This window comes from Tachyglossus aculeatus, chromosome 5 (genome assembly GCF_015852505.1).
Source record: "Tachyglossus aculeatus isolate mTacAcu1 chromosome 5, mTacAcu1.pri, whole genome shotgun sequence".
NCBI lineage: Eukaryota > Metazoa > Chordata > Mammalia > Monotremata > Tachyglossidae > Tachyglossus > Tachyglossus aculeatus.
Genome location: NC_052070.1, coordinates 93,821,730 through 93,893,818, shown reverse-complemented (window position 1 = coordinate 93,893,818; position 72,089 = coordinate 93,821,730).

Sequence of the window (72,089 nt, the reverse complement as noted above, 5' to 3'; positions counted from 1 at the left end):
CTCCTGAGATGCCTCATACTTATGAAGACCATGAACCCTGTGTGAAAAAGGAACTGTGTCCAACCTGACTACCTTGTGACTCATCCCTGCTCCTAGCACAGTGCCTGGCACATAGTAAGCACTCAACAAATACCATACATTTCCTACTCCCCCTCACTTCCTGAGAAAGAGGGATGAACTGGCCTCCTCCTTGTCCCCAAATGCTGCTTTTTCACCATACCACCCCTCTGCCCTCATTTCCCCTTCTTTAAAAACCCATATCATCTGCCTTAACTACCCAATCAATTATTAGTCACTGTCATCTACTGTCTCACTGGACACACTTGCAATATTAGGGACATTTTTTATGCCTTTCTTATCTTCCTTTTCTCTTTCTCCCCACCCCCTGCATAGATACTCAGAGACTTCAATATCCATGTGGGTGTTCTTTATCATTTCCTATCTGCCCACTTCCTCTCACTCTTTCACTCCTCAGACCTCCTGCCCCTACCTTACCCACTCATCAACTGGCTCCATATTTTATCATCATCAGCAACCTGACCAAAATCTCCTAACATGACTTCTCTCCCCAAATACCCCTCTTGTAAAGATTTTCTTCTTTCCCTTCAGAGATCTCCAATCCCCAGATTCTCTCCACTCATGGCAGGCCATCAGGCCCCATTTGGACACCTTACCCAACCTTCCCTCTCAACACAAACGTCCATGCCCTCTCAACTCCTTTGTATCTCTCTCCCTCTACTTATCTAGAACGAACAGCCCCCAGTCCTGTATTTTTTTTGATGGTATTTGTTAAGCACTTACTATGTGCAAAGCACTGTTCTAAGCACTGGGGAGGTTACAAGGTGATCAGGTTGTCCCACGGGGGGCTCAAAGTTTTAATCCCCATTTTACAGATGAGGTAACTGAGGCATAGAGAAGTTAAGTGACTTGCCCAAAGTCACACAGCTGACAGTTGGTGGAGCCAGGATTTGAACCCATGACCTCTGACTCCAAAGCCCCTGCTCTTTCCACTGAGCCATGCTGCTTCTCCCTGTATTGCCTTCACAATATGCTCCTCTTATCCTGCTCTCCTGCTGTGGAATACCCATTAATGGAAATTCAAGCACCAGTCTAATTTGAGTCACTTCACTTTGTCCCTACCTGCCATAACTCCACCCTCTCTTCTGCTCAGCAACATTGTTCCTGTTCTCATATGGAGTCTCATCCCCAATGCTCCCACTTGCAATTTCAACCTTTAACTCACTCACCCCAGTGAACATCCCAACTTACTTTGTTGATAAAATTAAAATCATCTGGCATGAGTGGTCCCGAACCTTTCCCTCACCTACCCAGTTCCCTCTCACCCCCACAACTACTGTCCCATCCTTCTTCGCTACCTCTCAAAAAGAGATCTCCTGCCTGCTTTCAAAACTGTTTCCTCAACCTATGCCTCTGATGACATCACTTCACATCTTTAAAAAGCAGTCACATACTTTTTTTCTCACCTTTACTGCCTCTTCTTGTCTACTTTCAAATACAACCTTGTACCCCACACCCATGTACCCTTTATTCTAAAAATAACCACTGCACCAACCAGATAGCGATAGCCTTATCTCCCTCCTCTCATTTCTCTCCTCAGGTGAGCATGAAAAAGGATTTAGATTGCTTTGCTCCAAAAAGGGCAACTGACATTATATCTAGAATCTTGAATTTGGTTATTAGCTCTCAGGTATATGTTTTAATCATTGACATCAATGTCATATTTTGAGCGCTTATGGTGCGCTCAGCACTGTACTAAGCACTTGAAAGAGTACAATGCAATGGAGTTGTTAGACACATTCCCTGCCTTCAAAGAGCTTACAATCTAGATGGGGAGACAGACATTAATATAAATAAATAATTTATAATATATTATTTATAGTTATGTACATAAATGCTATGGCAATGAGGATTGGGTGAATAACAAATGCCCAAAGGTCACAGATCCAATTGCATAGATGAAGCAGAAAGGGCAGGGAGCCAGGGAAAAGAAGGCTTAGTTTGTGAAGGCCTTTTGAAGCTGCTGTGACCTTAACAATGCTTTGAAGATGGGTAGAGTGGTGGCCTAATGTATTTGGAGCAGGAGGGAGTTCCATGCCAGGGGGAGTATGTGAGAAAGCCATCACTGGTGATATAGTACCAAAGTGGTTCAAGCAATTCTTTGTCCTCCTTGGGTTCTGTAAAAGTAACATACAAAGACACAAGATTATCCCTGATCTTCACAGTGTCTTCACTATTTGCATAAATTAGTTGTTACTATGCCACAATTCTTCCTGGGCCCACCCTTTTATCAGGGTGAATTTGGTGTGGAAGAGGAGAAGCATACTCTCCTGGGTTTCAAGGTTACCATGACCACCTTGGTTAAAAGCTGGAAGCAAGGCTAGAGTTGTGACAGTCATCTAATCCTTATTTACTCCTCAGTGTTGCTCAGCAAATAATATAGTAAATGCCATTGATAACTGCTGGCTCTCAGTCATAGGACTCTAGTGATGGAGTCAACTGGAGCAGCACTTTTAGTGAGCAAGTCAAGTCAGAAAGAGATCTGGGAATGGTTCTACTAAGCAGAAACCATATAACATCTCCTAACATCTTTCCAACAAAATTCACACCCCTCAATTCAATGGAATTCTGCAATTTTAATCTGGTTTTATGTAACTCCTGGGTTACCTGACAATGGGGCAGGATGAAAATGGTAAAATGGGGACTAGAGGATATTATATAAAAATGTGGAAATTATAACAGATTTTTCATGTTAGGCATTAGCTGACTGTCTACATTACAAATTATCTAGGTGATTTAGACTCAAAAAATAAATAAAATTATCATTAATCATCCAGATGTTTTATAAAAATGAGGTCTTTGGAATTGAAATAACCTGAAAACTTAGGCCAAAAGAATTAGACCTCAATTATCCAGATTATTTATGTGTGTTGGGCAATGCTCTGCCCATGAAGTTCTTTAAATGAAAGAAAAGCAAGTTTTCAAGATGAAATGCAACTTATTTTATGAAGAAGTTTGCATTTGTATAGTGTTCAAAATGAGATTGGTCTATTTTCAAATTTAATAACAGAAAGTTATTTTCTCAATTGTCAGAGTCTACTACCACCATAGGTGCCCACTTGATGATGATCCTGAGTTCAAATTAAAAAGTTGCCCACCCTTATTTCTACATATTACTACTAGTACTACTGCTAGTATTACTACCACTATTACTACTACTCTACTGCTATTACAGTCGTCTTGTAACACCTATGTATAAGATGTGCATATAGCTTTAATTCTATTTGTTCTGGCGATTTTGACACCTGTCCACATGTTTTGTTTTGTTGTCGGTCTCCCCCTTCTAGACTGTGAGCCCGTTGTTGTGTAGGGACTGTCTCTATATGTTGCTGACTTGTACTTCCCAAGTGCATAGTACAGTGCTCTGCACACAGTAAACACTCAATAAATATGATTGAATGAATGAATATAAGGAACTCAAAAGTTGTCATATATAAAAATACAGATTCAAGGAATGTAAAAGTAACTTTCTCTGAGTGCCTAGGCACATTTATAACTGACATTTTATGGTTTCACATTTATATTTTGTAGGAAGGGCTATTTACAAGTATTGGACTTAGAAATAGATTATATTCATTCATTCCTTTAATAGCATTTCATTCATTCATTCAATCCTATTTATTGAGCGCTTACTGTGTGCAGAGCACTGTACTAAGCGCTTGGGAAGTACAAGTTGGCAACATATAGAGATGGTCCCTACCCAACAACGGGCTCCTACCCAACAACGGGCCTACCTCACCTCCCTTCTCTCCTTCTACAGCCCAGCCCGCACCCTCCGCTCCTCTGCCGCTAATCTCCTCACCGTGCCTCATTCTCACCTGTCCCGCGGTCGACCCCCCCCCTGGCCTGGAATGCGCTCCCTCCGCATATCTGCCAAGCTAGCTCTCTTCCTCCCTTCAAGGCCCTACTGAGAGCTCACCTCCTCCAGGAGGCCTTCCCAGACTGAGCCGCCTCCTTCCTCTCCCCGCCTGCCTTACCTCCTTCCCCTCCCCACAGCACCTGTATATATGTATATATGTTTGTATGCATTTATTACTCTATTTATTTATTTATTTATTTTGTACATATTTATTCTATTTATTTTATTTTGTTAATATGTTTTGTTTTGTTCTCTGTCTCCCCCTTCTAGACTGTGAGCCCACTGTTCGGTAGGGACCATCTCTATATGTTGCCAACTTGTACTTCCCAAGCACTTAGTACAGTGCTCTGCATACAGTAAGCACTCAATAAATACAATTGAATGAATGAATGAATGAATGAAAGGGGGGGACAGGCAACAAAACAAAACATGTAGACAGGTGTCAAGTTGTCAGAACAAATAGAATTAAAGCTAAATGCACATCATTAACAAAATAAATAGAATAATAAATATGTACAAGTAAAATAGAGTGATAAATCTGTACAAACAGGTGCTGTGGGGAGGGGAAGGAGGTAGGGCAGGAGGGATGGGGAGGAGGAGAGGAAAAAGGGGACTCAGTCTGGGAAGGCCTCTTGGAGGAGGTGAGCTCCCAGTAGGGCTTTGAAGGGAGGAAGAGAGCTAACTTGGTGGATGTGTGGAGGGAGGGCATTCCAGGCCAGGGGGAGGACGTGGGCCGGGGCTCGACGGTGGGACAGGCGAGAATGAGGTACAGTCAGGAGGTTAGTGGCAGAGGAGCAGAGGGTGCGGGCTGGGCTGTAGAAGGAGAGAATGGAGGTGAGGTAGGAGGGGGAGAGGTGATGGAGAGCCTTGAAGCCGAGAGTGAGGAGTTTTTGCTTGATGCATAGGTTGACAGGCAGCCACTGGAGATTTTTGAGGAGGGGAGTATTTGAAATGCAAAAGGAGAAACTTGCTTCTTGCAGAAATTATCCCATTAATTTGTCCACCACAGGTCTTCAAGACGTGAAGACAAAATATAGGAGCTGGAAAGGGAGAAATTGTCTTGATGCAAAAAAAATCTCCGGCTTGTATTTCTCTACCTAAGATCATCCAGGCCTCCAAAGAGAATATTTGAGATGAAAAAGGAGAAATTTGCCTCATGCAAAATAATCTCCAGACTTTAAGTACTCTTACCTAAACTTTCCAAGACCTGCAGAGTCAGTGTACTCAGTGTATGAGAGGGACAAGGAGGAAAATGGTCCACGCAAAAAAAAAAAAAAAAACCCAAAAAAACCCCTCTCATTTGTTTCGCTATCTATGGCCTATAAGACCGGCAAAGAGAACATCTGAGGAGTTAAAGGAAATATGACCCACATGCAGATTTCCCTTTTTTTTTTTAACCACCTCAGCCTTACCATCCTTATGTTTTATTCTAAGATTGTGAGCCCCTGGAGGGCCAGGGATCATGTCTAACTCTCACTTGTGTACAGTGTTTAGTACAGAGCTCTACACACAGTAGTTGTTAAATAAATACTATTGCTATTACTACTACTATTACTCCTCTACCTACTGTGTTGCCGACATGTACTTCCCAAGCGCTTAGTACAGTGTTCTGCATACAGTAAGCACTCAATAAATACGAATGAACGAATGAATGAAAACATGCCCTGCACATTTCTGCACAAAGATGATCCGGGCAGCAGAGTGAAGTATAGACTGAAGTGGGGAGAGACAGGAGGATGGGAGATCAGAGAGGAGGCTGATGCAGTATTTACTGTGCAATAATGAATTAAAGCTGATTAAATCATTGATCTATATTCAAGTATACAGGAATTATCATTGCCGGTCATGTTGGTAGATTATAGTGTAAACTGTAGGTGGAAGAGTAAACCAATTTGAAAAAAAAAACAGATCTCCATCATGAGACCTTCATTTGATTTCTAAGCAAGATTCTAATTGAATCTGTTAAAATCCAGGATTTTCAGAGTTCATATAGATGTGTGGTTACTTTTGATGATTTTTTTTTGGCTGTTGTTTTTTTGTCTGCATTTCCAGTTTGGCACTGGAAATGTTGATTTTTCTACCAGTAGTTGAAGATTAGAGCATTAGTGAAATTTTATAAACCTAATCTCTGTGGATTTGTATAGTAATCTTACTTATTGCATATTTCTGAGGAATTATTTGAAACCCAGTTTTGCAAACTGAAAATTGAAAGATTTAAAACATGGATCTCAGTTTGGAGTGAATCTCAAACTAAAATTTCAGTCTTTGGAAGTTTAAAGACAAACTGAACCATCACACTGTAACTCCCCTTGAGATGGTGATGATGTAATTCTGAAAAGCAAGCACTAAGCAGAGGCTGGGAATTCCTCTCTGACTGAAAATGAATGAATTAGCGGGAGTTTTGTCACTCTAGAACCAGACCTTAGTAATGGGGCTGGTTTCTTTGTGCTCTAATCTCTTTTCATTTTCTTTCTCCCTGCGTAACAGTTGCCTGTTAGTGGTTATGAAGAGCAATAGGCCTATATTTCAACCCTGGTGGGGAATCTCTCCTTTATTTCCAGAAGTGGGTTTTCTCAAGAGCAACATGTTAAAGTTATCAACAAGCCGAGGCTTTCTTGTGACTGTTTGTGTGTGTGCGAAACAAGCTCTCAACATGTTAGTAAGAAGCCTTTAGCCCTGATTACAGCACCTCTCTTTCTATAGTGCTCTTTTAGGGTAGGGTGTGAAAGGTCATCCTCTCAGACTGGATAGCTGTACTCTACCAATTACAAGATCCCAGTGTTTCAACAAAAGAGATCTTCACACCAACAACAAAAGATTTCGTGTTTCTGATTTTCAAAACCACGATTAAGTAAAAGGAGGCCTCATTTAGGACTACTGGGGGAAAGGACATACTTTTAAATTCTAGAATTTTTGCAAACAGCAAAAAGAAAAATCAGTGGTATACTATAGATCCAAAATAGTAGGTGATCTATAGACTGTACTCTTGAAATGGATTGTGCAATGACCTGAATTATACCAAAGAGTGTGAAAAAATGAAAAGATGCATATGGGCACTATTGGTGAACTATCAGACCCAACTTTAATATAGTCTAAATTCTACAAACTGCTTTGTGAACAACAGTTTATAATGAACAATAAACCTGTTCTAGGATCAGCAAACATATAAGGCATATAAATAATGATGCACATACATTGCACTACTTTTGCTATTTTATTATCAAAGTTATGGTTTCTTCGGCACAAAGGAGATTAGGCTTTCTTTTGTTTGAACCTTTTTTAAGATAAGGACATTGATTTGTTTAGAGCTATCAAGGGGGAGTCTAGAATACAATAAGGTATTTGAATTAGTGTGTTTCTTTGTCAAAGATTTTACTGCTAAATGCAATGGAATTAGAGGAGTACATTACCAACACCTGCAATCAGAGGGTATCTGGGTCAACATTTAAATGTCTATTTGTGTCACTTGGTTCACCTGAGTTGATTTTGCATAGTCCTGACAGACCTGTGCTACTTTTTATTCACAGAAAAACACTATTTTTTGCAAACTGAGGAACACAAATGAGTTCATTTTTATGAAAGAGCCCATTAAAATGGTTGCCTCTAAGATTATGTTTTCTAGACTTAAGCCTCTTGGGGAATAGAAAATAGAAAGTAAATGCATCACTTAGCTATTGAGAGTACTGGAACAGAGATTGATACTCCAAGGACCCAAAAAAATCACCACTAAAATTGTCATCAATCAATCAATCATATTTATTCAATACTTAGTGCAGAACACTGTACTAGACACTTGAGAGAGTACAACATAACAATATAACAAACAGATTCCCTCCCCAACGAGCTTACAGTCTAGAGGGGGAGACAGATACTAATATAAATAATAAATTACAAGTATGCACATAAGTGCTATGAGGCTGGGAGCCAGAGTGGTGAATAAAGGGAGCAAGTTAGGGTGATGTAGAAGGGAGTGGGAAAAGAGGAAATGAGGGCTTAGTTAGGGAAGGCCTCTTGGAGGAAGTGTGCCTTCAATAAGTCTTTGAAAGTGGGAAGGGTAATTGTCTATCAGATATGAAATTGCAGGGCGTTCCAGGCCAGAGGCATGATATGGGCAAGAGGCCATTGGTGAGGAAGATGAGATCGAGGTACAATGAGTAGATTGGCATTAGAGGAGCGAAGTGTGCAAGCTGGACTGTAATAGGAGAGTAGTGCAAATAGAAAGTGCTTAAATATCATAATAATGATCATTATTATTAACAGCAAGGAGGCTGATACAGTAATTAAGGTAGGATAGGATAAATGCTTAGACTTCCTTTGGTAGAAGTTTGGATGGAGAGGAAAGGTTGGATTTTAACAATGTTGTGAAGGTTGAACTGACAGGATTTAATGATAGATTGAATATGTGGGTTAAATGAGAGAGAGAAGTCAAGGATAACACCAAGGTTTTGGGTTTGTGAGACAAGAAGGATGGTGATGCTGTCTACAGTGATGGAAAATTCAGGGGGAGGACATGGTTTGGGTTGAGATGATATGGAATTCCATCTTGGACATGTTAAGTTTGAAGTGACTGCAGGATATCTGAATAGATATGTCTTGAAGGCAGGAGGTAATGTGAGAGTGCAGAGGAGAGGAGAGATAAGGGCTAGAGATGTAGATTTGGGAATCATCCTCATAGAGGTGGTAGTTGAAGCATGGAGTGGGTGTAGATGGAGAACAGAAGGGGATCCAGAAGTGAACCTTGTGGGAGACTGAAAATGACCGGTCAGAAAGATAGGAGGAGAACCAGGAAAGGACAATGTCACTGTAGCCAAGGTTGGATAATGTTTTCAGAAGGGAATGGTCAACAATGCTAAAGTCATTAATCAACTGATCAATCAATTGATCAATATTATTGAGCACTTATTCCTTGCATTGCACTGTACTAAAAGCTTGTGAGAGTACAATAGCATTAATGTACATGATCCCTGCCCTTAAAGAACTTACAATCTACCAAGGGGAGACAGACCCTAAAATAAAAGACACAAAGAGAGAAGCAACAGAGTTTAAAGATATATATATAAGTACTACTAGGGGGTGGGATGTAATGAGATGAGTGTTTGGTTAGGGTGGAAGTGCCAACTTGGCAGTAGTTGGAAAAGAGTAGGAAGACTGAGTCAGAAGGTCATCAGTTCTAATCCCAGCTCCACCACTTTTCTGCTGTGTGACCTTGGGCATGTCACTTAACTTCTCTGTGCCTCAGTTCCTTCATTTGTAAAATGGGAATTAAGACTGCAAGCCCAATATGGGACAGGGACTGTGTCGAACCTGATTATCTTGTATCTACCCCAGTGCTTAGAACAGTGTCTGGCACGTAGTAAGTACTTAAAAAATACCATAATTACTTGTTACTATTATTATTATTAATCAGGAAGGCCTCCAGGAGAAGATGTGATTCCTTTGGTAGACAATAAAGTAAGAAATTACAATGAGGGCTAGGATCTGTGTGTCTCCTCAAGGACATAGAGAGCAAAACAAAAGATGCAATTTTGCAATTTATGAAGTCTTTGTTTATCCACGCCTGGAAAGCTATGGACAAATTAGTCACCGTCACATTTTAGAAAGGATGTAATAGAGCTGGAGAAAGTACAGATGATTAAAGCTGTTGGACTTTACATAAGAACCCTTCCAGAAATATGTTCAACAGCCTAGAGTTTGTTAAAGCCATGAAAGGTGAAGGGTGAACCCCAAATTGTTATCCGTCAATGATATTTATCAATTTGTAGCATTTGCTGAGTGCTTACCCTTTGGACAATGGATCACTCATTGTAGTTTGAAGATGGTATGTTAAAAACAAGCCAAAGGAAGAATTTCTTCCCTCAGAGGGGTACAGCCAGATGGACTATGTTACCTCAGGAATTTGTGCGGGCCACAAATCCAGTGTGGGACTGTGGGTACAAGCCTCACTGTGCAATTATAAATCTGTCCCTTGTTCCTGTTTCCAGAACCTGATGCTAAATTGATTTTTTCTCCTTGTCTCTTAATCCCAATACATGTCCGCTGTGTGACCTTAGACAAGTCACTTAACTTCACTGTGCCTTAGTTTCCTCATTTAGACAATGGGCATTAAGACTGTGAGCCCCTAGTGAGATATGGACGGTGTACAACTTGAATGTCCTGTATCTACCCAGAGCTTAGTACAGTGACTGGCATGTAGTAAGTGCTAGCAAACACCACTTAAAAATACTTTTGAAGCTTATAAGCAGAAAAAGCAGCATGGTTCAGGAGAATGAACATGGGCCTTGGAGTCAGAGGTCATGGGTTCAAATCCAGGCTCTGCCAATTGTCAGCTGGGTGACTTTGGGCAAGTCACTTAACTTCTCTGTGCCTCAGTTACCTCATCTGTAAAATGGGGATTAAGACTGTGAGCACCACCCCCCCCCCCCCGGAACAAACTCATCACCTTGTAACTTCCCCAGCACTTAGAACAGTGCTTTGCACATAATAAGCACTTAATAAATTAATAAATAAATAAATATTTACTCATTTATAAACAAATACATTAACGACAACCTCATTCACACCTACTCAGCCTTCCTGTCCCACCATTGACCCCCGGCCCATGTCCTCCCCCGGGCCTGGAATGCCCTCCCTCTGCCCATCCGCCAAGCTAGCTCTCTTCCTCCCTTCAAGGCCCTACTGAGAGCTCATCTCCTCCAGGAGAACTTCCCAGACTGAGCCCCTTCCTTCCTCTCCCCCTCGTCCCCCTCTCCATCCCCCGCATCTTACCTCCTTCCCTTCCCCACAGCACCTGTATATATGTATATATGTTTGTACATATTTATTACTCTATTTATTTATTTATTTTACTTGTACCTATCTATTCTATTTATTTTATTTTGTTACTATGTTTGGTTTTGTTCTCTGTCTCCCCCTTCTAGACTGTGAGCCCACTGTTGGGTAGGGACTGTCTCTATATGTTGCCAGCTTGTACTTCCCAAGCGCTTAGTACAGTGCTCTGCACACACTAAGTGCTCAATAAATATGACTGATTGATTGATTGATTGATTGATTGATTAAATGCCATCATTATTAAAAAGACACTCCTTTATTGATTGCAGTTCACCATGGTTCAGCAATTGACTCCTGGTTCTCAACTGGGATTCAGCATTAGCTGAAGCTTTGTTTTATTGTGTCCTTAAGGTGTTTCCTCTGCTCTCATTATTTTCCATGTCCCAATTTCAGCTCACAATACTGGAGTTATGATATAATAATAACTGGTATCATTATTATTATTGGTAATAGTAGTAGTAGTAGTAGTAGTAGTAGTAGTAGTAGTAGTAGTAGTAGTAGTAGTAGTAGCATTTCTGTGGGTGGGGAACGTGACTACCAAAGTAGTAGTATTGTACTGTCCCAAGTGGAGAATAGAGTCCCTACTACAGAATAAGCTCACTGTGGGCAGAGAATGTGCCTGTTATATTGTACTCTCCCAAGCACTCAGCACAGTGCTCTGCACACAGTAAGTGCTCAATAATTACCACTGATTGTTTACTATTAATTAATAATACATATTAATAATGATATTTAAGTGATTACTCTTTCTATATCTGTACACACATGTATGTATTTAGTTAGCTATAGCTGGATAAATGTACCAATAGATACATGTACAGATACCTCTATATAGATATAGTCAAATATATATATATGCACATATGTATATGATTATGGTATTTTTAAGTGCTTACTATGTACCAAACACTGTTCTAAGTGCAGGGGTAGATTGAAGTAGATCAGGTTGGATATAATCCATGTCCCACATAGGGCTCAGAGTTTTAAGTAGGTGGGAGTAGGATTTAACACCCATTTTACAGGTAGGGAAAGTTACTTAACTTCTCTGTGCCTTAGTTACCTTAAGTCAAACATGGGAAAATAGCAGAGTCAGGATTAAAACCCAGGTCCTCTGACTCTAAGGTTTGTGCTCTTTCCATTAGGCTACACTGGTTTTCTACTATGCCACACTACTTTTATATGTGTGTGTGTGTGTGTGTGTACCATTTCATATTATATATATATATATATGTATATATATTATAAATATGTATATATATAATATTTAAAGGTACACACATACATACATGTTCACATTATGTCATTTGTACACACATATAACAGATATACATATAGTATACTGCATATACATTTTACTTTATGTTTATATGTTCATATTTATATGTATGCATTTGTGTATATTAGTGTATATTAACAATTATAACTGTGGCATTTGTTAAACATTTATCATGTGATAGGAACTGTTCAAAGAACTGGGGCAGATACAAGCAAATTAGGCTGGGCACAGCCCTTGTCTCACATGGAGCACATATATATATTCCTGGCCTCAGACTTGGAGGAGATCCAACCTGTCAGGCTGGGCAGCTCTGCCTCAGAGAAGACCCTTCCTCCAATCCAAATGTAGTTATCATGACACCAATCAATCAATGGTACTTATTGAATGTTTACCACATGCAGAGCTCTGTACTAAGCACTTGGGAGAGTACAATACAACAAAGGTGGTAGATACATTCCCTGACCATAATGAGCTTCTTCTAATCCTTCTACTTAGTCCTGCAACTTGCCAGTGGCTGTCCCTAAGGCCAAAGCTGAACGACCCCATCCAGGCCCTGTCCAGGATACCCTTTCACACTAGCAGCAGAGCAGAACCCAAATTAGGGAGCCAGTTGGGTCCAGTTCAGCCCACATCTGGCCCAACCTGGCCCAGCCCAGCCTTCCTCCTTGCTCTGTCTCCTGGGCTACCCTTGGTTCCAGGGCATCCTTTCCCTGGCAGTTCCTGGCACCCAGAAATATGTCCTAAGACATCCTGCTTGTCTATACTTTATTCAAGCCACAGGTAATACTGTCTGAATCAGCCCCTTGGACTATGCAGCTCACTATTCTACCTCTGACAGTGATACCAGGATTCTTGGAGGAATCATGTGTTGGTTGCCCTCCTGGACTCCCAACCTTTTTTTTTAATGACATTTATTAAGTGCTTGCTATGTGCAAAGCACTGTTCTAAGCGCTGATGGAGCATCCTATCCCTAACTCACCCCTCTCCATCCCTAACTCTTCAACCAGAGTATCAACACCCCTGACTTCCCTCTCCATCCCCAACTCTCTCTCCAGTGACCCAACATGGATCCATCAAGACTAGAATGATTTACTCTCTGGAGTCTAACAACCTCAACTTTTCCCTCTCATTACTCAGTATGAACCATTCATTTATGAACACATCCCAACGTCTCTTAAAGTTGCTGATCTTTTCAACCAGCATTTCTTTGCAGCCTGGCTTCATATGAAGGCTGTTCCAAACTTCAGTCATCTGGTTCCTTTTCTCTATTCTTTGTCCAGTTTCATTACACCAAGAAGACAGCAATCAAATCTGCTTACCATATTCCAGGTTCAGATGAATCCTGCTTTATTTTGTGGCAAATCTTTCTTCCTTCCACTACCACTTCTTCTATTTCTGATCCCCTCCCCCCCCGCCCCCCAAACTCAGTCCTGACTGCTGCAAATGAGCCAGTGAATCCCTTTGGCCTCCAAGAACTCACATGGTTGTAGTACCTGCCAGATTGTTGCTGTTCTCTGCTTTCTCTGTATCTGATACACTGCAAAGATAATTTTCACTCTAAGTAAGCTGAAGCTACATAGTGATTCTGGGAACATTTGATCAACAATATTCTTCTATATTTGATCCAAAATTTACCTTGCCAGTAGGGAAGAATGATTAGATGCCTCAACAATTCATGCAATTGGATCTTTAGTCCTTTATCTTGAGGATGGTGATGGTGGTGATATCTTTGAGGCATTGTGACATTTCTTCAGGGATCCATATGTTGAAGAAGAGCTTTTGGCCCCTATTGCTGAAGTGACCTCCTCAATAGTTGGGACCTATGGGAAGGTTTTGTACATGCTAAAGCATCTTCTCTTCAATAGAAGAAGGAATATTGAGGATAACATTGAAATGTTTTTGCCATCTCCAGATTTCCTTCCTCATCTGTGATGAGACTGGATCTGTTTTCACTCTGCAGAGGTACCATGAAGACAAGTCCTAGAGGAAGGGGGTGGTGGGTATATGAAATTTTCAATAATGTATAGAAGCTCTTGGTTTGAAAGCATTCTTTATAACCCTAGATCTTTCCACTTGGTCATCTCACCTGCCAAGCATATTCCTCAACTTGTTTCACATGTCACAGTTCTGAAAACCCCACTCCTGTCTTGAATTCTTTGGTGTCACAGTGTTACTGGTGAATCACTGTTTTCTCATACATAGGCTTTTTTTGTCTCAAAGTCATTTATGTTCAACCAACCTTGATGACTTCTCTAGACTGTACCTAAAGTCTTGTCAGCTGCCTGTCAGAGAAATGCCCACTTGATGGGTATCTTGGGTTTATGATTTGAGTTTCTTACTTCAACAAGACTGTTGTGTTGTTGTTGCAGAGACCTTGCATATGTGTTGGGACGCTAGGAGCTTAACGTTCAGTTGTTTTGGTGGTTCTGAGGTTTCCTTTTTGATTCAATGAACAATGTGAATTTGGAGGGAAAATTTCAGAAAGATTTGAATAAATTCATGGACCACATGTCCATAACAGGTTAACAGAAGAAAATTTAGGAATACAACAGGAAATACTCGGCACATTAGATGAAGCATCCATCACCATTGTGACTGTTGTAAATGAGGGCAGCCATCACATTTCATTGCCACGGTTGATGACAGAATATTGGGCTAGATGGACTAGTGGTATTACTGATTGGACTGAAAAGGGAATTTTTTGGTCCTGCCGTTAATGTTCAATCAAAACCATGCTTTACGTGCTTCATGAGAAAGGGAAGGAGTGAATCAGAAGAAATATATGCCTCCAGAAAATCATTTTCAAAATATAGGGCTTAAGAAATCTCAATGTTTCGGAAGTCTTGAAAACAGGGAGTTGTGGGAGAGAGGTTTAAGTTCCTCAATATGCATATATTATTTTGTAGAGAAAATCAGAATTAGGCTAACCTTAAAAGTAAAAATAATAACACTACACAAGTTTCCATGGAAATTTTCCAAGATTAGTAGATTTTATAATGTGGTTAGTTATCGTGCATTAAGGCCAACTGAAATGTTCATGCCAGAAATAAAAATCAATAAATGAGAGGGGACATTGAGGACTTTTTGTTCTTGTTTGTAATTATAGTTCCTGTGTGCACCAGAAGAATTTAAAGTTAAATTTCAGAAAACTTTTAAAGAGGTTTTTTTATTTGACATAGTCAAAGTGAAGGGATTATTTGAAGGATTTGCAGACAGTGGAGAAAGATTTTCTTTAGGACAGACTAAGTAGGAAGCTACTACATTTATGTTGTCTTAGTATTTTGTTTCCTCTCTCATGTGTCTGTCACCAGTCACTTCTCAATCAATCAGTCAATCAATTGTATTTATTTATTTCTTACTGTGTGTACTAAACCCTTGGGAAAGTAAATACACCAGATTTGGAAGACGCAATCCATGCCTCTAAGGAGCTTATATTCTACAAGGGGAGACCAATATTAAAATAAATTACAGATAAGGGAAGTAGTAGAATGTAAGGATATTACCTAAGTGTCATGGGGCTGGGATAAGTATCTAAGTGCTGAAAGAGGTACAGAGACAAGGGCATAGGTGACACAGAGAAATGTGAGTCTCCTGAGGGCCAGGAACCATGTGTAATTCCCACCTATGTATTCTTTCCCAGTGCCTAGTACAGTGCACTACACACAGTAAGTGCTCAATAAATATTGTATTACTACTACTAAATTGTGTTCACTTGTTTTTTTCACTTTGATCTTGCTGAGTAAACTACAGGTAAGTGACCTGCACTTTATGCTCTTCCATTCACCCTTCAGGAACAGTAATATCAGTCTGGAATTGTTGTTGTGTGAAGCCATTTAAATTTTAAAAGCCCTGGAAATTTTTACCTGGATGTCCCGGTAGCATGTCAAATTTAACATGGCCAAAACAGAACTCCTAATTTTCCCATTAAAACCCTGCTGTCCTCCTGACTTTCCAATCATGGTAGACAACACCACCATCCTGTCTCACAAGCCATCCTGTCTCACCTTGGCATTATCCTAGACCCATCTCTCTCATTCAATCCACATATTCAATCCTGTCTGTCAACTTTCACAACATCACTAAAATCCTTCTTTCCACTCTCTGCCCACATGGCTACTACATTGATCCAAGCACCTATCCTATCCCTTCTTGATAACTACATCCTCCTCCTTGCTGCCCTCCCTGCCCTTTCTCCCCCCATTTCAGTTTCCCCACTTTACTCTGCTGCCCAGATCATTTTTCTTAAAAAAAAAAAAGGTTCAGTCCACATCTCCCCACTCATTCATTCATTCATTCAATCGTGTTTATTGAACGCTTACTGTGTGCAGAGCACTGTACTAAGCTCTTGGGAAGTACAAGTTGGCAACATATAGAGACAGTCCCTACCCAAAAATGGACTCACAGTCTAGAAGGGGGAGACAGACAACAAAACAAAACATGTAGAGAGGTGTCAAAATTGTCAGAACAAATAGAATTAAAGCTATATGCACATCATTAACAAAATAAATAGAATAGTAAATATGTACAAGTAAAACAGAGTAATAAATCCGTATAAATATATATACAAGTGCTGTGGGGAGGGGAAGGAGGTAGGGCAGGGGAGATGAGGAGGAGGAGAGGATGGAGGGGGCTCAGTCTGGGAAGGCCTCCTGGAGGAGGTGAGCTCTCAGTAGGGCTTTGAAGGGAGGAAGAGAGCTAGTTTGGTGGCTGTGTGGAGGGAGGGCATTCCAGGCCAGGGGAAGGATGTGGGCTGGGGGTCGACGGTGGGACAAGCGAGAACTAGGTACAGTGAGGAGGTTAGCGGCAGAGGAGAGGAGGGTGAGGGCTGGACTGTAGAATTAGAGAAGGGAGGTGAGGTAAAAAGGTGTGAGGTGATGGAGAGCCTTGAAGCCGAGAGTGAGGAGTTTTTGCTTGATTCATAGGTTGCCAGGCAGTCACTGGAGATTTTTGAGGAGGGGAGTAACATGTCCAGAGCATTTCTGCACAAAGATGATCTGGGCAGCAGAGTGAAGTATAGACTGAAGAGGGGAGAGACAGGAGGATGGGAGATCAGAGAGGAGGCTGATGCAGCAATCCAGTTGGGACAGGATGAGAGATTGAACCAGCAAGGTAGCGGTTTGGATGGAGAGGAAAGGGCAGATCTTAGCGATGTTGCGAAGGTGAGACTGGCAGGTTTTGGTGACAGATTGGATATGTGGGGTGAACGAGAGAGCGGAGTCGAGGATGACACCAAGGTTGTGGGCTTGTGAGATGGGAAGGATGGTAGTGCCGTCTACAGTGATGGGAAAGTCAGAGAGAGGACAGAGTTTGGGAGGGAAGATAAGGAGTTCAGTCTTGGACATATTGAGTTTTAGATGGCGGGCAGACATCCAGATGGATGGATGGCAAAAACTCCTCACCCTCGGCTTCAAGGCTCTCCATCACCTCGCCCCCTCCTACCTCACCTCCCTTCTCTCCTTCTACAGCCCAGCCTGCACCCTCCACTCCTCTGCCACTAATCTCCTCACTGTGCCTCATTCTCACCTGTCCTGCCGTCGACCCCTGGCCCACATCATCCCCCTGGCCTGGAATGCTGGCACATCTACCAAGCTAGCTCTCTTCCTCCCTTCAAGGCCCTACTGAGAGCTCACCCCCTCCAGGAGCCCTTCCCAGACTGAGCTGCCTCCATCCTCTCCCCCTCCTCCCCATCCCCATCCCCCCCCGCCTTACCTCCTTCCCTTCCCCACAGCACCTGTATATATGTATATATGTTTGTACATATTTATTACTCTATTTATTTATTGTATTTGTACATATTTATTCTATTTATTTTATTTTGTTAATATGTTTTGTTTTGTCCTCTGTCTCCCCCTTCTAGTCTGTGAGCCTACTGTTGGGTAGGGACCGTCTCTATATGTTGCCAACTTGTACTTCCCAAGCACTTAGTACAGTGCTCTGCACACAGTAAGTGCTCAATAAATATGATTGAATAGAATAGAATAGATGGAGATGTCCTAAATGCAGGAGGAGACACGAGCCTGAAGGGAGGGGGAGAGAGCAGGGGCAGAGATGTAGATTTGGGTCTAATCAGCATAGAGATGATAGTTGAAGCCATGGGAGTGAATGAGTTCACCAAGGGAGTGAGTGTAGATAAAGAACAGAAGGGGACCAAGGACTGACCCTTGAGGAACCTAAGGGGATGGGAGGGGGAGGAGGAGCCCACAAAGGAGACTGAGAATGAATGGCCAGAGAGGTAAGAGAAGAATCAGGAGAGCATGGAGTCTGTGAAGCCAAGGTTGGATAGCTTGTTGAGGTGAAGGGGGTGCTCCGCAGTGTCAAAGGCAGCTGGGAGGTCGAGGAGGATTAGGATAGAGTAGGAGCCATTGGATTTGGCAAACAAGAGGTCATTGGTGACCTTTGAGAGGGCAGTTTTGGTGGAGTGTAGGGGACAGAAGCCTGATTGGAGGGGGTCAAGGAGAGAGTTGGCGTTGAGGAATTCGAGGCAGCGGGTGTAGATGACTCGTTCTAGGAGTTTGGAAAAGAAGGGTAGGCGGGAGATAGGGCGATAACTAGAAGGGGAGGGGGGGTCAAGAGAGGGTTTTTTTAGGATGGGGGAGACGTGGGCATGTTTGAAGGCAGAGGGGAAGGAACCAGTGGAGAGTGAGCGGTTGAAGATGGAAGTTAAGGAGGAGAGGAGGGAAGGGGAGAGAGATTTCATAAGATGAGAGAGAATTGGGTCTGAAGCACAGGTAGATGGAGTAGCACTTGAGAGGAGGGAGGAGATCTCATCTGAAGATACTGCTGGAAAGGATGGGAGAGTAGTGGAGAGGGTTGAGAGCCGGGGGGTGGAGAAGGGGGAGGAGTGACTTTTGGGAGCTCAGACCTGATGGAGTTAATTTCATGAATGAAGTAGGAGGCCAGATCATTGTGGGTGAGGGATGGAGGTGGGGGAGGAACAGGGGTCCTGAGAAGGGAGTTAAATATACAGAATAGCTGATGGGGATGGTGGGCATGGGTGTCAATAAGGGAGGAGAAATAGTTTTCTCAAGAACTTCCAGTGGTTGCCCATCCACCTTCCTAAACAAGAAGCACCATGAATGTGCTAGTAGCTAAACAGCTACACTTTGTTCCAAAAACCCCCAGAAAAATTCCAAGAGATCCTACTTCTACCTCTGAATGAAATGTTAACAGGACAAGAAGAGCCATTTTTGAGTTATTTGAGGCTAGGTTTGTGGTAGATATTCTGCATTTGGTAACACCTGTGCAAAATCAAGGCCCAGAAAACCTCCTCTGGTAATGTAACTCGAGGCCTGATGGGGATAGTGAGAATAATGGGTTTGGCTCATGATTTCTTGTGTAGGAAGATGAAAATCATTTGTATGAATGAATCTCTGCCTTTTAGGCTCTGCAAGAAATGTAGACTTCCTCCGCCCCCTCAAAACATCTAGCTTCTGCTTGCCTAAGTGCCAATAAAAACTCAAACAGCTGTGTGCCAGCTAGATGATAAGGATGGGTGTGGGTCACAGTTCAAACTATGCTATATCTTAGTTGCTTGGCTGGGAAAATGTGTTCAGGAGATAACTACAGGAATAAATCCACAGCACATATAAGAAGCTCTTGTTATATCTCACTTTATTCTACTGCTCCAATGAGATGATTTTCCCCCTTTTTCTTTCAGTTGGGGTAGAGATATAGCTTGATACAACTAGATGATGAGGCCCTGTGATTATAGATTAAAGCAATCAGGGTGTCTTTTCCCAGTTTGACTACACCTGCTCATCTTTACCAGTAGTATGGTTTTCAGTAGTTTGGATTAGTTCATGTGGATAGGGGAGAGCATACTTCAAGGGCAATTTGACATCCCCCGACCTCAGTCTTTCCTAACTCCCATTCAATGTGTTTTTGGGTCAACTGTTTCTCACAAGCAATCCATCAGAAAAATGGTGTTTGAGTGTGTATGCGTGTGTGTGTGTATGTGTGTGTGTGAGAGAGAGAGAGAGCAAGAGAGAGAGCGAGAGAGAGATACATTAGTCACTTTATTCAATGAATACTACATTGTCATCACTGTCAAATATAATCAGAGTCTGCCTAAAACACTTAACCACATATCGATCTGGTCCCACATCTCCTGGAGTGTACTTAGCGTAATAAAGCCCTTTTTTTCAAATCTTGAATGCAGAGAGCAGTGTGCTTCCTGTAACGGTTTGTTTTGGAAAGTGTGAAGGAAGCATCTGACCTCAAACATGCCCACTGTTCAGTTATTGCCATGTAATCCCCTGGATGCACTGTGGATGGATAAGAAATACCGAGTTTTTAATTTTTTTTATTTTTTAATTAAAAACTGGTTCTTGCTAGTATGCCGTCCTTGATAGAGTCAGGTAGAAATCTTTCTCCATGAGTGCTGGACACTTTGAAAATTAGCTTATGAAAAGATATAATAAAATACTGAAGCATCTGCCTTTCTTTTCCACTAAAAACACATTCTGATAGTGCCTCTTTCAAAGGAATTTGAAGTTTGATATGGATAGTATTTTATTTCATTATGTTTTTTCTTATTGAATACTATTACTCCTACTAATAATGATAGCTGTATTAAAGATGACAAAGCCAGGGGTAATCAGTGCTCCTATTCTCTCTATCCAGTTTGATTTGATACTATCTTATCATTTGAAGTTGTTCTAAAAATAAGCAGGGAGAGCATTTCAAGAAAGATCATGCTAATAGGAGAGAACCGAAACTTGCATTTCAGACTTGGTGCTCCCTTTCCAAACTCTGCCACTAATTGGCCATGTGGATTTGAGCAGGGAGATTTAACCTCTCTGTACCCTTATCTGAATAAAAGGTATACAAAGGTCTAGACACAGAAGTGGGATGAAGCTTCATTATTTCTTTGAAAAACACTTTGAAAAACTGGACTATAAGGCTCTATGAAAAACTGAATTGCTCACATCCACCATATTTTGGCCTGGTAGTTTTTAACCACTCTGAAGCTACCTTTTTTCCCCTCTTTAGTTCACACATTACCAAAATCAGATAAATACATCCTCCATTTAATCTTATTAAAACAAACTCCATTCAGGATCTCAAAGTTAAATACAAAATATCAACTCTAGAAGATTGGTTTTGCCCAAGGATATAGAAAGCTTAGTAGTTTCACCAGGACTAGTGTTTAGTTGCTGAAATGTGTGGTGTGTCTCCTCATAAACACAACTGTTAAAGATAAGTGTATCCACTTCAATAGGTATCCAGCCACATACATGGAACCAAGTGTCCTGATTTCTTTATCTGATCTCTGATTCCCTATTATCAGGGCGAAAGGTGAAGATCAGCTTGTTTTGACAAAGGTCATTTCCAAAAGCCACAATCTGAAGTGATGGAGCAGATTTTTCTCAGAATGTAAACCATTCCTTGTAGCAATTGAGTCCATTTGGAAGCTGCGTTCACACTTCCAGACCATTTGGGTACCATTTGGTAAACTGCTATTTGAGAACATGAAAAGTCATGCTGACAATTTTATAAACAGAGTCTCTCCCCTTTTGCCTAGATCTTTGGTAAACAGTGGTGTATCACATACCCTTGAAAAAGTAGCATTTTTAACCTACCCATGGGTAATTCAGAATGGTAGGTATTTTAATCTCCAGCATCTCTACAATGTATCTATTTATTTTCTTTGGCTTCTGGCACCCGACTGGCAGAAATTCAACCCTTGCAATTACAATATGATGAGACACAAGAAGAAACTCAGAAATACATAATTCTAACCCAATTAACCCTTTTCTTAATTCTGGGTTTTCCTGGCATCTAGCTGGAACAGAAATTCTCTCAAATACAGATCCGCAGGATATCCCCTGAAATTTTGCACATATTAATACTGTGTCTTTACTCTAGCCCTGTAACTCACAAGCCTAGGGCTATAATGGAAGAAAAAAAGTATGAGTAATTACATTAGACTGTTCTTTTCTCTTTTTTTCTTTTTCTCTATCTTTTCTCTCTCTGTTTGCTTGTAACACACTGAGAGCAGGTTATAAGGAGCCTGAGATAAGAAGGAATGAAAAGTGTCCAATTCCCAAGGTTTCATAAACTTCTGATTAATGATCAATTTGAGGAAATGTGTTTTACAAAAAACGATTAGCATGCTGGAAAAATGAAACTGTTTGCACCAAAATATAAGCCTGCTTTTAAGTAGGTTTGCAAAGTTAACAATTCACAAGATATAGAACACAAAATAAAGTACAGTATTAAGAATTCCTGTGTCTGTCTTCTTCCTAACTTAATGGGAATCTTGGTTACTCTCAAATTCTAATAATTGTGTCCTTATGAAGTCTGGAATATCATACTTGATAGATAAAAGAGACCCAGAGAAAGTATTATAATACTATTCTTGCTGCTGTTTTATTATAATGGCCACTAAGGACAGCTTCCAAAATTTACATCACTTTGGTGGAATAGTTTGATAAATCTAAGATTGAATGGAAAAGATAACCTTAGAAACTCATATTCTCATTTCATCTAAATACTTAGAAGGGGCTTGAGGCTGGAGTATTTAGGAGGCTTAGACTTTGTATGACTATACCTTTGAATTGCTGGGACTAATTTTTGACTTCTGTTTTGACTGAAGTTGCCCATAGAAAGATAGTGGTTGGAAATTTCTTCAGCAGTACAATCTTCCCTACAAATCAAGATCTAGAAATAAATAGTATTTTTTGGTTCTATGGTAACAAGCATATCCATAACCACAACATTTCTCTTGAACATTCCCTTCTTAAGGTGGCAGAGAAAAGATAATCACTCTCATTCCAAACCCAGTCTAAATTCTCTAAATATGGAGTTTCAAATTGAATCTAAAATGTTTGGATGTTTTAATGTTCTTGTCCTTCATCCTCATTTCCTTATGTACTGAAGGGGTAAGATGTTCTCGATTTATATTGATCAATTTATTGAGTTATTGAGTGCTGACTGTGCAGAGTATTATACTAAACACTTGAGAAAATACAATAAATAGAGTTGGTAGATGTAATACCTGCCCACAAGGAACTTACCATCAAAAGGGGAAAACAGACATTAAAATAGATTATGGATAGGTGAAATAGAATATAAGGTATTATGTTTAAGTATTGTTTGGCTGGGGTGAGTATGTAGATTATTAAAGTCTAGATTGATCAGGATAGCTTGACTCGATCATTATTTCTGTGCTGCTGAAATGAAATGTACTTTTAAAAACCTACAGAATATTCTTTATCTGTATGTGAATTGTATATGGGAATCCCAAAAAACTCACTATTATCCATTTTGCTAACACCGAGAAAACAGCTATTCCTGAAGCACTGTGGCTTTGAATGTTCAGTTATGACTAGGTTTTGGTTTTATTAATTCTCCTATTTTGTGCAGAGTCTTAGTTTTCAAGGTATGCTCATCTTCATTTAGAAGACTCTCCTGTGCCTCTTTTAAAATAGTTATGTCTCATCTTCTGCCTGAGAATTGTTTGAGGGAAGGGACATCATTTGGTCTTCTAGAAAAGTAATTTTCAAGCCACAACTGCAAACCACCACCTCTGCATCTCCAGGAAGGCTTCCAACATGGCTTTTTCCCCCCAGGCAAGGCCAGGATATTTTTATAGGTGTTGATAACTGGAGGAGGAAATCCCTAGTCCTATATTTGAATCAATACATGCATATATATTTCAGTGATACACAAAATATTCTTGTTTCCATAATGCCCCTTCTAAAACTCTCCCCTTGGAAATTTCCACTGTTTCTGAGTAAAAAGACATAAAAGATCATAAAAACAGTTCCACCCTTCTGGGTTATGAACTATCTGAGTGCAGGGTATCTCACTTAGGTGCTTAGGTGTGGGGAAGAGTTTAAGTAGCCTCAGACCAAACTTAGTTTAACCCAATGTGAAAGCTGTCAGGGGCATGGACACTCTTCAATCAATCAATCAATCAATCGTATTTATTGAGCACTTACTGTGTGCAGAGCACTGTACTAAGCACTTGGGAAGTACAAGTTGGCAACATATAGAGACGGTCCCTACCCAACAGTGGGCTCACAGTCTAGAAGGGGGAGACAGAGAACAAAACCAAACATATTAACAAAATAAAATAAATAGAATAGCTATGTACAAGTAAAATAAATAAATAAATAGAATAATAAATATGTACAAACATATATACACACATACAGGTGCTGTGGGGAAGAGAAGGAGATAAGACGGGGGGGATGGAGAGGGTGAGAAGGGGGAGAGGAAGGAGGGGGCTCAGTCTGGGAAGGCCTCCTGGAGGAGGTGAGCTTCAGTAGGGCCTTGAATGGAGGAAGAGAGCTAGCTTGGTGGATGTGGGGAGGGAGGGCATTCCAGGCCAGGGGGATGACGTGGGCCGGGGGTCGACGGCGGGACAGGCGAGAATGAGGCACGGTGAGGAGATTAGCAGCAGAGGAGTGGAGGGTGCGGGCTGGGCTGTAGAAGGAGAGAAGGGAGGTGAGGTAGGAGGGGGCGAGGTGATGGAGAGCCTTGAAGCAGAGGGTGAGGAGTTTCTGCCTGATGTGTAGGTTGATTGGTAGCCACTGAAGATTTTTGAGGAGGGGAGTAACATGCCCAGTGCATTTCTGGACAAAGACAATCCGGGCAGCGGCGTGAAATATGGATTGAAGCGGGGAGAGACAAGAGGATGGAAGATTGGAGAGGAGGCTGATACAGTAGTCCAGATGGGATAGGATGAGAGCTTGAATGAGCAGGGTAGCGCTTGGAGAGGAAAGGGCGGATCTTGGCAATGTTACGGAGCTGAGATCGGCAGGTTTTGGTGACGGCTTGGATGTGAGGGGTGAACGAGAGAGCGGAGTCGAGGATGACACCAAGTTTGCGGGCTTGTGAGATGGGAAGGATGGTAGTGCCATCAACAGAGATGGGAAAGTCAGGGAGAGAGCAGGGCTTGGGAGGGAAGACAAGGAGTTCAGTCTTGGACATGTTGAGTTTTAGGTGGCCGGCAGACATCCAGATGGAGATGTTCTGAAGGCAGGAGGAGATGCGAGCCTGGAGGGTGGGGGAGGGAGCAGGGGCAGAGATGTAGATTTGGGTGTCATCAGCGTAGAGATGATAGTTGAAGCCATGGGAGCGAATGAGGCCACCAAGGGAGTGAGTGTAGATCGAGAACAGAAGGGGACCAAGAACCGAACCTTGAGGAACCCCCACAGTAAGGGGTTGGGAGGGGGAGGAGGAGCCCGGAAAAGAGACTGAGAATGAAAGAGAATGACCGAGAATTGCCCAGAATAGGTAACACCCAATAGCAGCCTTTTCTCCTAGGGGGATCAAAAGTCCGCTTTCAGGGCTGGGTTCATCCCACCTCCCTTTGCAGACTTTTATTTAAATTATCAGAAAGAGATTCCAGCAAGAGGTAGAGGTAGAAATGTTGAGTGAGAGTACAAGTGCCTTGCCCTTTTTGGAGGCCAGGTGAAAGAGAGCTGGCAAGGTCATGCATTGTCACCGGGTGGTGTATTTAATTTAAAAGGAGTGTTAACCTTGTTTATACAAAATAACACCAATATGCAGAGAAGCAGTAAATCCATTGTCGTTAAACAGCAGGGAGGCTGCTTTCTGCTGGCAGCCTGCCCGAGAGCAACATGAACTCAGCTGGCACCAAATATGCAGGCCTGAACCTGGGCCTTCTAATCCTGCCAGCCTCAGAAGAGAATGTCTGTGGCATGCCCCTTTTACCCTCCAGTTGACTCTTTACATTCCTGTTAAATATATTTAGAACAAGAGGTGTCCACTTGAAGGGAAACATTTGTTAATCACTTAAATGTAGAAGTTTGGCAGCTCTCCAAGTTTACATTTATAAATATGTAGTACTAAATCTGTTTCCAGCGAAGAGGGAACTCCTGATCAAGTTTTCTTCCCTTCAGCACATTCCCTCCCCATGAAATAGACCTGAGGTGAGAGTCAATGGGAAATTATCAAGAGCTACTCTGGTTAACAACCCAGGGTTTTCCTGGGGGTCGATTTGTTTTCTGCTTTTGCCTGAAAGTGATAAGAATAAGGAAGCATAGGGGAAAGGGGATAATGTGTCTAGAAGGACTGAACAGATTAAAGTTAAATTCCCGTTGACCAAGGCACTTGGTTTGACATTCCCGTTGTTTAGAGCCTTCTGTCCCAGTTAATGATTCTCTGATAACTAGAGTGAGGCTGGTGTTAGGTCGAGAGATATGAAGGGGGTTAATGTCAGACCACTTTAGGAATAACTCCATTTTCAAATTTGGTTACTTGACCATCAAAGAAAAATCTAGCCACTCTCATCTTTGGCTGGGGCCAGAACTGGTCTGAACAGGATTGTTCTTTGGTAGCAGATTTTGTAGGTTGGGCTTTATTTGTATACCTGGCCTGAGGATACAACTGAGAAGGAGTCTCCTGTCAGTGCTCTGGAGGGGCTGATGAAGATTCCAGAAGTAATGCAAAACAACAACAACAAAAAGAAGTCAGCCATCATCAATCAGCATCTATCTGCCCCTTAGCCTCTCTAATCCCCTGGGGCCACAATCAAGTCCTAATCTGGCTGCTTACAATTGAGGAAGATAAGATTAGTAGTTGGTTATGTGAAAACGTTATCTTCTTTTTCCATAAAGAACTATCCCACCTTACCCCCCAAAAAATGTTACTCTAAGTGATAGAATTTGAAGGCTTTGGAAAGAATTCACAGACAATGCAGTGAACCTTAACAACCCTGATGATTTCTGAAGCATTTAAAGCTACTATTGTTGATGCAGTTCATCACAGGATCAAGTTGGGCTGGTACAGTTGGGTATTTGTTCCATGAAGTTGGAACCCATATTCAATGGTTGATCCAGGAGGCTGCTAAGCCAACAGCTAACTCAGAGAGTGAGTGAGTCTATATTTTCCCTTTTACCCCACCTCTAGGTTGTCTGACCTTAGAGAAATGATGTTCCCTGCTCTCATGGTGGTAGTGGGGCTGAGAAGAGACAGGAATGGGAAAGAGCTGGAGGTGAAAAGTCCTGAAAGTTTGTATTTCAACTTATCAGAGTGCTGGTGTCAGAATCTCTAGACTGTAAGTTCATTGTGGGCAGTGAATGTGTCTGTTATTTTGTTTTATTGTACTGTCCCAAGTGCTTAATGCAGTGTTCTGCACACAGTAAGTACACAATGAACACGTTTGACTGATTGACCCCAAGGATTCCAACATTGGACCTTTTCATATGATGTATCCCCACTAATGTAACTTCCACCTTGACATTTGTTGTTGGGAGTTTTTAAAGGTTGGTGGGGGAAATGGAGTATTTTTACAGAAAAATATTACTTCGGAAAACATGCTTGCCACATATAGACATACTCTTTCAGTCCATTTTTCTATGCAATGCATACATATTTTTTTTCTAGGTTGTTGAGCACTTTCTGTGCCCCAGACACAGTACTATGCACGGGGGTAGATGTGAGCTAATCAAGTTGGACACAGTCCATATCCCACATGGGGATCACAGTCTTAATCCTCATTTTACAAATGAGAGTACTGAGGTGTAGGAAAATGAAGTGACTTTCTGAGCTAATTTTGCAAGCAAAACCCTGGAAATTCTGCTGTAAAATGAAAATCATTTTTAAAAGATAATGCCCGAAGGAAAAATATTCATTTTCCTTGGATATGTTAGATTTTAAGATGGGAAAGAGTGACTGTTTCAAAGGGCTAAGTGAAACCTCATTTTAAAATTGAATCTTGAAACCTCGATGTAACAAGTTTATAACAACTGTTGCTCTTCAGTAATAGGCTGTGAAGAGGCAGAAAAGCTTCCTTGGCCAAGGGCCCGCAGAGTAGATATTCAGTCTTTTCCCAAGATCTTCCTCATTCCCAATTAACTGAAGGATCAATTCATGGAAATATAAACAAAGTTGGAACTCAGCTTTAACTCCCTAAACTTTTAATGTGCCAACTTGCCAACCAGTCATAGCTCCAGAAAATCTAAGGTGGAAAACCAATTTTACTCTCCGTACAGAGAAATACAGGGCATATCCTTTGCCCCTCCATCTGTTGTATTACCACTACTGCAGTATGATCCATTTGCTTGTAAGATCCTTGTGATCAAGGAATGTGTGTTATGCTTCTGCTGTACTTCATCAAGTGCTTAGCACAGTGCTTTGTACTTAACAGGCACTCTGCAGATATTATTAATACTTTGTGGCAAGAAATGTGTATACCAACTCTGTTGTACTGTACTCTTCCAAGTCCTTAGAACAGTGCTCTGTACACAGTAAGTGCTCAGTAAATGCCACTGATGATGAGACTGTAAACTTGTAGTGGGGAGGGGAACATGTCTACCAACTGGGTTGTACTCTCCCAGGAACTTAATATAGTGCTCTGCATGTCAGTCAGTCAATTGTATTTATTGAGAGCTTACTGTGAGCCAAGCACAGTACTAAGTGCTTGGGAGACTACACTATAACAATAAACAGTAAGCATAAGTAAGCATTCAATAACTACCATTTATGATAATAGATTGATTTCACTAAGATGGTTCAATGAGAAAGGGGAAAACATGCTTAAAGAGTTTTGAAAATTTTCAAATGAAGATTTATATCACATATGTTGGGAAAAAAAGAGCATTTAAACTATTTAATACGGTGAATTGGATAGTTAAATTCAGCTAGTTATTTAATAGACTTGTGAATGAATTATCATGAAGTTTTTCAATGTTTTTGTGTTCATATACCCAGATCTGCAGTGGCATGATTGCATTCTTTGCCACACATACCTGCACATCAATTCAGTTCATAAGTTTTGAAAGATGTTCCTTGAATAAAAGTTATATTCTGTGTTTAACCTCCTTTATTTAAGCCTGAACCTCTTTAATTGCCAATCCATTTGAGCATTCTCATTAACACTACATTGCCATGAAAAAAATCAATACATTTATTTTTTGAATTTATGAAATATTTTTATGGGCTCTAAAGTTCAAATAAAGTACTGAAACATAAACTATCCTTTCATCACCAAAACTTCATTTCTTATAAGAGAAGCACATTTCATGCAATATGAACACTGAGAGTAAACACAAGTAATTTAAGTGAGTATCAATTAAGAGGAAGGTACCTTGCTAGATGGCAGAGTACATTTCATTAAATCTCCTGTGATAGGGGATAGAATTTTTTTCCAAAATCTAAGCAAAAATGGCCTGGTTACTGGAGAGACTAGATCTTACATCTAGCTTCAATCCTCTGACTAACTGTGGTATTTGTTAAGCACTTACAATGTGCCAGACACTGTGTTAAGCACTGAGGTAGATACAAACAAATCAGGTTGGACACAGTCCTTGTCCCATGTGGGGCTCCCAGTCTTTAGAGAAGCAGCGTGGCTCAGTGGAAAGAGCCCTGGCTTGGGAGTCAGAGGTCGTGGGTTCTAATCCCAGCTCTGCCACATGTTTGCTATGTGACCTTGGGCAAGTCACTTAACTTCTCTGAGCCTCAGTTCCCTCATCTGTAAAATGGGGATGAAGACTGTGACCCCCATCTGGGACAAACTGATCACCTTGTAGCCTCCCCTCCCCAGTGCTTAGAACAGTGCTTTGCACATAATAAGTGCTTAACAAACGCCATTATTATTATTTAGTCCCCATTTTACAGATGAGGGAACTGAGGCACAGAGAAGTGAAGTGACCTGCACACACAGCAGACAAGTGGCAAAGCCAGGATTAGAACCCAAGTTTCTCCGACTTCCAGGCCCTTGCTTTCTCCACTAGGCCACACTGCCTTACCGCCTGACTACTGCATCACCTATTTGCCAAGCACTTTGAAAGGCAATGGGAATAAGATCTTCTTCACAGTCTAAGAACAGGTATTTGATCCCCATTTCACACATGAGGAAACTGTGGCCCAGAAAAATTGTGACTTGCCTGAGGTCACATAGCAGGCAGGTGGTGAAGTCAAAATGAGAACCCAGTTTCCTGCCTCCCATTCCTGTGTTCTTCCCACTAGGCCATAGAAATCTAGTATATTTCAAAATACTTTGAGTTTATTGTAATTAATCGTATTTCTTACAACCCCAAGTGTGACCATTTATAAACAACCTTGTCCATTGGTTGAGCATGTGCCTTTGGAAAATTTCTTTTGAGAATCACTGCTAGACCTTCACCTTGCCCTAAATGGTTATTTTTCAATACAGACTCGCTGATGTCATAGATTTTCCCTCCTGCCATGCAAATACACAGGCCTCCCTTACATATGTCTCACTCCTCTCTTCAGACACACTCTCTTCTCCTGCTCTTCATACCTCTAAACTTAGTGATCAAAATCCCTTTGCTGCTTCTAAACCCTCCACAAAGCACAAAGAGCTATAAAAAGGTAATAGAGTTGTCAAGTTATTTACCGTTCATTTTAAATCTTCAACTTGTCTTACTGCTTAGCACTCATATGGTACAATGGTAAACGGGCCAACTCCCAAGGCAGATAATTTTGCTCTCCTCAAATATTGACTGTGTCAAATATGACTGTGTCATAACTACTGACAGAGGAGTTATATTAACCTTCCTTTCTTTTGCTTCATCCTCCCACCCTTAGACCTAGGAAGCAGTTTGTGGAGGATCAGAACAGTGGGAAAATTGGGTTTATTGCTCCAAACCTAATTGTAAACTCTAAACTGGGTGCTGTCTCTTCCACAAGGAACTGCATAGCTGCATATCAATATTTATGGTCCCCTTTTTACCAGAGTAAGAAGACCTTTAATAAAGGAAAAGAATGGAATCATAATTATGTCATTAATAACACTTTGTATTTATGCAGCTGCTTTTTTTGCTTTTCCAAGGACCTCTAAAAAGCTTTTTCATTTATGCTCTCAATATCCTCATGAAATTGGTAGGAAGTGGACACTGTTATGGGATGGAGGAGGAGTGCTCTAGGGAACTTAGGCATACTTCCATTCAAGGTAGGTAAAGGGGTTCTCTGCTTACAATAGTCAGGACTAATGAGCAGTCAGTTTCCACACCCATCCTTTCTATACTAACCTAGGATTACTTTGATGGGTTTAAAAATCTGCTTTGCATTTCATTTGAGTTTTTGCCTGAACAATGTGTTCATGCAATTATAAGTATTACTAATTATTCATTTATTTTATTTTTTATCCCTGAAATAAGGCCCTCGACCTATGTTAAGCACACTTTTGCAAATTACGAGGCAAGTTAACGCTTTGAGCAGAGGGTTCTGTCTGCCTTTTCAGCAGGACTGTACCAGTGAGTTCCATGCAGGTTCAATTGTCATTTTGCCTTAGTGGTCAGGAACGAATGGAAAGATAGAGCTTAAAAGTTGAAAAAGTCTCTAGGTCGTATTCCTGTGACCTTTAATGTTGATTTCAATACAGAATGACTCAAGAGGTTAAGAACTCACCAATTTTCTCAGATAATTTCCCAGGAGGGTTGAACTGGTTATTTAGGAATATTACTATGTACTATAGAGCCTATATTAACTTTAAAGAACACAGACTTACAGTTAACAATGAAACTCTACCTTATGCACAAATCCAGATAGTAACCATTCATTCTATTGCAGAAGAATGACACCACATGTTGTGTATACACACAACACAAGCTTTTCCAAGCTTGCAGAGTTGCTAAACTTGCACTGGGAGACATGCTCATGTTAAATCTTTCCCCTAAGTGCAATCTTGTAAACAAGCGGTAGAATTATCAGTCTCATCTATAAACACAAATTTTGCAGTTTGGCCTTGCAGACACCACCTGCTCCTTAAATACAAGTTGATTGGAATGGTGGAGACCCACTGTGTATATTCAAAAATCTATTGTTTGGAATGCACTGACATGTTCTTAGTCCATAACAAATGATAGTTTTGTAGACTCAATGCTACATTTGAAGAAATGATTGGGAAGTAACCTAAGTCAAATAAAAATTTAAAAAATTGCCCAGACTCCCCTATCTGTTATTCTCGGATCTATCCATTTTAAAAATATCTTTCACCTTCTTGGGTTCAATTAAGCAGAGATGTGATTTGCTGATCATGACGACTTTAATACAGCCTTTGTCCTTCAGCACCTACTGAGAATATTCTTAATTCCAAAGACCCAAAGACTTACTTTTGCCAAGCAGATCTTTTTTGTGGTCCTGGATGCAGGTCTACCTCTAGTCTACTGTAAGATCTCCCTCAGGGTTCCCAGTGCAATGTTTGCCAGAATATGGGTGCAAACACTTTAATTGAATGTAGAGTAATACAATTTTGAGATGCAGCTTGGTCTAGTGTAAAGACATCAGAACTGGGAGTCAGGATACCTTGATTTTAATCCCAGCTCTAACAGGTGCCTGCTGTGTGTCTTTAGGTAAGTCACTTAACTTCCCTGTACCTCAATTACCTCATCTGAGATTTTTGTACCTGTAAAGTTCTTTTGTTTTTCACAATGGAATGATTTTTGGAGATTGGAAGAAAAAGAGAGAAGGAACCCATGAATTTCATTTGGAGAACTTCTTCATGCTCTCTTATTTTGGTTATTGGTGAAATAATGTTTTTCCTTCAGCATCTCAAATCCAAGTTCTTCAGAAAATATATTATTTATCAGTAGAGTGGTCCTGAAGAAGGATGATAAAAAAGGAGAACTATGATGAGTTGAGTAGAAAGGAGAAAAACAAGGAAAATTAGAAAACTGGAGGAGAAAGAGGAAGAGAATCTTAAACATAACAAGATATCGGAAATAAGAAAGAAGCCCAGATTAGTGGATTTCATTCATTCATATTTATTGAGTGCTTACTATGTGCAGAGCACTGTACTAAGTGCTTGGAAAGTACAATTCAGCAACAGAGACAATCCCTACCGAACAGCGGGCTCACAGTCTAAAAGGGGGAGGCAGACAACAAAGCAAAACATGTAGAGAGGCATCAATAGCCTCAGGGTAGATAAATAGAATTATGGATGAATACACATCATTAATAAAATATAGTAATAAATATGTACAACTATATACAAGTGCTGTGGGGAAGGGAAGTGGGTAGAGCAGAGGGAGGGAGTAGGGGTGATGGGGAGGGGAGGAGGAACACAGGATAAGGGGGGCTCAATCTGGGAAGGCCTCCTGAAGGAGGTGAGCTCTCAGTAGGGTTTTGAAGAGGGGAGGTGTTCTAGTTTGGCGGATGTGAGGAGGGATGGCATTCCAGGACAGAGGTAGGACGTGGGCCAGGGGTCGATGGCGGGACAGGTGAGAACGAGGTACAGTGAGGAGGTTAGCAGCAGAGTGGAGTGGGTGGGCAGGGCTGTAGAAGGAGCGGAGGGAGGTGAGGTAGGAGGGGGCAAGGTGATGGAGCTTTGAAGCCAATAGTGAGGAGTTTTTGCTTCATGCGAAGGTTGATAGGCAACCACTGGAGATTTTTGCAGAGGGGAGTGAAATGCCCAGAGTGTTTCTGTACAAAGATAATCTGGGTAGCAGAGTGAAATATAGACTGAAGAGGGGAGAGACAGGAGGATGGGAGATCAGAAAGGAGGCTGATGCAGTAATCTAGGGATAGGATGAGAGATTGTACCAACAAGGTAGTGGTTTAGATGGAGAGGAAAGGGCAGATCTTGGCGATGTTGTGAAGGTGAGACAGGCAGATTTTGGTGATGGATTGGATGTGTGGGGTGAAGTTGGTACTGGAGATAAGAGGCAATGGGGATAAAGAGAAGTTGGACACAGGCCAAGACACTTTCATGCAGAGAATAAATATTTATCATCCTATAAACTGATCTCAACTGGTAGAACAGCTAGCAGAAATTTAGAAGGACAGAAAGCATAGTGCATAAAATGAGGAGCATCATTGCCTACTGGAAAGAACACAGGCCTGGGGGTCAGAAGACCTGGGTTCTAATCCTGGCACTGCCATTTGCCTGCTGTATGACACTGAGCAAGTCACTTTGCTTCTCCATATCTCTGTTTCGTCAGCAGTAAAATGGGGATTCAACTAGCCTATTCTCCCTCCTATTTAGACTGTGAGCCCCCTTTGAGAGGGGGACTGCATCCGACCTGATAAACTTGTATCTTCTCTGGCACTTAGAAAATGGCTTGACACATAGTAAGTGCTTAACAAATACAATAATAATAAGTGTTGAGGTAGTGACAGGTCAGAGGGAGGGACCTATTTACCAGAGGCTTTAGTGGAAAGAGCACGGGCTTGGAAGTCAGAAGTTGTGAGTTCTAATCTAGACTCTCCCACTTAGCTGTGTGACTTTGGGCAAGTCACTTTTTTATAATGGCATTTATTAAGCACTTACTATGTGCAAAGCATTGTTCTAAGTGCTGGGGAGGTTACAAGGTGATCAGGTTGTCCCACGTGGGGCTCAAGTCTTAATCCCCATTTTAAAGATGAGGGAACTGAGGCACAGAGAAGTTAAGTGACTTGCCCAAAGTCACACAGCTGATAATTGGCAGAGTCAGGATTTGAACCCATGACCTCTGACTCCAAAGCCCCTGCTATTTCCACTAAGCCACGCTGCTTCTCAACTTAACTTCTCTGTGCCTCACTGCAGTGTGGCTCAATGGAAAGAGCACGGGCTTGGGAGTCAGAGGTCGTGGGTTCTAATCCCAAATCTGCCAATTAGCTGTGTGACTTTGGGCAAGTCACTTAACTTCTCTGTGTCTCAGTTCCCTCATCTGTAAAATGGTGATTAAGACTGTGAGCCCCATGTGGGACCACCTAGTTACCTTGTATGCCCCCCAGCGCTTAGAACAATGCTTGGCACATAGTAGGCACTTAACAAATACCACAATTATTATTATTAGTATTACCTCATCTGTAAAATAGGGATTAAGACTGTGAGTCCCACGTGGGACAACCTGATTACCTTGTATCCCACCAGCGCTTAGAACAGTGCTGGCACATAGTAAGTACTTAACAAATACCATCATTATTATTAGTAGTAGTAGTAGTAGTAGTCATAGTAGTATAGTGCTCTGCACACAGTAAGCACTCAGTAAATACCGCTGAATGAATCATATTGAGTAAGTGCTCCTTATTTTCATGATTGTGTGAAATATGAGTTAGATTGTAAAACTGTCTTTCAAATAGCTTTCAAAATCATTCAGCCTAAAAATCTACTTTAGGCCCCATTTAGTTACCAGTGGTACTATTCCCCTTCGTAAATTTTGAGAACACAAGTATTTATCTGCAGTAAATATGTTGTTTTCCCCTGTAAGCACAGACTAAGAAAATGAAACAAAGAGAAGATAAAGGAGAAAAAAATATATTTAAAATAGTTTAGATCCACCATTTAGCTTTTGTTGTGTCTGCTGCCTGATTTCCTTTGGGCCTACCCTGATTTCTTTTAAGTGTTTCACTCACGGCCATATGTTTATTTTCACGACTGATGAGCATATTTCCATATGCATATGTTTTCATTTACATACATATGCATATCAAATAAAGGGAAAAATGCACATGTTTGCAAGAAAAGCCCTCAAAAAAAAAATTACTCTATCTTGTAGTAAAGTCTGTGGACATGCTCTTGAACACAGTCTAAATCCCCAGAATGGCAATGGGTGGGAAAATAACACACGATCAAGTTGTTTGTTTTTGATTGTGTGCTATCTTTATCAACAAATATGATCCCTGGTAATCAAATAAGTGCCCCTACTCTGGCGCTTGCTTGGCAGTACAAGAATCTTAGTGAAAACTAGGTAGAACTCTCTACGTTTTACTATCACCCTTGCTAAGCCTTCATTTGGTTGGCACTGGTCTATGAACAGATGGGTGTGAAACCACTCTGCCAAAGAAACAGTATGTGCACCATGTTCTTGTTTTAGGGGCTGTAGTACCATCCCAGAATGCCCACTAGGAAGTCTGGACAGTATGATTCTCCTCATAGAAAAATAACAAAGCCATTCATTGCCTAGTATAATTGATTGGTAACTCTGGATAAAGAATTTGAACTGAGATTTGGAAAAAAATCTCTTTTACTTGCAGCAATTTCTTCATATAATTATCTGGAGATTATATGTATGGGCTTTTCTAGTTTGACCAGACTACCTCTCCCAGCTCCCTTCAAATATTCCCTTAATACTCACTTAATATCCACTTTTACATTCAGTGGATGTTGGTGGGTAGCTGGTAATTCTGTCTAGTTGTTAAGGCGAATCCAACCTCGAGTCCAAAGAGCCACAGTTTTGAACCTTAACATTCTGCCATCCCTTCCACTTCATCCCTAAAATCAAAGTCTGAACTGGATTAAAGTAAGCTTGTAGTGGGCCAGGAATGTGTCTGTTTATTCTTGTATTGTACTCTCCCAAGTGCTTAGTACTGTGCTTTGCACACAGTAAGCACTCAATAAATACAACTGACTCACTGACTAAAGGCAATCTTCACCTGAGGTGGACCTCAGATCTTCTCTCCAATTCAATTCATAGTTCATGCCGCAGTCAAATCTGTGCCACCATATCCTTCCTGGCTTCTTATTGTCCAGGTGGTCAAGTGCAGATTCCTATCCAACATCTTTCCTTGCCTTATCTGTCTAAGCCCATCCCTGTAGTTGTTCCAGTCAAGTAAGTCTAATTGCTAACTTTTGGCCACAGAATAATAATAGATTCAGATAGCTGGACTAAGCACTGGAAGAAAATATGCAGGTGGGAATTAGACTCTATCCCTGTCTCTCAGAAGGCTCAATCTTGTCTTTCCCAGCCCCTTATACTGAGTTGATTTCCAACCATCCTGGGTTTCTCATTCTGCTGTGTGTCCTTCATTCTTGAAGATGATGCAACTAATATTGAGGCCCACTCCTTTTATAAGACAATGGGCCTGAAAGGATGGATCTTTGTTGTCCTAGTGGCTTTGTCCCACATCAAGACTCTCCCTTTTCAATTCTGTCTCCTGACTCATTCAATCATGATCAATCATCGATCTACACGCACTCCCTTGGTGACCTCCCTCGCTCCCACGGCTTCAACTATCATCTCTATGCTGATGACACCCAGATCTACATCTCTGCCCCTGCTCTCTCCCCCTCTCTCCAGGCTCGTATCTCCTCCTGCCTTCAGGACATCTCCATCTGGATGTCTGCCCGCCATCTAAAGCTCAACATGTCAAAGACTGAACTCCTTGTCTTCCCTCCCAAACCTTGCCCTCTCCCTGACTTTCCCATCTCTGTTGATGGCACTACCATCCTTCCCATCTCACAAGCCCACAACCTTGGTGTCATCCTCGACTCCGCTCTCTCATTCACCCCTCACATCCAAGCCGTCACCAAAACCTGCCGGTCTCAGCTCCGCAACATTGCCAAGATCCGCCATTTCCTCTCCATCCATACCGCTACCCTGCTCATTCAAGCTCTCATCCTATCCCATCTGGACTACTGCATCAGCCTTCTCTCTGATCTCCCATCCTCGTGTCTCTCCCCACTTCAATCCATACTTCATGCTGCTGCCCAGATTATCTTTGTCCAGAAATGCTCTGGGCATATTACTCCCCTCCTCAAAAATCTCCAGTGGCTACCAATCAATCTGCACATCAGGCAGAAACTCCTCACCCTTGGCTTCAAGGCTGTCCATCACCTCGCCCCCTCCTACCTCACCTCCCTTCTCTCCTTCTACAGCCCACCCCACACCCTCTGCTCCTCTGCTGCTAATCTCCTCACCGTACCTCGTTCTCATCTGTCCCGCCTTCGACCCCCGGCCCACGTCATCCCCCTGGCCTGGAATGCCCTCCCTCTGCCATCCACCAAGCTAGCTCTCTTCCTCCCTTCAAGGCCCTACTGAGAGCTCACCTCCTCCAGGAGGCCTTCCCAGACTGAGCCCCTTCCTTCCTCTCCCCCTCGTCCCCCTCTCCATCCCCCCCATCTTATCTCCTTCCCTTCCCCACAGCACCTGTATATATGTATATATGTTTGTACATATTTATTACTCTATTTATTTATTTATTTTACTTGTACATATCTATTCTATTTATTTTATTTTGTTAGTATGTTTGGTTTTGTTCTCTGTCTCCCCCTTTTAGACTGTGAGCCCACTGTTGGGTAGGGACTGTCTCTATATGTTGCCAGCTTGTACTTCCCAAGTGCTTAGTACAGTGCTCTGCACACAGTAAGTGCTCAATAAATATGATTGATGATGATGATGATGTGTATTTAATGCTTACTGTGTGAAGAGCCCTGTATTAAGCACTTGGGAGAGTACAGTATAACAATAAACAGACACATTCCCTGCCCACAACAAGTTAACAGTCACGTCTCAACCTTCATGAATCTTTGCCTTAGAAGTCACCAATTTCCAATTTCTCTTTCAATTACTGCCCAGCAGCCTAGACTATTCAGGTCTTCCATGCTGTTTGAGAACATGCTTCAACAAGTCTTTAAAATGTGTTTTGTTCTGCCCTCTGGAATGGCCTGAAGCCATCAAGTTCTCCTTACAGTACCTGTTTGGGTATCCTGCTACCATCTATTCTCCTCACATGTACCACTCAGCAGTTTTGGTTTGCTGTGAGCACTACTCCAATGCTTGTGAACTGATTGTGTTCCAGGACCTGGCAGGTAATCTTGTACAACCATTTGATGTTGAGTGAAGGTCATTTATCTCTGATGAAACTGCTACAGAAGCTGGGTGAGTCTTCTCTAGTAGATCTAGATCTCACAGCCAGGTAGATTGTTGAATATCATTATAGTACTGTAGACTTTCAACTTTGTATGGAATTGGCCTTATTTGTCACCACACCCTGACTTTTTGTCTTCCACAGGCCATGCTAACCCTTTTTAATCTATCCTGACGTGGGACAGTTTTCAGTCTGAATGAAATAATTTGGTGACTCCTTGAAGGTCTGTATTTCAAAATGAAATATTTGAATATCTAGGTTTTTTGAGTTTTGTATGGTACATGACTCATATTCTTCAGGCTTAACTTTAGATTGTGGCATTGGGCTAAATCTGAAAAGCAATTCATAAACTTTTGCATTTTTATTATATTAAATCTTGACTCAAAATTTCTTGCTGAACAGAGCTTTCCCTAATCCTTAACCCAGACTAAGTTTACTCCTGACTCTTTCCTGGTATTGTATAAACCATCATTCCTAGGCAAACATGTTAATATAAACTCGTTACGGGTTGGGAACATGTCTACTAATTCTGTTGTAGTCTCCCAAGCACTTAGCACAGTGATCTGATAAGCACTCAATACAATTGCTTGATATACAAAAACCCATGTATTCTACATCATGTATGTACTTATTGGCTCAAATTACATCTGTGTCTGATCCATCCTGTCTCCTCCCTAAACCCCTTTTGGGTAGGGACTTAATCTAACAAAGATAATGTAAAACTGCACTGTTGGGTAGGGACTGTCTCTATATGTTGCCAACTTGTACTTCCCAAGCGCTTAGTACAGTGCTCTGCACGCAGTAAGCGCTCAATAAATATGATTGATTGATAGAGTATGTTACAGAAATAAGCACCTGCATATATTCTAATTTGATAATATTGTTTATATAAAGGAAAAAAGTATTAGAGTAGTAATTAATTATCCCTTATTCAAAGGGATACAATCAGGTGGATGCAGTAACATGGGACAAAGATATGAAAAGGAAATTATAGTAATGGCTTGCCTGTGTTCACAACACTTTTGCCTCATAAAACATCTTGAAGTTAAATGCACACCCTGAGCTCTTCAAAATATGGAAGACTAGAACTCATATCTGTATGCATGGTTATTCAGAAGCAACATGGCCTAGTGGATAGAACAGGGGCCTGGGAGTCAGGGGACATGGGTTCTAATCCCAGCTCTGCCAGTTGCTTGCTGTTTGTGTGACCTTGGGCAAGACACTTAATTTCTCTATGCCTCCGTTTTCTCAACTGTAAAATGGGGATTACCTGTTTTCCCTCCTGGACTGTGTGTCCCATGCGGGACAGGGACTATGTCTGACCTAATTAACCTGTATCTACCCCAGCACTTAGAATGGTGATTGACACAAAGTGCTTAACAAATACCATAAAACCAACAAATAAACAGTTCAAAGAAGACAAAGGTAATGGTGCTTGTAGTTGTGTGTGGATATACATATGTATACACTGTATTCACTGCTTTTGGTTTCCCAATTTCAGCCAATCAATAGTTTTATTGGGCACCTACTGTGTGCCAAGCACTGAACTGTTTCAGGGAGTCTCAGACAATCAAAAAAACAAGATCCCTGCCCTTAAGGAACATATAATCTCACTGGGGAGACAAACAGTAAAACAAATTACTTATAATAAGGAAAAGGGAAATGTGATGTGTACATGTAAAAGGGTATGTAGTATTTGTATATGAGCACTATGGGAGACTGCGAGTATTTAAGTGGAAGTACTGAAGTGGCAGCTGAGGGATATGAGTTGGGAGAGAAACTAATTAAATCAGGGAAGGCCTCATGAAAGAAATTAGGTTTTTAAAAGATGTAGCCAGGAGTTTCTGGCAGGGGAAAGATGTGGGCAAGAAGACCTTGATGAAACTGATGAGAATGAGGCTCCGTGATTATGTTACTTGAGAGGAAAATGAAGAGTGTGATCTGGGGTGAGGTGGGAAAAGACAGTGGATTAGAGGAAGGGAGAGAGTTGACTGCATGGTTTAAAGCCAACAGTCAGGAGCTTCTGCTTGATGGAGACAGAAATGGATAACCATCTGAGGCTTTTGAGGTAGTATGCTATTTCAGAAAAATGATCCAGGGAGAGAAGCGAAATGTGGACAGGAAAGGGGAAAAACAAGAGAGAAAGCCAATACACTAATCAAGCTAGACTATGACAATTTCAGCCTCCTATATAGTAACTGTTTGGATATCTTACTGTCAGTACCCTACTCTGGGTTGTAATTGGAGAGAATCCTGGCCTGCTGCTTCCCAAAATGAGTCAGTTATATGGGTTGATTTGCATTCATCAGGTGCTCTTAAAGTGAGTGTCTGTTAAGTAAGTGCTGATGTGTCAGTCCCTTGGAAGGGGTCTTTTTTCTTTTCATTTTTCTTTTTTTTTTATGGTGTGTATTAGGTTCTTACTGTATGTCGGACACTGTTTTAAGCATTTGGGTAGATAACAAAGTAATCAAGCTGGACCCAATCCAAGTCCCAAATTTTAATCTCCATTTTACAGATGAGGTAATTGAGGCACAGAGAAGTTAAGTGACTTGCCCAAAGTCACACAGCAGGCAAGTGGTAGAGTTGGGATTAGAACCCAAGTCCTTCTGACTCACAGCCTTGTGCTCTATCCACTAGGCCAAGAGGGAGGACAAATACAGCTTTCCTGGCCCACTTGGAAGAATGCCCCAGGGAAGATGCAATAGATCTATATGGAGGTGGAAGGGGTTTTTACATGGACACCTGCTAGGTGACAAACAGACTCACTATTTATATGCCCAGGTTCACTCCATCCCTATCCTCCTCTGAGGCCAAGCCCCAGATTGCCTTCTTTACCAGCAGCAATAATAAGGTTTTCACTTCATCCACGCTCTCTCCTTAGTAGCCTGGAAACCAATATCCCACATGTAAAGATGGCAGCTCAAATTTTGATGGTTACCTTTGGCTCTTCAACTCTATGTACTTTTTGGGAGTGGTATCTGTTTACAGGGGTTTGTTGTCTGTGAGTGAGGCACATGTGTTTTCTGTTCAACTACTGAAGTCCCTTCTGTTAATCAAGTCACTGGGTTTCAGGGAGTGGTCTTCAAGGCTGCTAAGCATAAACCAATTATTGAATTCACTACAGATCCAGAAGCTGTGATTTCTATAGCCTCCATCCCATGGAACCTGCAAAACAGAAGAGAAAATGTGGTAAAGTCCACATGGACATGAAAAATTGAATCCACCTAACCCTGTTCCTTCTAAACACCCAGCTCTCCAGCTATCCTGAAAACCCAGCCAAACTCCATTTAGCTCTTCTCTCAACAAAGCCCCTACCAGCTGTGGATGATTCATTCTCTGTCTTCCTAAAGCAGCCCTCAGGATACCAATAGTAATAATAAGCATAAACACTCTGGATTGAATGCCAGCAATGTGCCTGGTGTTCCAACAAACCCAGAATTAGACACAGTCCTAGGCCAGTAGACTTTCAATCTGAATAGAAAGATGACACCACAGACCAAAAGAAGAATGTAAACAGGCTCAAGAGGGAGGTGAGTAACAGGATGAGAAGCTGATGAATGGTTTAGTCTGTGTTCACCTCTCTCAGAGGTTTGAAGATTGAAATGAAAAATAAAAAACTCCAAGCTGGCAGGAATGGAGGAAAGCCTTTTGTAAGTGCTGATTTGTGGAGTTGGGGTGGGGAGATTAGAAATTCAAACCTTAAAGAGCTGGATATGTCATTTTGGGGATGCTGGGGTTAAGATAGTGGGAGGAGAGCATACAGAGTGGAGGACCTCTGTAGCAGAATGGTTAGAGTGTAAAGTTGTGAGATTTCAATTTCGAGACCGCAGGACACCAACTGTGATTTAGCTTCATCCCTCCCTCTACTCTTGTAGTGAGCAGGACTTGAGTCACGTAAAACACAATACAATCAGGCATTGCTGTCTGACTAGCCTTTCTGGGAAAACAGGTCAGACTATGAAATAAATGACAATTCCTAATACAGAGGAGATAAAGTAAGCCGATCTTAGCTACGCTTTCCCTCAATCTAGCCTCTCTATTCTCTATTGCTTCTTTGGTCCTGGCCATATCCCCAACAGGCCTATGAGTTTCCAGAAATAGACCTACTTAGTTCATTCATTCATTCATATTTATTGAGTGCTTACTGTGTGGAGAGCACTAAACAGCACTTGGGAGAGTACAATACAACAATAAACAGTCACATTCCCTGCCCACAACGAGTTTGCAATCTGGGGGTGGGGTGGGGGTGGTGGTAGGGGAGAGACAGACATTAATACAAATAAATAAATTATAGATATGTTCATGAGTTCTGGAAGTGAGTGCTCCACTTGTGCATGGAGGATAAGAAACCCATTCTCAAACAATCATGTTTAGTGAGTATTGACTCTGTGCAGAGTACTATATTAAGAGCTTGGAAGAGTACAACTGAGTTAGTTAACATGGTCTCTGCCCTCAAAGAGATAACAAAATTAGCTGGAGAAAGAACCTAAAATGAATTACAAGTAGGAGAAAGCAATAAAGTGTGAAGATATGTATATAGAAGCACCTTGGCCTAGTGGATAGATCATGGGCCTGGGAGTCAGAATGACATGGGTTCTAAACCCGGCTCCACCATTTGTCTGCTGAGTGACCTTGGGCAAGTCATTTCACTTTCCTGTGCCTCATTTACCTCATCTGTAAAATGGGGATTGAGATTGTGAGCCCCATGTGGGATGGGGACTGTGTTCAACCTGATTAGCTTACATCTACCCCAAGTGCTTAGAGAGTGCTTGGCACACAGTGAGCACCCAATAAATAACATAAAAAATGACATGTTAAGCTTAGGGAACGTGTAGTGATGTCCTGGAGACCGTGGAGATGTGAGCTCTGCAGAGAAGGAAGTCAGTGCTAGAGACGTCGATTTTGGGTTGAACAGTGTAGAGGTAGTAGTTGAAATCATGGAACCAGATGAGTTCCCCAAGGAAGGGGTGTAGATTGAGAATCAATGCAAGCCCAGAATTGATCTTAGAGGGCCACCCATAGAGAGTGGGAGGCAGAGAAGAGCTAGAGATGTATGGGGAGAACTAAGAGAGAACTGTTAGAACAATCAAGATTAGGTAGCATTTCCAAGAGCTGAGTGGGATCAACAGTGTTGAAGGCAGCCAAGAAGTCGATGAGGATAAGGATGGAACAGAGTCCACTATATTTAGTGAGAATCTCATTGGTGGCCTTAAGAGAGAGTGGTCTCAGTGGAGTGAAGGGGTCAAAAGTTAGATTGTAAGGGATCGAAGTAGGTGTTAAAGGAAAGGAAGTGAAGCCAGCAGGTGTAAAAAAAATCCTTATGAGGAATTTGGAAAGGAATGATAGGAGGATGATGGGGTGGTAGTTCCATAAATGAAATGTGGCTTCATGAACAGCAATTTTGCTATTTTCGTGAACCTGGTACAATGGTACAGTGGGGTGCAGTTTCATAATGGGCATGAAAGATTTTCAATATATATTAAGTACCCAAGTGTTTTGAGTATGCAGAAAGAAATGCCCGGTACTGGGACCAAAGCAGTCATAATATAGTAGAATTACTACTATTTAGAATTTCCAGGCATAATATTTAGAGGTTTGGTACTAGGATGATGAAATTTTCCAAGTTACAAAGAAATGGGAATGGTGTAGTTGCAAGACTTGTTTTCCCTTGCACCTCTTCTCCCCTTCTCTAACTCCTCCCCCCTCTTTCCCCACAGCGTAAAACAGCCCTCATATCTCATCATCATCATCATCAACATCAGTATTTATGGAGCACTTGGTATGTACAGACCACCACACTTGGTATTTGGAACCATGAAATAGCAGTAGAAGATATAGTCCCTGCCCTAGAGGAAAATACAGTCTAATGGAGCAAACAGATAGACACATATTGCTAACATACAGTGGAAACCAGAGGAAATTTTTAGGTGCCTCTGATAATAACCAAGTAAAAAAGGAATAAATAAGTGGAATACATAAATTAGTAAACAACTAAAAGTTCTAAGAGAGCTGAAGGAGCACAATGACCAGCCTGGTGGAAATTAAATGGAAAACACCTCCTGGATGAAGGGTTTATTGGGAGAGTTTTGTTAGAGGGAGGGGTCATATTTGCCAGATTTGAAGGGAAAAGAAGTTCTGTACAGAAGATAGGCATTTTCTACTTTCTCTTGATAGGACTTTGGAATCTCAAAAAAAAAAATGGTGGGTCAGAGAATATATAAATTGATAATAAAGGCACTGCTTTCTCTAACGATGACTCGCTCTGAGAATTACAAGTATCCACTATATTCTAACAGCATAAAAGGTACACACGGTATCTCTGTAACTTTGAGATATAAAAGAGTCTATTGGTAATAGTCCAAACCAACTGTATACAGGTATTTCTAATTGCCTAGAAAGTAAATATAAGTTGAGGAACAGTTTTCACATTGTCATTTTATGGATCTGAGAAATTTTAAATCATTTATTTTGCACAGCCATAATTATGTAATGAGATCTAGAAAAGACTTTCAATTATGTATGCATAGTAATAATTATTATGAAGGGGCACCCTTAGCTGATAAAATATATATTGTTTCAGAAAATATTATGTCTGTTAGCAATGAATTACTTCTGCATGTGAATGTTTCATAAATTCATTTCTGACAATTAAAACATATGCAGCTTTCAGTTTCTATCCTCAGTGAAACAAATGGCTGGTGTGTAGATTCAATGGAATATATATTTCTTTCTGCCCCTCATCTTAACATTTTTATTTCCCAATTTATTCTTTGGAAGTCAACAGTGTGCCTACCCAATCTACGAAGACTAATGTAAGAAGAAATTGAAGTTGATTTTTGCATGACAAAAATTTAATTTAAAATTGTTGTAATGGAATAGCTGATTCAAGTGTTAATTGGAGATTGTGTGGATGTGTGTGCATCTAGGTGTACCAGCAAATCTCAGAAATCAATAAAAGGAATTCTGTCACTTTCTCTCATCTCAATTGTCTTATCATTTGTTTATACAAACTTGGCTATGTTACAGACAGGGACATGGTATTTTTAAAAGTGAAGATAAATGGGAAAGTATAACTATTTTACCTTTCTGAACATCTACTATACTTCTATAATGCATGCTCTAAAATTATATGACATCCAAAAATGAAGATCATTTGCTTCTAGTTTCTGAAAGTTGAGTGGTTAGTGTCCTGAGGTGGATCACTGGACAGCAACTTTGAAGACATAATAATATGATAACAATAACCATGTTGTCCTATTTAAATTTCTACCTTCAGCACCTAAAAATGAAGTGCCTTTTAATAAAACATGTACATTCATTGTCTGAAGTGCAAATACATTTTCCTTCTTTGCTACTTCGAAATAACATGCCAGAATTAGGATAACTCTCAGTTGTATTTCGAAATTTAGATTTGGAAAAAAAACTTAAGACTGGTCAGTGAGATTAGTGTTTAAAAAAAAAAGAAAACTCGAAGACTGCAATTAGAAGTATCCTGGGGTTATTAGAGATAAGAGTGTTCATATCCAATTAAGATGAAAACCATTTTGCCAGTTTAATGTGCCACCTCTGGCGGTTTGGGTTTATTCATTTTATCAGACTTGAGAACTAAAACTAGAAGTGATACTTATGCTTTGTACCAAAGAGATAAGTGTTAAGACTTCAAGATTCATTCATTTAAAAGATGCCTCAGAAGTTGTTGATTAACTGCAGGTATTGAATGCCTTAATGAGAATGAGGACTGGTCACTTTTAAACAAATGATAATATTGGTATTGTGACCCTAAAAAATATTTCTAAAACAGAAGAAAATGAGCAACAGTCTTTGATGTTCACAAATGTATGTAAGATTTTTATATAGTATACGGTGACCTTAAAGCACTTTCTGGTTCGTAAAGTCTAGCTGCATGCAAAAAATATGTCATTTAGATTTCTCTTTTCTAAAAGAGACTGAAGGACATTATTATCTTACCATTGATTCTATTATCATTTTAGTTTTCACATTAACTAGTTTACTGAGATACCATCAAATACCAAGGAGCATTGACTAGAGGAATAGGGGAAACCACAGCAACAACTGGGGGAGTAGGACTTAGGGAAGAAGCTGGAGGGAGATGGAGAGGAAGAGAGAGAGGGAGAGGAAGAGAGAGGGGAAGAGGGAGAGAGGCACAGAGAGAGAGAGAGAAAGGGAGAGAGAGAAAGCAAACTGGCTTGAAGGTCTGCAGTTCTATTTGCTGCTTCATGCCTCTTTCCACAATCTAAGGGTTTCCCTCCAACTTCCCACACTATAGCTCCCCACAGCCATGTCATTTCTCCAAACCGTTCTCTAGAGTTAGTTAACTTAGCCCTTCTACCACTCCCTAGGGGCAGAAGTAAACAGTTCTGATGCAATTCACTGGAATTTCTGATAAACAACCAACTGCTGGGTTAATATAACAGCTAGGCATTAAGCAGGTTCATTGTAATTGTCTGCTGTGTGTCACCTGGTTATGTGACAGATATCCCAAGGAATCCTTTTCTGAATTTATTTCAACAGTTCCTTAAATGGCTTAACAAATGTAAGAGAAATCATGCTAGTTACCAAGGGGTTTCAGTATAATCACCTCCACCGCTGATCTACTCACCGTACCTCGCTCTCGCCTGTCCCGCCATCGACCCCCAGCCCACGTCATCCCCTGGGCCTGGAATGCCCTCCCTCTGCCCATCCGCCAAGCTAGCTCTCTTCCTCTCTTCAAGGCCCTGCTGAGAGCTCACCTCCTCCAGGAGGCCTTCCCAGACTGAGCCCCTTCCTTCCTCTCCCCCTCGTCCCCCTCTCCATCCCCCCCATCTTACCTCCTTCCCTTCCCCACAGCACCTGTATATATGTATATATGTTTGTACATATTTTTTACTCTATTTATTTATTTATTTATTTTATTTGTACATATCTATTCTATTTATTTTATTTTGTTAGTATGTTTGGTTTTGTTCTCTGTCTCCCCCTTTTAGACTGTGAGCCCACTGTTGGGTAGGGACTGTTGCCAATTTGTACTTCCCAAGCGCTTAGTACAGTGCTCTGCACATAGTAAGCGCTCAATAAATACGATTAAATAAATAAAATAAATATTACTATCATTATTCATTATCATTATTATCAGAGAAGCAGCATGGCTCAGGGGAAAGAGCCTGGGCTTTGGAGTCAGAGGTCATGGGTTCAAATCTAGACTCTGCCACTCATCAGCTGTATGAGTTTGGGCAAGTCACTTCACTTCTCTGTGCCTCAGTTATCTTATCAGTAAAATGGGGATGAAGACTGTGAGCCCCCCATGGGACAACCTGATCGACTTGTAACCTCCCCAGAGCTTAGAACAGTGCTTTGCACATAGTAAGTGCTTAATAAATGCCATTATTATTATTATTATTATTATTCAATTTATCCCTTCATTTTTCCCAAGATTTTTAAGATAGGGCAGGGTATCAGGTAGAAAACCCAAAATGTTTCTTTCATCATTTTCAATTAACTTTTTATGCCCTTATGGCATTTTCACAATAGGTTTCAACTTTTCCATTTTTTTATTTATCTTTACATAGCTATAGCATGTGAGCCCGCTATTGGGTAGGGACTGTCTCTATATGTTGCCAACTTGTATTTCCCAAGCGCTTAGTACAGTGCTCTGCATACAGTAAGCACTCAATAAATACGATTGAATGAATGAATGAATATAGCATCCATCTGAGTGCCTCAGAATGATTAAAAAGCAAACAGATAAACACTGAAGTTTCCCACTAGGCAGCAATAAAATCACTGTTGCATAGTCTCAATAGACAACCCCCTGACTAATAAAAATCTTGTCACTCATTTCTGAAGGCAGAAAAAAAAGTCTTCCCTCTCTAAGGCACAGTGCCACACACTCATTTCTAATAAAAGGCAAAAGTTCCAATGAGAAATGGGCTATGCTCAGAAACTGAGTTACTCCCTAGTGGCTCTAAAAGGAGTGTGATAGTCCAGGCCCAATTCTATGGCATCTAAAACACTGCAAACCTATCATGGTTCAGTAGATCTGGTCTAGTAGCACATCTAGTGGTTTCTAGGATGTTATAGTACTACCAATATGGTAGTATGGTACTACTATGGTCTAGTAGGAACTAGATATGAAAAGTATGTTTTTTGAGGAGAATTCTGTAAGAAAGAATATCCATGCCTTGATTCTGCTCAAAACAGAGCTACTGGAATCACCCACATAATGCTAATGGCAACAGTCCTGTGCAGAAAAGATGAATGCATTTGGTGCTTGTATTACACGAGTTGTTTCTCTAAACCATCCAGCACAATTATTCTTAGTAGGTTGTATGATCAAGAGCAAGTCACCAAAAATAGTGCCCTCAACATGGGAAGGCTGAGAGAATAGATATTAAAGAGCCAAACTATTTACTACAGTCATTCCACTCTTAAACCATATTCTCCTCTCTTTCCTCCTCGCCAGCTTACAGTCTTTAGGTTCCAAGTCTGCTGGAGGCCAAGAGGAGTAGGGCCTTCCAGGGAAAGGAATATAGGGTAGTTGTCCCTATTCACCATCATCATCATCAATCACATTTATTGAGCACTTACTGTGTGCAGAGCACTGTACTAAGAGCTTGGGAAGTACAAGTTGGCAACATATAGAGACAGTCCCTACCCAATAATGGGCTCACAGTCTAAAAGGGGGAGACAGAGAACAAAACCAAACATACTAACAAAATAAAATAAATAGAATAGATATGTACAAGTAAAATAAATAAATAAATAGAGTAATAAATATGTACAAACATATATACACATATACAGGTGCTGTGGGGAAGGGAAGGAGGTAAGATGGGGGGGATGGAGAGGGGGGCTAGGGGGAGAGGAAGGAAGGGCCTCAGTCTGGGAAGGACTCCTGGAGGAGGTGAGCTCTCAGTAGGGCCTTGAAGGGAGGAAGAGAGCTAGCTTGGCGGATGGGTAGAGGGAGGGCATTCCAGGCCTGGGGGATGACGTGGGCCGGGGGTCGATGGCGGGACAGGCGAGAACAAGGTACGGTGAAGAGATTAGCAGCAGAGGAGCGGAGGGTGCGGGGTGTGTTGTAGAAGGAGAGAAGGGAGGTGAGGTAGGAGGGGGCGAGGTAATGGAGAGCCTTGAAGGCCAGGGTGAGGAGTTTCTGCCTGATGCGCAGATTGATTGGTAGCCACTGGAGATTTTTGAGGAGGAGAGTAACATGCCCAGAGCGTTTCTGGACAAAGACAATCTAGGCAGCAGCATGAAGTATGGATTGAAGTGGGGAAAGACACGAGGATGGGAGATCAGAGAGAAGGCTGATGCAGTAGTCCAGATGGGATAGGATGAGAGCTTGAACGAGCAGGGTAGCGGTATGGATGGAGAGGAAAGGGCGGATCTTGGCAATGTTGTGGAGCTGAGACCAGCAGGTTTTGGTGACGGCTTGGATGTGAGGGGTGAATGAGAGAGCGGAGTCGAGGATGACACCAAGGTTGCAGGCTTGCGAAACGGGAAGGATGGTGGTGCCGTCAACAGAGATGGGAAAGTCAGGGAGAAGGCAGGGTTTGGGAGGGAAGACAAGGAGTTCAGTCTTGGACATATTGAGTTTTAGGTGGCAGGCAGACATCCAGATGGAGATGTCCTGAAGGCAGGAGGAGATGCGAGCCTGGACAGAAGGAGGAGAGAGCAGGGGCAGAGATGTAGATCTGGGTGTCATCAGGGTAGAGATGATAGTTGCAGCCGTGGGAGCAAATGAGGTCACCAAGGGAGTGCGTGTAGATCGAGAACAGAAGGGGACCAAGCACTGAACCTTGGGGAACCCCCACAGTAAGGGGATGGGAGGGGGAGGAGGAGCCTGCAAAAGAGACTGAGAATGAACGACCGGAGAGATAAGAGGAGAACCAGGAGAGGACGGAGTCTGTGAAGCCAAGGTCAGATAGCGTGTTGAGGAGAAGGGGGTGGTCCACAGTGTCGAAGGCAGCTGAGAGGTCGAGGAGGATTAGGACAGAGTATGAGCCGTTGGATTTGGCAAGCAGGAGGTCATTGGTGACCTTTGAGAGGGCAGTTTCCATGGAATGTAGGGGATGGAAGCCAGACTGGAGGGGGTCAAGGAGAGAGTTGTTGTTGAGGAATTCTAGGCAACGCATGTAGACAACTTGTTCAAGGAGTTTGGAAAGGAATGGTAGGAGGGATATGGGGCGATAACTAGAAGGTGAGGTTGGGTCAAGAGAGGGTTTTTTTAGGATGGGAGAGACATTAGCATGTTTGAAGGCAGAGGGGAAGGAACCAGTGGAGAGTGAGCGGTTGAAGATGGAAGTTAAGGAGGGGAGAAGGGATGGAGCGAGAGATTTCATGAGATGAGAGGGAATGGGGTCAGAAGCACAGGTGGCCGGAGTAGCACTTGAGAGGAGGGAGGAGAGCTCCTCTGAGGATACTGCTGGGAAGGATGGGAGAGTAGCAGAGAGTGTTGAGAGCCGGGGGGTTGGAGAAGGGGGGGAAGTGACTTTGGGGAGGTTCGGCAGCTCGAGCATAAGAGCGAAGGAGGTGGACAGTGGCAGTGATCCAGGGCTGTGGGTTAGCGGTACGAGAGCAGCGAAGGGAAAGGGGAGCGAGTGAGTCTAGCTGAGTAGAAAGGGTAGAGTTGAGAGCAGTAATCTGATCATCAAGACTGGGTAGAGAGGAGAGGGCGGCGAGGTGGGGTGTGGGGCGCTCCGAAAGATGGATGGGGTCAAGAGAGCGGAGATCTCTGTGAGGGAGTAATATGGATTTACAGGGGAAAGGAGTGTGAGTGCACCATTCACCGTGTCCTGAGCAGTGTGGCCTAATGGAAAGAGCAGGGCCCTGAGAATCAGAGGACCTGAGTTCTAAGACCAGCTCACTACTTAACTGCTGGGCTGGTTTGTGCAAGTCATTTCACTTTCTGTGCCTTAATTACCTCATCTGTAAACATGAAGTACCTATTCATCCTCCCTCTTAGACTATGAGCCCTGTGTGGGACAGGGACTGGGTCTGATTGGCTAGAATTGCATCAACTCCAGTATAGTGTGTGTAAGTACTTAACAGACATTATTATTATTATTATTATTATTATTACTAATAATAATAATAATAAATCCTTGGTATAATTATGCCCCCCTGAGAATGCTGCCTTTAATATTACTCATTTGGGCCATCCACCCACCTAGAACCCCTACCCCACTACTCCCAGAGTGGTCCCGAGAGTCTAAGCAAGCTAGTGGTAGAGCAAGTGGGAGAGAATAGGACAACTGGTCACTCTAGGAAGCAGCTGTTAGTAAGAAATCTCAGAGGGAAATATAAAATACCCAGTCTGGCTGGATTTAACCTAATGTTTTTAAGCCCTACAATGTGGGAAATGCAACACAAGGTATAAGTAGGAAATCACTCTTCCCCAGATGGTGAAACAGGGATGAATAAGTACTAATACATCTCTGGGAACCTTGAGGAGGTGGTCCTGGCTATCTCGGAGAACCCAGATGGATTTTGATCAGAGGTCCAGATACCCTGGTGTGAACCTCTAAGTCAGAAACTACTTATAACTCTTCCCACCTTCAAAGCCCTATTAAAATCACATCTCTTCCAAGAGGCCTTCCCTAACTAAACCCTTATCTCTCCTATTCCCTTTTCATTATGTGTCTCCTGATCTCTTGGATCTCGTCCCCTTGAGCACTTGATAAACAGCACGAGCTTGGGAGTCAGAGGACATGGGTTCTAATCCCAGCTCTGCCACTGGTCTGCTGGTTGACCTTGGGCAAGCCACTTAACTTCTCTGTGCTTCAGTTACTTCATCTGTAAAATGGGGATTAAGACTGTGAGCCCCACATGGGACAACCTGATTACCTTGTATCTACCCCAGTGCATAGTACAGTGCTTGGCACATAGTAAGCACTTAATAAATACCGTAATCATCATCATCATCATTATTATTATATCCTTAACCTTTCTCATTTTTCCGATCTATAATTTATTTCAATGTATCCTTCTCCTTCTAGACTGTAAACTCTTTCTTGGCAGGGTTCTTGTCTACCAAGTCTATTGCATTGTACTCTTCCAAGCACTCAGTACAGTATTCTGCACACAGTAAGACTGATTGACAGGATCAGATTCTCATAAAGAACACTGAGAATGCTTAACTTTGTTTGGAATTTAATTGGAATTGGGTATTTAAAGCAATTTCTACCTAAAGTATTTAAACTCCTCAATGACAGGGACTAATTTTATTTAACTTTTTTTGCTTAACACCTAAAATATGACATGGGGGCTTAATTACCACTAATATTGAGCAGTAACACTGAAGAAGCAACATGACCTATGAAAAGAGCTTGGGTTTGGAAGTCAGGAGGCTTGGGTTCAAATTCCATCTCATTAATTTACCTGCTGTTTGACTTTGGCCAAGTCACTTAGCTTCTCTTTGCCTCAGTTACCACATTAATGACTCTGTGGATGAGATTACTGTTCTCCTTCCTCTTAGACTGTGAGCCCCCTGTAGGACAGAGTCTGTGTATGATCTGCTTATAGTATATCTAACTCAGCACTTACTACAATGCTTGAGAGATTGTGTTTTACAAATAATATCAGTAGTAGTAGTAGTAGTAAAAATTAATTATCAATGTGCCAGTATGTTAAATCTATGAATGTATAATTGAGCTTGAACAAGAACAGTAGAACATTTATTAGTAGTAGTAGTAGTAATAATAATAATAATGATTGTGAATTTTGTCAAACACTTACTAGGTGCCTAGTACTGTATGAAACACTGAGGTAGATACAGCACATTCAGATCCTGTCTGCAGTCCTGCTAGGTAGGAAGGAGAACAGATGTTGAATCTCAATTTTACAGAAAAGAAAATTGAGGCACAGAGAAGTTAAGTGGCTTGCTGGGGGTCAAACACCAGGCAAGTGGCAGAGCTGGGATTAGAATCCAGGTCCTCTGACTCCCAGGACTATGCTCTTTCCACTAGGCCACATTTCTTTAACATTTATGAAGCTAGCTACTTGGATAGAAACATTTAGTCCAGGTCTGCAGACTAACATTTTCAAAATGGAGAAATACTCTCCATTTTTGCAAGCTCCTTGTCACTAGTTATTGCACAGCATTGGTCAAACCTGAGATGCTAGAAGTTGAGTGTGACTCCCAAATCTTGTAAGCACATACTATGTGCTTACACTGTTGCAAAAAACACAGAGAACAACAAAATGACTATGCTGTTTTCTTCAACCCCACAAAACTTTTAACATCATCACTTCATCCACATTCTCTTCACAGAAAAAAACTCCATAAAATTCTTAGACTCCATGATAGTGTGTCCAGCCTGAGGAAACTCTGAAAGTACAACCTTAAATGAAGTGACAGATCTGACGACCACTGAGAATTAACAGTGGCAGAACTAAGTGTGCATCCAAAAAGGTGAGGGATATTTTAATGACAGTCAATAGGCATTCCATGAGCCTAAGAGGCAGATCCTTGAAACGAGCCATTCTTTATGTGAACAAAACTTTGAAAGAAATACTGGTCAGATATCAGTCTTTTCTGCAAAAAATTTACCTATATATTACACTCATTTGAAGCAGAAATGTTACCTTACCTATAAATAATGATTTTTCTCCAAAGTTTGTTTTCCTTTCTATTATTGCTGGTCACCAGTCACTAAGGAAATTGGATAAAAGGAGGGTATTGAAAGTAAGGGAAAGTTTCAACTTTATTAGGTGTAAAAGAGCGTGCATACTGCTGATCTGGAACTCAACCCTTTGAGCACTTGATATTCACGCCACCCTCAGCCCTCCAGGATTTATGTACATATTTGTAATTTATTATGCATGGCTCAGTGGAAAGAGCATGGGATTGGGCGTCAGAGCTCTAATCCCAGCTCCCTCACATGTATGCTGTTTGACCTTGGGCAAGTCACTTAACTTCTCTGAGCCTGTTACCTTTTCTGTAAAATGGGGATTAAGACTGTGAGCCCAATGTGGGACAACATGATCACCTTGTATTCTCCCCAGCACTTAAAACAGTGCTTTTGCTTTGCACATAGTAAGTGTTTAACAAATGCCATCATTATTATTATTATTATTATTATTATTATTATTATGTATGTCTCCCCTTCTAGATTTTAAGTGTCTGAGGGCAGGAAATGTTTCTACTAAGTCAGTTGCATTGTACTCTCCCAAGTGCTTAGTATAGTGCTCTGCACAAAGTAAGCACTAAATAAATATGACTGATAAGTTAGCACTTAACAAGTACCATAATTATTATTATTATTTAAGCAATGTATGTCATGTGTATCCCTCTCTGCCTTCTACAATGTTCTCCTGATTTTACCATTCCTTTCTTTTTGAAACAGCTCGAAGTCCACCCATATTTAAGGCTCATAATTTGTGGTTAAAAGGCAGATGCATATAAATGCTACAGGCCTTTCTTCAAATTGGTCTTTAATTGGTATAATCACAAGCTTGAATTATGGGTTCCACTAAAGGAAAGGTAGTCTCTCTAGTTAACAGGATCTTTCTCTATCTGCTTTTTTATTAGAAAAAGCTCTAAAATAATAACTTTTTTTAGGAGCTAAACCAAAACCCATATGAAAAAAAGAGAATTTAATAGTAAACCACAGGCCATACCTAATTGCTAGGGGTATCTGCTGGGTTGACAAGATTCAAGATTTAGGGAATACATTGGGGAAAACTTGCAGGAAGGGAAGGGTTTGCTGGAGGATGTTCAGTTAGACTCAGAAGGACCTGGGTTCTAATACCAGATCTGCCACTTGTCTGCTGTGTGACCTTGGGCAAGGCACATAACTTCTCTGTGCTTGTTACCACAGCATTAAAAAATGGGGATTAGGGCTGTGAGCCCCCTGTGGGACATGGACTGTGTCAAACTTTATTAGCTTGTATCTACCCCAGTGCTTAGTACAATACCTGGCAGACAATTAACGCTTAACACAATACCATAAAAATATTATAGTTTTAGCACCCACTTGATGTGTGGCATTATGTGATAAGCACTTTATATAAACTGAGTCTAATTTCTCACTTCAAACTTTAACAAGTACTGTGTAATTCCAAACTCATGGGGAAGGAAATCTAGTCTCTATTGTTTTCCCAATGCAGGGGTGTGAAGTGAGAGTGTTCTACACAGTTAACCACTGGATAAATATGATTGAATGAATGAGATGAGGGGGTCAGGCAGAGAACATTTGCATAAATGTGTATTTAGCATATATACCTCAAATGTTCACTTTGAATTTAATTCCATGCTTTAACTTGGTCCACCTGTCACTCTGCCTTTGAAACAAATAGCTAAAAATGCTACAAATTTTATGTCATCTGTCATAATTTGACATTTCATGGGACTGTCCAGTGGGCTAAAAGTTTCTAAGAAAATTTGGCTTAAAAAGAGTGGTTTCCAATTGTACTTCCAAAAACCCTTTGGCATTTGACTAAAATCTATTCATCTAAGTTTTCTTTCTCCCATTGGATTACACTAATCTTTCTTTCCTGTCCTAATCATTTTTATTCCTGTCTTTTTCTACAATGCCAAATTCAAATAACTTCTAGTCCTGTCCCTTTCCCTCCAAATATCATCACCAGTTCCTACTCCTTCCCTTCTTCTCTCTTTGAAGTTACTGATGTTTTTATTCTTCAAGTCCAAAGCCATTATGTATTCTCTGTTAGAGGGACAAACTGACTTTAACCATATTCATAAAACTTGGTTTTCACTCTAAGTTCAGAAAGCAATTTCTTAATAAGAAACATATCTATCTTTATCTGAATGACTTCTTTACTCTACAAGCAGCAGAAAATAAGTTTTTCACTAAATAAGCCCTCCTGGGACCAATTAGATATCCCTAGGAAATAAGCCAGGGCTGCAGTGATATTTTCAGGACCTTTCTACTAGAAATTAATAAACCTACCAACTCTTTTGTTTGTACTCTCCCAAATGCCTAGTACAATGCTCTGCACACAAAATTTACTGAGGGTTACTGTATGCAGAGCACTGTACTGAGCATCTGGGAGAGTACAATATCCATATGACTTCTTAAACACTTATATTAGCACCACCTCCAAGCCATATTCAGCATCAAATGGCAGTCAGCTTCACTGGCATTGAGACAAAGCTTAACCCACTTACCTATGAATAAGATCTTACCATCAAATTTCCAATATGAAGGACAGCTCTTTCAATATAGAGTTATCTATCCCAGAGTTCAACTGAAGTACTGTTGTTTCTACCTTCTGTGGATTGAAACCCTTTGTGAGAACCCTTTGCACTTAGACTGTACACTCATTTCTAGACTGTAAGCTTTTTATGGTTCGGGAATGTGTCGACCAACTCTGTTTTATTGTACTCTCCCAAATGCTTAATACAGTTCTAGGCACAGAGTAAGCATTCAGTAAATACCACTGATAGATTGAGAATAGTCACTATTTTGGAAAAGTGATACACCACTCAATGTTCATGTATCTCAATCTATTTTACTAAGAGTTGTAGATCACTCAACATAGACTGGGGATGAAGGCAAATGCTTCAAGAAAAATTTGGACCAGAATAACTTTGTCACACATGACAGTTACAGCCCGTTTAATGACCATTTTATGAAAGGAAATTAATTTGAGTATGTTTAGGTCTACAGTCCCCTGGAATATAAAATAAAACCCAATACAAAGCTGGGCAACTTTGGCATTGTATTCATCCCTTTCATAGCTATGGTGTCACCTTAAAAGTAAGAAAAAAGTTCCTCCAAGGAAAATATCCAACGATAAAGAAGTTTAGTTCATTCAAAAGATTAGCTAATTTTTCTCCTCTTCAAATCTGAATATTTAACACAGAACAGAAAATCCTTCCTATTTTTCAGCCGGAATAACAGCAGTTTCTGTTTCTAACCTGAGAAGAATGTGGTTGGGATTGAAAAGCACCCCTGTCCTATTGTTAGACTCCCCCAGCACTGATCCCCGCTTTTAACATCATAATGAAGGATGCTCTTTAGTGGATTATCTTGAGAAGGGATTAACTCCTTCAAGACTTCTTAGAAGGCAAGGTGTTTTGAGCCCTAAATACACACCAATTGCCTGCTTAACTTTTCATCTTATTTTGAAAACTGCCCAGCTGGAATTCAAATTCTTTTCCATAGAGCTGAATTTTATTAGTGGCAAAGTTTGGGCTGGTGGCAGCAGATGCTAAATATAAGCACTGTTCTTTTAATCTTGTGAGGCCAAATGTTTCAGATATTTTACTCAGACAGGCATGGCAGATTAAGACTCAATCAGAACTTTGCAACAAACTGGGCAACTGCTTACATGCATTCCCCATCTCCCAGCCTATGATTCAGACTTTTGGACTAAACTTTTACTGAAAGAATCCTTAAACACCCTTTAATGTGGATTAAAGTGAGTCACTGGTATGTATTTATCTAGATGAATATATGTGAATATATACATATATACATACATATTTATACATATGGCTATTGCACTTTGACTTTTAACATCATTATCAGCATTGTTTTATGACACATCTTATGAAGAATACAAATGCTTCATATTTAAAACACACATTGAAAGGAGGACTAATTGCTCTATAAATTATAATCAAGTGGCTTCTTCAACTTTTGCTTCTTTATCTTAATAACCATACATTTCTTCCTGCCTAATTTATTGAAACTAAAATTGTGCATTTGTTCTGTGGTCATTTTACCCCTTATCTAACCTTGCTTCATAATATTAACCCACTCTATTGTATCATCATCTGATATGCTGAGAAACTAGGTAGACTGCAAAACTCTTCCTGCTTAGTTTATCACTTTAATGTTCAATTCAAAGTTCATTTCTACATATAATACAATAGAACTTTTTTTAGTATGAGTAATTTTTCCCACTGAAAATATTGTATTTTAAAGCTGCTCAATAATTCTTCTTGTAACTCTAAAAGCGGAAAACTATTTTTATAAAAAGCATGGAAAAATACTTTCTTCTAAGGCTTTTTTCCTATAATTCTTTTTTTAGCTGACATTGCTCCCATGAAATGGTAATGTGCATCCCCCACATTCTAAAAAACAGACTCCATAAAATAAATAGAATACCTTTCCCAATCTATTAAAAATAAACGTTTTTGTTTTTTTACATGACAACAGAAAACTGCATGCAGGGCTGGCAAAATTTCTTAATTTTAACAAACTGAGAGGCCCCAGGTGCGCTTTTATTGTGAACTAAATGAAATGCCCTCTTATTCATTTTTTTCAATAATAACTGTATTCTACAGACTATGCTTTAATTGTAAATAATCCTCCACATTCTTTCAATGTAAACTCTTTAAGGAGTCATGAATTTTATTTATACTCTCTCACTCTTTGAGAGTCTTTTGTTTATTTGCTGTTTCGTTCTTTGTGAAATAACACTCCCAGAGGAAAATCCCCCTCTCTGCTTAAGGAATTAGCCCAGAGACAAAAGCAGAGAATTCTTTAAGCCTTGTTTTGTGCTAAGAGAAATGTTTGACATTTCTGTGGAGAGGTGTTTAGTTTGGATTCATTAGGTCTTAGGGACTCTTTTCTCTTCTTTGGCCTTTCAGTTTCTGTCACTGTTTTTTTTCTGTGTTTGGTAGACTGAAGAGAATTTGCCAGTGCGTAATTAGGTTTCCTACATTTGAATAGAAAAAAATTCAGTTGTGTTTTAAATGGGTAGCCCAAGTATTCCCCTCTCTCAGCAGGCACGAACCTGAATCTTCCCTTCTGATGCCTATTGGATTGGAGGAAAGGGTTGCAGATGGAAGAGGAAAAATCACTTTTCAGAGGTTATATAATGCTTGTAATAAACATCTCTAGTAGTCATTCTTTAAAGGTAGACACCATACATCTACTCCCACAGTTACATGTATAAGGAGAAGTACCTTAACTTTAAGTTATAGTTGATGTTTGATGCAAAAAAAAGAAGTTTATGTCTTTAAAAGAAAGAGCATATTAAATGTAGACTGAAATTTATTTGGCTTGCCTCTACCTCTCCCTTTATTTTCACTTCTTTTGGACAACTAAGATGTATTTCCAGAGCTCTTGGACTGCCTGCTGCCCAATATTTGATTGAATACCTTTGCGGGTCCCAAAATCTGAATAGATTTTTATCACAATAATATTTAATTATACTTATTGGGTGTTTAATCAATCAATCAATGGCATTTATTGATTGATTACAGTGCAGAGCACTGTACTAAGCACTTGGGAGAATAAAATACAATAGAATTAGCAGACAAGGTCCCTGTCCACAATGAGATTACAGTCTAGAGGAGGAAATGAACTTTAATTATTTTACAATTATCACTGCAAAGGTAGGATAGCACCAGGGAGAAAACATAGTATTTGACCAGCTAAGGACAATTTTTTTTGGAATTTACATTTGGTTTTGCTTTAGTTTCTGTTGTTTCCATTAAACTGTGGGATGTTAATCTACTAAACCATCTAAGTGAGTTTAGTTGATCCTTCCTATTTTAACTACATGCTCACTCTGCGTTATGACTACCCCACAGTATGTACAAGCTAAAAATATGCCTAACACTATTTGCTGACTTATTTCAACACATTCAAATTCTGGCCCAACATTACATCCAATCACTGCAGACAAGTCAATGTTCTCCCCACACTCATCGACCATCTCCTGTTCACTCCCTGAACTCATCCTTCCTGTCTCCTCAATTCTTTTATGTGCCCCTGGTTCCAGTATTTCTTTTTCTTGCTTTGAACTTTAATCATGGCAACAGTGCCTCTGCCAAAGCCAAATAAATGGGCATGAGGATGGAACAAATTGAGATGAGGTTCGGCGATTGTGGCCTTAGAAGTCGTAACTTGTACTTTGCTATTACTCTTTATGGTTGGTTTTCCACTTAATAATAAAAATAGTAATAATAGAGATATTTTTAAGCACTTACCATGTGTCAAGCACTGTTATAAGCACCGGGAAAACTATAAGATAATCAGGTGAGATGGGAGTCCCTTTCCCACTCAGGGTTCAGTCTAAATAAGAGAGAAAACAGGTATTGAATCCCCATTTTACAGGTGAAGTAACTGAGGCCCATAGAAGTAAAGTGAATTACCCAAGGTCATAAGGCAGGCACATGGTGGAACCAGGATTAGAACCTAAGTCCTCTGACTCCCAGATCCATGATCTTTCCATTAGGCCATGCTATTCTTCATGCTTCTTCAAAGAGCTAAAAATGTTCCAATCTGCACCTTGGAAAAATTCAGAGATTAGTGAGTGTCAGCTATTAAGGCTGTGCAAGTCACTTTTCAACTAAATCCCAACTGACACTCCAAAGCTTTGCATCCAGAGCCCAGTGGCCTATGACTTGGAGCTTCAGAAATATATGAAACATACCCCAAGGCTACTGCAGAGTCTTATGTTATACATTCATCCCATTCCTTAGAGTATGTCGAATTTAATAGGGCTACAAAGGAGCCCTCCCTACTAACATCCTTATTGGAAAGAGACTGGCAATTACCCTGTGTTCGATCTGATCAGGAAAATCTTTTTCCAAAGCCAAAAGCCAGAAGAAAAACTGGTGGACAGCAGAATATCCATAACATCCATCTGGATGTCTGCCCACCATCTAAAACTCAACATGTCCAAGACTGAACTCCTTATCTTCCCTCCCAAACCCTGTCCTCTCCCTACCTTTCCCATCACTGTATACAGCACTACCATTCTTCCCGTCTCACAAGCCCACAACTTTGGTGTCATCCTTGATTCTGCTCTCTCATTCACCCCACACATCCAATCCGTCACCAAAACCTGCCAGTCTCACCTCCACAGCTTCACCAAGATCAGCCCTTTCCTCTCCATTCAAACCGCTACCTTGCTGGTTCAACCTCTCATTTTATCCTGACTGGATTACTGCATTAGCCTCCTTTCTGATCTCCTATCCTCTTTGTCTCTTCCTGCTTCAGTCTATACCTCACTCTGCTGACCAGATTATCTTTGTACAGAAATGCTCTGGGCAGGTCACTCCTGTCCTCAAAAATCTCCAGTGGTTATCTATCAACCTTCAAATCAAGCAAAAACTCCTCACTCTCAGCTTCAAAGCTATCACCTCACCCCCTCATACCTCACCTCCCTTCTCTCATTCTACAGCCCAGCATGCACACTTCATTCCTCTGCCACTAACCTCCTCACTGTGCCTCATTCTCACCTGTCCTGCCGTTGACCCCTGGCCCATATCCTACCTCTGGCCTGGAATGCCCTCCTTCCGCACATCCACCAAACTAGCTTTCTTCCTCCCTTCAAAGCCCCACTGAGAGTTCACCTCCTCCAAGAGGCCTTCACAGACTGATCACCCCTTTTTCCTCTCCTCCTCCTTCTCCCCTCCCCATCGTCACCCCTCCCCCCGACCTTTTCCTCTCCCCACAGCACTTGTATATATTTCTACATATTTATTACTCTATTTTATTTGTACATACTCACTATATTTTATTAATGATGTGTATATAGCTATAATTCTATTTATTCTGATAATGTTATTATGTTGCCAATTTGTACTTCCCAAGCGCTTAGTACAGTGCTCTGCACATAGTAAGCGCTCAATAAATACGATTGATGATGATGATGATGATGATGATGATAATGTTGACACCTGTCTACTTGTTTTGTTTTGTTGTCTGTCTCCCCTTTCTAGACTGTGAGCCCGTTGTTGGGTAGGGACCATCGCCATGTTGCCAATTGGTACTTTTCAAGCACTTAGTACAGTGCTCTGCACCCAGTAAGCACTCAATAAATATGATTGAATGAATGAATGAATGAACAAAATAGCAAGAGGTTGTATTCAGCTCAAAATTGTTCAATTGCAAACTGCCTCCAAATCCCAAATTCATCATGACTGAAATTATGAAGAATCTGTTCATACTTGATTCTTGTTTCAGTAAGCGCTCAATAAATACGATTGAATGCATGAATGAATGAATGAATGAAAAGTGTGATAGACCTTTCTTCTCTACTCTTTACTCTCTCCTGAAGGGCCTGTTTGGACAGTAAGCAAGTGTAGAAGTTGCCTCAGGGTGCACTGTCATGGGACAGAGGGGTGTCAGCAATTAAAAATGTAAAAACACCCATGTCCACATCAGAAATGGCAGCTGTATGAAGAGGGATCTTGGAGGAGAGAATAATAATGACAGTAATAATAATAATAATAACTATCATTGTTATTAATAAGGAAAATAATGATATAATTTGTTAAACAATTGCTATATGTCAAGCACTATACCGAGCGCCAGGGTAGAGACAAGATAATCAGGTCTTGAAGGAGAAAATAAAAATGATAATTAGGATAATAATAATAATAATCAATAATAACAAGAAAAATATTGGAACTTGTTAAGCACTTATTATATGCCAAGCACTGTGTCAAGTGCTGGAATAGACACAAGATAATCAGGTCAGGCACATCCCTGTCCCACATGGAGCTCACTGTTTAAGATGGAAGAAGAACAGGTATTCAGTCCCCATTTTACAGATTAAGAAACTGAGGGGCAAAGAAGTTAGTGACTGGCCTAAGGTGACCCTGCAGGTAAGTGGTGGAACCAGAATTAGAACCCATGTCATCTGACTCCCAGGCCCGTGCTTTTTCCACTAAGCCACGAGGCCACATGACTTCCCAAGTGTTTAGAGCAAAGTGGGTTAAGGAGCAACTTCCCCACAGAGAAACATTCTTGGTCCAAAGATTTCCAAATAATATCATACAGAATAGGACTAGCCAATTTTTACCCCACTTATATTGACCGGATGTCTAAATTTGGTCCTTCCTACCTGTTAATCCACATATTCAAATGTATGAGTAAAATTTATACAAATGTCAAAAGCCAACCTGAAATCCCCCACAATTCACAGCCTCTTTTCAAGAGAAGAAAAATACAGGAAGGAATAGAGGACGAAAGGACTGATTTATGAAGCATGATTATAAAAATTAAATGCAGTATATAAGAATAAGGGAGATGTGACAACTACAAAAGAGTGTTTGAAACTGTTTAGACCAGTGTCAGTGGCCTTATGATACAGCTAAGAAACTGAGAAATTAAAATGAGGAAAAGAAAAATGCTTTTCCATACAGGGAAGAAATCTAATTGCCTGAGATATAAGACAATGCATGAGACATAACAAATTCTAAGCTATACTTTAAAGCATTTTATGTTGTAGAGAATGATTTTGCACAGTCCAAATGGATTTAAATAATATAACAGACTCTTAATACCCTAATTTATATTATGAATAATTTCAGTTATAAATATGCAAAATATAATTCACCATTTTTAAAACCTTTAGCTGGTGGAAAGTGATGGGAGAGGGAAAAGTTTGAGTGTTCTTTTGAGTCCTAAAGAAAGATGGCATTTTTTTACCAATCAAGACCATCAGCCATTCAACACTGAAATCAAATAAATGGCTTCAAGTGACTGAAAAATAAAATGAATAGGACTCCTTATTTCACTTTGAAGAGCAAAGGATGACAAAGGTAGGTTTTAAAATATGCAAAGTTTGAATTCTTTCTCAGTCCTCAAACTCTCTCTCCCTTCACATCTGACTGTCCACCTCTCTCACCACCTTTGAAACCTTCCTAAAATCACAACTCTTCCAAGAGGCCCTCCCTAACTAAGCACTCATTTTCCCTACCCACCCGACCTCTTTGTCTACTAGGCCCTTAGGTGTACTTCATAAGCACTTCAATGCTTTCCTGCAACCCCACAGCAATTATGCACAAAGCTTTGGACTTTATTTCCCCTATCTGTAATTTATTTTAATGTCTACCTTTCCCTTTGGAAGGTAAGCTTTTTTTGGACAGGGATCATATTCACCAACTCTATTTTATTACACTTTCCCAAGTGCTTAGTACAGTTGTTCTGCATACAATAAGCTATCAATAAATACCACTGATCTATTGATTGTTGTAGGTCAAGTAGAGGCAACTCCACAGAACTATTTTAACTCTTGGACATCTTGAATTTTTTTGGTACAACTTGCAGGATACATTATGATCATCTGATAATCTTCCTGGTGGAACAACTGAAAGACTACCTTAGCCAGACATACATAAAGTTAATATTTATTAGTATTTAAGTACTGAAAAGCAATATCAGTTTTACAGATTACACTATGAAAATATATATTCTCCTTTAGTTACTAAATGCTAAGGCCATGACTACAAGATGGTAGATACACATTTTGGAATGGAATAACCTGGGCATAATGTGGTAAATAGGGTTGAGCAAACTAACTCCCTCCCATCAGCCTGGGAGTCCCAAATTGACCCAAAGTCATGGACACATCTATCCCAGAATACCCCACCTCCAGCTGCAATCATCCTGGTAGTTTATCCATAGTATTTTCTTGATAAAGATATGGAAGTGGTTTACCACTGCCTTCTTCCATGCGGTAAACTTGAGTCTCCTCCCTCAACTCTCTCTCATGCCGCTGCTGCCCAGCACGGGTGAATTTTGACCCATAGCAGATTGCCTTCCACTGGCTAGCCACTGCCCAAGCTAGGAATTGAATGGCTATGCCTCTGCTTGACTCTCCCTCCCGTAGCCATGAGTGGTAGAGTGCTGATAGATTCTGAGAGGGGTGAGACAGTGCTTCATAACATAAAAGGGCTGTGGCCCAGTCCCATTAGGACTAGCTCTTTAAGGGAGGTGACTGTATTTTCTTAATTCCATTTGATGTTCCCAATGGACTACACACAGTACACACTAATAAATTCTGATGAGGTTGAAGATGAATGATGAACTTCCACACAAATTATGGCTCTTTTAATTTCCTGAACACATATTGTGTTATAATCAATCAGTAGTATGTTTTGAGCACCTAATGTATGCAGAGAAGAGCACTTTATTAAGGATTTGGGAGATTACAATAGAGATAATAGACATAATTCCTGCCCTCAAGTAGATTAAATGTGTGGATGTTAATAACTGTTTTAACTGATTTTATGCCCACATACATATGATATATGTGTGTATCCACATATGTATGTAAAATTGCACATCTGCATAGAACAAGCTGTAGATGTTTAAAATTACAATAAATGTAGCATATACTTTTAACATATTTTATTCTCCCAAATTTAACAAATTCTAAAGTACATAGCTTAGAGAAGAGTTTCTATGTTTATACTTCAAGTCACTGTCTCATCAGCAACTCTTTACTTAGATATAGTCCCTTTAAGATATTGCAACTATTTAAAACCAAATGTGGCTCTATTTTTTTAGATCATCATGTAAACACACTTCTTATCTTCTAAACAAAAAAGCTACTATCTCTGCATTCCTATTATTTGTTAATTACTCTGCAGATAGCAATATTAAATAAACAGGATCTTTTAACTTCTTAATAAAGAAAAATTGTTTTCTTCAGCCCACCATAAAAATGTGACATTATTTCTGATTAAAGGATTTGTAGACATTATTCAAATCAACATTCCTTTTAGGACAGTAAGATTCCTTTATAATGACCAAACCATGCCCCATCCTCCTTCACATGCTTGTAGATAAGACAAGATGACTTACAGCATTAAAGACACTAATGTGATTATGTCCCATATTTTCAGTTGATTTCCCTAACCACGCTTGCCTCTGTGTGAGGTCTAAGATGCTCTGGTCTATTTTAGAAGAAAAACATGTGTAATTTCCATAGGGGACTGCAGAAGCTAAAAAAGAGATGTGGTTTTTTTGAGAACCTGTAGCAAAATAATTTCCTTAAAAATCCTTCCCAATCTGAATTGATTCTTCCAAAAGCTTTTTTAATTTACACCTTTCATTGCTGTATGATATGATATTTAATATAAATGAGTACACTTTTAATGATATATTTTCAAACAACTCAGTTGTTCCCATTTTCTTCCATATAGAAGCTCCTATTTTTCATTCAAACTTTGTAGAGGGTTATTTTGGGGGGTTTTTGTATTATTTTACCTTGAATAAAATGTAGAAATCAAATGTTTTGTTTACAGAAGCAAACTGGAAGGTTTGATTCGTTATTAACAAAACAAAAGCACTGTATAATGGACCAATTTTCCATATTTGGTGTCAATTATAAGTGTTCATTTTCAGATATTGCTTCAGATGTGATCATCATCTCTGTTATTTTTTGTTCCTACAAAATAAAGACTTTTTTCTTAAGTTGGCTGTCACTTTTGAAATGGAAAACATGATGAATTATGGCACATTTGCCTTGCTATGCTTTATCAAGCTCATTAGAGATGATGCATGATCTGAATTCTACAGAAGGGAAAAAACACACACACACACACACACACACACACACGAGGCTTCTCTTCCTTATCCTCCATATCTACTTCTGAAATCTTGCTAGTTTACTTGGCGTTTAAACTGACCACCTATTATTGAACAAATCATCCTGTCTGAGCAACTCATGTTTTTTCTCCAGTTCAGACAATGACTTGAGCTGTAAGTTCTCTAAGGATGATGTCATCTACCAGCTTGGAAAGTTGTTTTAAATGTTTCTTTCTAAATTTCTTTTGTCATGATATGCAAATAAACAACTTTACATTCCTCTGCAGAGTGGTTGACAAAGGTTGTCTATTTTAAAATAGTATTTTATGGGGAAATATTCACAGACGGCAACACATGTTCCAGATCCTACAGTTAGCCTCTATTTATGCATCTGACTTCCATCCATAAATTAAACTATTCTATTTCTGCCTGAGACCCAGAAGCTTTATTGAATATTCATATTTTAAAGAAAATTAAATTTATTTAAGGAACTTCAGAAGTAAAGTGTGTTGATGCCAGAGAGATTTTTGAAGCATCATAGAAATATGAATACATGGCAAGCAGTTTCTAAAATTCAATTTTTTCCCTTCTCTTCATCTATTTCTAAATCAGATTTGAATTTGGAGCTCAAAAAACTGTCAACTCTTTGCATGGAATGAAATTTCCTCCCAACTTTTTTTAATATTCTTCACTTTAAAACCTTCAAAACTAGTAATCATTGTGGCATATGTTAAGTGCCTACTAAATGTCAAGCACTTTACTAAGTGCTGGGGTAGATACAGGATAATCAGGTCCCACCTGGGGATCAAAGAGTAAGTAGGAGGGAAAATAGATATTACCCATTTTGCAGATGAGGGAACTGAGGCACAGAGAAGTTAACTGATTTGCACAACATCACACAACATGTAAGTGGCAGAGCTGTTATTAGAACACAGGCCTTTAACTCCTGGGTGTCTCACACCATAAATGACAGACAGGCCTCAGTCCAGTTGCAAAGACTGACTTTGCAGGGAATTGGCTATTGAGCTTATGGTTTTCCCAGCACTTTACAAACTCTCCTGTTCCTACCTGTATTCCCTCTGGGGTCTGGGGAACAGTTAGTGAGTAATTAGTGATTGCTGAATAGTGCTAATTTAGAAAAAAATGTTGACCTATTGGCTGAATAATAATTGCAGTATTCATTAAGCAGTCACTCCATGCCAGCACTGTGTTAAACACTAGGATACAAGAGAATTAGTTCTGATGCAGTCCTTTGTCCTATCTGGAGCCCACAGCCTAAGATGGAGGAAGAGTAGTTATTTTTACAGATGAGGAAGCTGAAGTCTAAAGAGGTTAAATGACTTGACCAAGATCACACAGCAGTTAAATGACAGAAGATGGACCAGAACCCAGGTCTCCTGACTCCTATTCCTATGCTCCTTCCACTGGGAAGTTTTAAACCTTTAGATTCACATTTTGCTAGGGCACAAGTATCCCTAATCAACAAAGTTCCCTGTCTTGTGCAGCAAATTAGAACAAACTGTTTTGAATTCTATAGCACTAACAAGATTTCAGGTTGACATCTGGCCTGGATTAGCTTCTCTGGTCTCATCATAACACAGGACTGGACTCCATGTGTTCCCAGCTCTCATAAAGCTTTCACAATTTCATTGCTCTTGAACAATACATCTGTGAGGTCATAAAACCATGCATCATATTGAAAAATAAAACAGAGCATTTCTTAGGCCATTCTGCACTTCTGAGATAGAGAATTACAGCAATTACCTAGATTATTTGTTTTTAAAACCTACTTCTTTCATCTGGATATTGTATATGAAAATTTTTGAACATATGAATTATGGAAATAATGACCTCAATTCACTAGTGGATGGTATATATGATGTGAGTGTCTTAATTCAAACAGAAAAATAAGGAATTTGTGGCCTTTCATGATGGCCAATTGGGGCATAGCAATCAATCAATCATTGGTATTTTTTGAGTGCTTACTGCTTGCAGATTTCTTTACTAAGCACTTGGGAGAGTACAATATAACAGACTTGGTAGACACATTCCCTGACCACATTGAGTTTACAGTCTAGAGATGGAGACAGGCATTAATATAAATAAATAATGTATAGATATGAACATAAGTACTTTGGGGTTGAGAGTGGGTCAAATACTAAAATGGCACAGAGCTTACAGTCTAGAGAGGGAGACAGACATTAATATGAATAAATAATTAATTTATAATATATAAATATATATACATAAATGCTGTGGGGTTGGATGTTAGGAGAATATCAATTGTTCCAAGGTCACAGATTGAGGTGCAAGGATGATACAGAAGGGAGAGTGAGCTAGGAAAAAGAGGGCTTAACTGGGGAAGGCCTCTTGGAGGAGATGTGACCTTAGTATTGTTTTGAAGGTGGAGATAGTGGTCGTATGGCATAGATAGACAGGGAGGATATTCCAGGCTAAGGAGAGGATATGAGATAGGGGTCAGTGGCAAGATAGATGAGATCAGGGCACAGTAAGTAAGCTGGTGCTAAAAGAGCAGAATGTATGGGGCTGGGCTGTAGTAGGAGATTAGTTAGGTTAGGTAGGGTATGACAAGTAGATAGAGTGCAAAGCCAAAGATAAGGAGTTTCTGTTTGAATTTGGTGTGAAATAGACCCCATGATCTCCTCAAGAACTGCCATGGCACTTAAAGAAAAAAAAACCTTTGTCCCTTTACCTCATTTTTATTTAATCAGAATGTAAAACTAAAAAGAAACTTGGCTCATGTTCCCAAAAGAGGCTACCACAAATAATGAGTATGATTATGTTAGGCAAGAGAAGAACATAGGGGCAAGAACTCTCTGATTTAAAATATTATCTAGGTCATGTGCTTCTATGTCTCTTAGTTATTCTGTCATCTCAGTGATAGCAGTTTCAGAACAGTGAAAACAATGTATACCTGAGGAAGCACCCAGAACTAGACCAGCCTGGAAACCCTCCTCTAGAAACAGATTAGCCCAGAGGATTTCAAGTATTTTTGGCCTCCAGCCTATCATTTCTCTGGGTCACTGCTTCAGGGATAATCCTCAAAGTCCAGGAAAGTTATTAATGAGGTAAGGAGAGAGCAGCAGGGCTTCTAACACCTCAGAATGAGCCATCACTTCACTGAACTCCCCAGCCAATGAGAGGTGTGCAAGAGCCAATTCTGCCATTAAAACATGAAGAATCGATTATTTTCCTTTTTCTCTTTCACAACTCACCATATGGTTGGTTCAGTTGAGTATGCCTCTTACAGTCCACTGATAAAAGATGCCGTGCTCATGATCATTAAAATCATCCCCAGTGTCTCACTCCCAACCTCAGAGGCAACACAAAGGGAGAGAGAAGAGCGGGCTTTCTTGGAAGAACATCAGGATGCCTGGTGTACTTTTACTGGGGATAGAGAGAGTAGCCCAGATTGCCCTTTTGCAGACACGTTTCATGTGGAGAAAGCATGTGAAAGTGGTTCCTGGTGTGCCCAGCCCAGTAAGAGCTGTGCTTGGTTTGTGGAGCAATTTGATTGCCTGCTGCATCGATGAAGGAGGAATGTTGTAGTCCCCCCCACCAGGGAGGCTGCCATGGATACACGAGTCTTTGGGGGATAAGCATTCATTCTTTAAAGGGAGAAGCATCCGCTGAATTATTGCCCAGGCTCCAAAGCACTTTGTAACCTTCCCCCTTCTAGATGGTGAGCCCGTTGTTGGGTAGGGATTGTCTCTATTGCTGAATTGTACTTTCCAAGTGCTTAGTACAGGGCTCTGCACACAGTAAGTGCTCAATAAATACAATTGAATGAATAATGTTCTGACAGGATTAATATTGTTCACTCTTCTCCCCACAGTGTAATGAATTTGCATCTACTGGGGCCATTAAGTATGCATGGTCTTTACTGCAGGAAACCATTCTATCTTTACAGCAAAGGTGGACTGGGGGACCACTAATGAAATTTAATAATGAATAATTGGTCTTGTAGCCTGCATATAGTAAGTACTGATTTCCTGAACACTTTCGTGAACATTCTTCAAAGAAATTAAGACATGTATTATGTAATACTTCAAATTGCACACATTCTGAATCCAGGAAAAACATATTGCTTATTCTGGTGTGCAATGCTGATGTCATTTTATGACAACAGTTTGATCACCTTTTATGAACAGGCACCTCGTTATTAATACTAGGATTCTATGTTCATGTCAAGTAATGGTCATGATAGAGAGTCTTTTGGAGCTCCACACTGATGAGCTACAAGTTCCCCCACACTACCCCAGTAGTTTGCTCCCACCATCCTTTTACATTTAGATTTTGACATTTTGACATTTCGTAGAGAGGCGGTACCCCCGACACAGAGATCACCCACTCTCTTGACCCTACAACCCCTTCTCCATCCCTGTTTTCTCACCCCCACAATCCTTCACAGGAGGTCCTCCTGACCTTCTCCTCCTTCCCCATGCTAATGGGCTCTGAGTCTACCCTGTGTAGCTGGGTAAGTAGCTGGGTGTGTAGCTGCTCTCCCAGCACAGAGTCCCATTCAGCAACTCTCCCCATGTCCTAGGCTTGGGGAGTTAGTTGCCAACAACTACTCTTGGTGGTCCCCACCCAGCCACTGGAGCTTCTGGAGAAGCAGTGTAGTCTAGTGGAAAGAGCACAGGCCTGGGAGTCAGAGGACCTGGTTTCCAATCCTGGCTCTGCCCAATACTTGCTGTGTGACTTTGAGCAAGACATTTAACTTTTCCATGCCTCAATTTTCCTGTTCTGCCTCCTACATAGATTGTGAGTCCCATATGGGACAAGGACTGTGTCCAATCTAATGCACTTGAATCTACCACAGTGCTTAGAATAGTGTTTGACACATAGTAAGCACTTAAGAAAGCACACAATAAATACCACTGGTTGATTGATTATTATCATTATTGTTATTGCGGCATCTCCAAAAGGCCTAGGAAACGTTTGGGTTTCAGCTAACCAATCCTTTACTCCAAAAGCAAGATGTTGATAATTGGAGTGAAATTCTATGCCATCCCCTCACCGAAAAATGAGTCTGTTCAAATTAGCAGTTAGGTATTCTCTTTGATCATAAACTGATAACTAGTACTTACTTGGTTAAAGATTACAATAGCAGTGGTAGTTGTACAACAGTTCTAAAATTAGATGCAGGAATAAATACCTATCCCAGACTTTGTATGTGTTTTTAACTTACACCCAAGGTTTCCTCTGAGACACATTATACCTAACACACTTACCTTGGCATCTTCTCTGTGGGCACACTACCCACAGATAA